We start from the raw sequence: 65854 nt of genomic DNA on the forward strand, positions 1-65854 counted from the left end.
AAATTGAATTAAGAACCCATCAGTGAATAAGGGGTACATACACTCATACGTGGATAGTGACATACCTGCGTATTGAATAGAGGGTACATACACTCATACGTGGATAGTGACATACCTGCATATTGAATAGAGGGTACATACACTCATACGTGGATAGTGACATACCTGCGTATTGAATAGAGGGTACATACACTCATACGTGGATAGTGACATACCTGCATATTGAATAGAGGGTACATACACTCATACGTGGATAGTGACATACCTGCGTATTGAATAGAGGGTACATACACTCATACGTGGATAGTGACATACCTGCATATTGAATAGAGGGTACATACACTCATACGTGGATAGTGACATACCTGCATATTGAATAGAGGGTACATACACTCATACGTGGATAGTGACATACCTGTATTTCCCATTAGCCAAACAGTGATCTTACATAGAAGTTGTATTTTGCGGGTTGTACAAAATGACTGTCGCAGGTCTGCAGGTTTTAATGTGAATTTGCGGGTTTGACCCACAAAATGTTGGTTAGAGTTCAGAGTGCTGTATTGAGAGGTCTGTGGAGGACAGGCAATGCATGTTCAGAGTGCTGTATTGAGAGGTCTGTGGAGGACAGGCAATGCATGTTCAGAGTGCTGTACTGGGAGTTCTGAGAGGATATGCAATGCATGTTCAGTGCTGTATTTGGAGGTCTGTAGAGGACAGGCAATGCATGTTCAGAGTGCTGTATTGGGAGGTCTGAGAGGACAGGCAATGCATGGTCAGTGCTGTATTGAGAGGTCTGTAGAGGATATGCAATGCATGTTCAGTGTGCTGTATTGGGTGATCTGTAGAGGACATGCAATGCATGTTCAGAGTGCTGTATTGGGAGGTCTGTAGAGGATATGCAATGCATCTTCAGTGTGCTGTCTTGGGTGATCTGTAGAGGATATGCAATGCATGTTCAGTGTGCTGCATTGGGAGGTCTGTAGAGGATATGCAATGCATGTTCAGAGTGCTGTATTGGGTGATCTGTAGATGATATGCAATGCATGTTCAGAGTGCTGTATTGGGTGATCTGTAGAGGATATGCAATGCATGTTCAGCGTGCTGCATTGAGAGGTCTGTAGAGGATATGCAATGCATGTTCAGTGTGCTGTATTGGGTGATCTGTAGAGGATATGCAATGCATGTTCAGAGTGCTGTATTGGGAGGTCTGTAGAGGATATGCAATGCATGTTCAGTGTGCTGTATTGGGTGATCTGTAGAGGATATGTAATGCATGTTGAGTGTGCTGTATTGGGAGGTCTGTAGAGGTTATGCAATGCATGTTCAGAGTGCTGTATTGGGAGGTCTGTAGAGGATATGCAATGCATGTTCAGAGTGCTGCATTGAGAGGTCTGTAGAGGATATGTAATGCATGTTGAGTGTGCTGTATTGGGAGGTCTGTAGAGGTTATGCAATGCATGTTCAGAGTGCTGTATTGGGAGGTCTGTAGAGGATATGCAATGCATGTTCAGAGTGCTGTATTGGGAGGTCTGTAGAGGATATGCAATGCATGTTCAGTGTGCTGTATTGGGTGATCTGTAGAGGTTATGCAATGCATGTTCAGAGTGCTGTATTGGGTGATCTGTAGAGGATATGCAATGCATGTTCAGAGTGCTGTATTGGGAGGTCTGTAGAGGATATGCAATGCATGTTCAGAGTGCTGTAGTTATTCCACCAGCTTTCCTCATGAAATAAGCACAACACTTCATGGAGTATTCTGTGTATGCAACAAGTGGACGGAAAATTAAGTCTGTTTAAACCTTAATTAAACCGCTGGTTTGGGAACTCCACATCTGCATGGCAGCGCAGGGAAATAAGTAATACGTCCTCATGAAACAGAGGTTTGTAAATACAAACACCCAAGTAGGAAACTGATGGAATAGTGAAAGTTGATTTAAGCAGTTTAACAGCTCTGTGACCCACTGCTTTACTGTACACACACATACTTGGTATTTCAATACCCTTTTCCAGGTAATCTTTTGTGTCTCAATGAGCCCTGTTGTCTGCCTGCAGGCACTTGCTGCTAACCCAGTTGCTAAGCACACAGCAGGACCCCTGGGTGAGGGAGCATACAGATCAGAACTGCATTGTACCTGCACAATCTGTAAGGGTTCCCTGCCATAAGACAAGACATGAAACTGCAATGTACCTGCACAATCTGTAACATAGTTCCCTGCCATAAGACAAGACATGAAACTGCAATGTACCTGCACAATCTGTAACATAGTTCCCTGCCATAAGACAAGACATGAAACTGCAATGTACCTGCACAATCTGTAACAGAGTTCCCTACCATAAGACAAGACATGAAACTGCATTGTACCTGCACAATCTGTAACATAGTTCCCTGCCATAAGACAAGACATGAAACTGCAATGTACCTGCACAATCTGTAACAGAGTTCCCTGCCATAAGACAAGACATGAAACTGCATTGTACCTGCACAATCTGTAACAGAGTTCCCTGCCATAAGACAAGACATGAAACTGCAATGTACCTGCACAATCTGTAACAGAGTTCCCTGCCATAAGACAAGACATGAAACTGCAATGTACCTGCACAATCTGTAACAGAGTTCCCTGCCATAAGACAAGACATGAAACTGCATTGTACCTGCACAATCTGTAACAGAGTTCCCTGCCATAAGACAAGACATGAAACTGCATTGTACCTGCACAATCTGTAACAGAGTTCCCTGCCATAAGACAAGACATGAAACTGCATTGTACCTGCACAATCTGTAACAGAGTTCCCTGCCATAAGACAAGACACAAACCTGCATTGTACCTTCACAATCTGTAAGAGTTCCCTGCCATAAGACAAGACACAAACCTGCATTGTACCTTCACAATCTGTAAGAGTTCCCTGCCATAAGACAAGACATGAAACTGCATTGTACCTGAACAATCTGTAAGAGTTCCCTGCCATAAGACAAGACATGAAACTGCATTGTACCTGCACAATCTGTAACGGAGTTCCCTGCCATAAGACAAGACACAACAACAGAACAATCAGTGGGAAGGGGCCCACACACCTTTTAACTCAATAGCTTTATAAGGAATATTAGTTATATTTTCCAATTAGTTATTCTCACTTTTCTTTTTCCATTTATGCAGATTACATGAGCCATGACATCCTAAGAAAAATTGTCTTCATTATGAAATGTTATGAAATGTTTTCTTTTTCTTAGAATGGAATGGTTACATAATTAGATTAAGTAAAGACCTGAAGGATTTAGTTGTTCAAATTCATTAGTTTCGGATTTGTCTAAAGCCATTGGTTTAGACCCTGTCATCATCTAATAATCTACGCTAGTCCCCAAAACAGTGTGTTAAAATGGAAAATGAGATTAGCCATGAAGCTTGTACAACACTAAGAAGCCATTCTCTCATCTGCAGTGTGTTAATAAATACAACTAACACAGCTAGCAGCCTCACTTCATGTGTCAGGAAGAACTCCTTTAAACAAACTGGTTGATACACCAGAAGGAAAGGGATGCTTGAGATAAACTGTTAGATAGAGGGAGGAGAAGGATCAGTTGTTTCAGGAGTGAACATTAAAACAGACTCCTAGAGATGACACTCACTGGTACAGAGTACTGCATTTTCAACAGCCTCATAGTGCATTTTCAACAGCCTCATAGTGCATTTTCAACAGCCTCATACTGTATTTTACAAGAAAGAGTTCCCTAGCAAAGTAATGGATCTCTCTCAGGCTGAAAACAGTAAAAAAAAAAAAAAAAAAAAAAAAAAAAAAAAAACAACATTCTAAATATTTTATAAAACCCTTGTACACTTATACAAGAGTTAGCACATCTAAAATAAAATGGCAGTTCACTGAGCATGTTTCTCATACAGTTTGGACTGTGTGCTGATTTGAAATGCACAGAATTGCTGTGTGGGGTTTCTCAAGGCTAGACAACAATTTGTAGAAGAGTTGAAGAGTTGCTTCTCCTTAATTAAAAATGTGTTATTTTCCAACTTCCTCACATTGCAAGACACGTGTGAGTGTGTGTGATAGGATAATCTTAATTATACTGATTTGCAAGTGAATGCTCAGGAATTCAGCTGGAGAGAGGTTAGAGGAACATAGTTCAGAATGTTCCCACCAGCGTTCAATAAACAGGCTGCTCTGGGCATGCAGAGTATTTGAAAAGGTTCATGACTTTGATCAAAAATGTATGTATTTTATTCATATTGTGAATAAATACATACCCAAAAATAAGGTAAGATTACAGTTGTGTTAATGAAACATTAGGCTATGCCTGTGGGTGTTCAGAAGGGGTGTTTCATTTTTTTCCTATTTCAATGGCCAGCTTGTTATAATGACCTCACAATGAGCTTTCAAATCTGAGCTCCCCACAGCAATGGTCATCAATAGAAACAGTTCATTCTGTGTGGTATAACCATGAAACGCCTTGGTTCTTCATAGTAACTCTTACACGCAAAGAACGCTCTCTATTTACTTCAACACACCCACAGTGGTCAGAATCTGTAATGACAGTACATCCCACAACGCTGCCATTGCAACAAGACTGAAGTTGGGCGCGAATTGACAACCATGCACATCGCAGGAAAGCATCTTAACCACTATGCCAGTTCATGCCCAGCCTGTAACGTTATATAAACTCCAATCGTCATCTTCAATGGTAGTATTTGAAGTTGATTGCAAGACAAAAGCTAAAATGTAGGTGTATCTCATTTGTAAAGAGTAATTTGGGCATCATACAAGTATACAAGGGATACAAGTTATTCTTAAATTCAAACTGATTTGTTGACTTCAGGGGACCTTTGATCCCAACACTCAGGCAAAAGCTGAGGGTTTGAATGAGAACGCTGTGTCTATAATTGATCCTTCAGGTTCAGGCTTTCAAATGATGTTTGGTGGTAGTTCTGGTGCATTCAAAAGCAGGTTGAGCCAGTGCAAGCCTGTGCCACATTTAAAGAAGTGACTGTTAACCTAGGCGCCCTGTTTAAATTCCCTCTGTCCCAACTCATTTCAGATTAGAAACTCCCTGTCTCATTAAAAAGGGTACAGAGCATGACTGGTAATGAGCTATTGTATTTCTGTTAATCTGTGTGTTCCGAGTTCCACTACATAGACTCTGCCTATCTGCTTTGCCGCTTTCAAATCTATCCACATAGTTTTCCCACGACCAGTTGTCTTCAATAAATAAATAAATAAATAGATGAACCCCATAGTCAATCAAGACTAATTAGATTTTCACACTGATTTCTGAATGCACTGGTATGTGTAATTGAGAATCTGCCAACACCAATATCTTTGTCTTCCCCTTTTGAAAGACAACAATAGTGGACTGCATTGGTGACCCAGAATGGCCAGTAAGAGCATCAGGCATCCAGTGTATAACCATTAAAAAACACCTAGAACTGAGAGCATCAGGCATCCAGTGCATCACTATTAAAGACACACAGAAATGAGAGGATCAGGTATCCAATGTATCAATATTAAAGTCACCCAGAAATGAGAGCATCAGACTGCATTACCATTAAAGACATCCAGAACTGAGAGGATCAGGCATCCAATGTATCACCATTAAAGACACCCAGAAATGAGAGGATCAGGTATCCAATGTATCAATATTAAAGTCACCCAGAAATGAGAGAATCAGACTGCATTACCATTAAAGACACCCAGAACTGAGAGGATCAGGCATCCAATGTATCAATATTAAAGTCACCCAGAAATGAGAGCATCAGGCATCCAATGTATCAATATTAAAATCACCCAGAAATGAGAGGATCAGGCATCCAATGTATCAATATTAAAGACACCCAGAACTGAGAGGATCAGGCATCCAATGTATCAATATTAAAGTCACCCAGAAATGAGAGCATCAGGCATCCAATGTATCAATATTAAAATCACCCAAAAATGAGATGATCAGGCATCCAATGTATCAATATTAAAGACACCCAGAAATGAGAGGATCAGACTGCATTACCATTAAAGACACCCAGAACTGAAAGCATCAGGCATCCAGTGTATCACTATTAAGGACACCCAGAACTGAGAGGATCAGAGTGCATCACTATTAAAGTCACCCAGAAATGAGAGCATCAGGCATCCAATGTATCAATATTAAAATCACCCAGAAATGAGAGGATCAGGCATCCAATGTATCAATATTAAAGTTACCCAGAAATGAGAGCATCAGACTGCATTACCATTAAAGACACCCAGAACTAAGAGTATCAGGCATCCAGCGTATCAATATCAAGGACACCCAGAACTGAGAGGATCAGAGTGCATCACTATTAAAGACGCCCAGAACTGAAAGCATCAGGCATCCAGTGTATCAATATTAAAGACACCCAAAGCTGAGAGGATCAGAGTGCATCACTATTAAAGACACCCAAAGCTGAGAGGATCAGGCATCCAGTGTATCCAGTGTATCAATATTAAAGACACCCAAAGCTGAGAGGATTAGGCATCCAGTGCATCCAGTGTATCAATATTAAAGACACCCAAAGCTGAGAGGATCAGGCATCCAGTGTATCCAGTGTATCAATATTAAAGACACCCAAAGCTGAGAGGATCAGGCATCCAGTGTATCCAGTGTATCAATATTAAAGACACCCAAAGCTGAGAGGATTAGGCATCCAGTGTATCCAGTGTATCAATATTAAAGACACCCAAAGCTGAGAGGATCAGGCATCCAGTGTATCCAGTGTATCAATATTAAAGACATCCAAAGCTGAGAGGATTAGGCATCCAGTGTATCCAGTGTATCAATATTAAAGACACTCAAAGCTGAGAGGATCAGGCATCCAGTGTATCCAGTGTATCAATATTAAAGACACCCAAAGCTGAGAGGATCAGGCATCCAGTGTATCCAGTGTATCAATATTAAAGACACCCAAAGCTGAGAGGATTAGGCATCCAGTGTATCCAGTGTATCAATATTAAAGACACCCAAAGCTGAGAGGATCAGGCATCCAGTGTATCCAGTGTATCAATATTAAAGACATCCAAAGCTGAGAGGATTAGGCATCCAGTGTATCCAGTGTATCAATATTAAAGACACTCAAAGCTGAGAGGATCAGGCATCCAGTGTATCCAGTGTATCAATATTAAAGACACCCAAAGCTGAGAGGATCAGGCATCCAGTGTATCCAGTGTATCAATATTAAAGACACCCAAAGCTGAGAGGATCAGGCATCCAGTGCATCCAGTGTATCAATATTAAAGACACCCAAAGCTGAGAGGATCAGGCATCCAGTGTATCCAGTGTATCAATATTAAAGACATTGCTCCACAGCCATTAGAAGACCACAGCATTACCAGCAATGGCGTCAAAATGTCCACTGGTAAATATCAATGTTACACCGATGATGTGCCAACATGTGGAAATGTAACCACTGTCACAATGGCTCATACCACCACCAATGGCTCATACCTTCACAGCTGTCTTGGTCTACCCATAACCCATTAGTAGTGACTGCTAGGAATCTTTCAGCATATCAGAGAGTATATTTCTCTTGCTGTAAGCCACCACACATTACACAGAAACCCTGCTCACGACGTCAACTGTACCACATTGAGTTATACTTTATACTTTATTCTCAATAACGACCACCAGCCTTAAAAAAACAACAACAACAACAAAAACAAACTCGAGGCATCTCTCGGAATTCAACTGTAGGGAATTTAAAACATCCAGGACCCCCCTGTAAACAAACCATCGGTCTCAATGGGAAAATCTCCTGGTTAAATAAATAAACAAATAAAAGCTGTGAAATCAGTCGGCCACCTACCTCAGCCACTGAACAGTGTTCCTTCATCATCAACCTTTCCCTGCTTTTCAATGAAAAAGGACAATGGACTCATTAAAGTTTGGTTATGAATAGAAAAAAAAATCTAAGCTGCATTTTTGTTTAAACCTGCATATTAACAATAAGGCAGGATCCAATCAAGTTATATAATAGGACTGTGTGAAGAGATGCTGTCATGAGTACAAGTCAAGGTACCCTATTGTACAAAACCATTGCATTGCCACTGCAGTGCCACTGGAAACTTACTGGTCAAGGCAACCATACTTGTCCAGGACACTTTGGCAGGCTCAGGTTTAAGCCTCTTCTGAAAACGGAAATAGTTGGTTCCAGGAATGATTTGTAGAAATGAGTCAGTTAAGCTGGATGCCTATTTGATGGAGAGTGAAAAGGCACACACATAGAAAAGATGCTTTGCGGGAGATGATTAAGCTACAGCAATGCTAAAATAATGTGTCTTTTTAATAGGCATTGTAAAGGGTTATGCCTGTTTGGGACAATTATGAACAAGCAATATTAATCTTAACAAGCAGTGGTCTGTGCCGTAAAGAAGGTTTGTTTTTATATCAAGTATTACGGTGGATTGTCTTTTTCTTTTTTTTTATCACATATCTTTACCAAGTTTAGATTTTAAGATGAATGGCATATTGTAGTATACTGGGTCAAACTTTGATGCCAGCGCATGGCGAAAAACTAATACCATCTAGCCATCGGTATGGTTAAAGCTTCTGTTGCCTCTGATCAAAGGCTGATGCACAAAAGGAGCACTACAGCCGATAATGTTGCTTGCTGTTGGGACTGGTTCAAAAGAAGCCGGTTCTTCTATCCTACAGCTTACCTGCATTCTCGCTGTACCGTGCCGTTACCACTCCTCTTCCCAAGTCTACAGACGCAATTTCTGTATCCAGCTTTGCTCCACAAATCGAGTTCATCGCCTATTTGCATAAGATTTACGCTTTTTTTAACACAAAAGCGTTATCACGTGTTTGAGTCAAATCTTCAGCGGCTTGCGTGAAAACTTTGTGCTACCCTTTTCACCAGCTTTAAGTATCCAGCATTGACGTCAGAGATGAGAAATGTGCGATTTAACCCTTAAAGCCCTGGCCCGAATGCAGCAGCAGTTTTTGTGAAATACCAAGGACGCTTCAATTGTCCCTTTGTTATGTGCCAGTATATTTTCACCCCAGGCTTCGCGCAGTTAATCTGAGTGTACTTGACTAGCTTGGACTCCAGGTGCATGGGACAGTGGTCATTGAGGGGACCCGTCTGTGTGCTGCTGAAGGCACTTTGCTTCTTGAAGTCTGAAGAACGCAAACACTAGAGCAAAATATTTCTTTCACGAGTTTCAGGTAAGTAAACATTTGCTTATCAACTTCTCGAATGTCACTGTCTGTACTAGTGTCGAATATGCCTGCATACATAGGTGCCTATCCCATAGTGCAGAGGCGGACGTGCACCCCCACTTTGATAACCTGTTTTGCTCTGTGTACACACTCTTGTATTCTATGTTTTGTTATGGTTTTGCATGTAAACGGTTTAAAAAGGGGGTGGGAGCAGGTCTGTTATTAAGCAGTAGTAAAAATCTGAAGCAGCGGTATTTACAAAATAACAGAATCACGTTTTTACTTTAGTGAAATAGCCTACTTTTTTTCTTCAAGAATATCTTGTTGGTCTTTATTGAAATTCATGTTCAGCTTCGTATTGTAGCTTGTTGTGTCATTCAATCAAACGAAATAGTGGAAGAATTTGCTTGTATCATTTAAGATGTTTTTCAAATCACCTTTCATCGTGGACCATGACCACAAAGCGCTTTACAAGGTACAAGACTATGGTGTGTGAACTATGCATCAGCTGAAGAGTCACTTACAACAACGCCTCACCCCAAAGAGGGAGCACAAGGAGATTAAGTGACTTGCGCAAGGTCACACAGTGAGTCTGAGGTGGGATTTGAACTGGGAGTGACCTGGTTACAGGCCTGTTTCTTTAACCACTGGACCACACAGTGTCCTATGAGAAAACTTGTAAGTCAGTCATCTGGCACGTAGCTGAAATCCTGAAGTAATTAAAAGTACAAGCATCCCTGGAAGCGAACTGCCTCTCTTTAGCGCACACAAGAACTTGCAGAATGAATAAAACAGGTGCTGGCCGGTGTTATGCCGAATAGTCATTGGAAGAAGAGTCTGATTTGTAGTCCGCACGCATGCAAATTCATGTGCGTATGCAAATTCATGTGCGCATACAAATTCATGTGCGTATGCAAATTCATGTGCGCTTGCAAGTTCATGTGTGCATGCCTAGTTTATGTTTGCGCAATCTTTGAATCTTGTCGGCTAAAACCAGTCACATTTCAATAATGGTTTTGCATTGAAATGTAATGTTTACACACATAGAAGGTCAACAGAGACACTGCTCTGCTCCGCTACAGTAGTACATGCACTGCTTATCAGTACAATGTTCTCTGGTCTTCCAAAACAATTGAAATATCCAAGAAATACAGTTCTACAACATATTGCACATTGTTACTTTAGTTGTAGTGTAATTTGCAATGGGACTCAATTGTGCTGAAGGCAGTATTTGGCACATAAAATTCCAAATACTGTCACTGCCAAACAGTCTCTCAATTGAAACGTGAATACCAATAGAGACACTATTTATCATTACAGTGATTGCCGATCTTACAAAGCAAAGAATGTGAAACAAATGACATATCGACTCTCGCTCTCATTCTTTCTTTCCACTCTCACCCACCGCAACACTCAGCTGCTACATTATTTATACATGTGGCCACCCTCAAATTGGCAAACAATTAACCAATTTGAAAACGGCGACATTCTGCATGTGTTATTGTTGGCAGGGAAGATAATTGTCTGCTTTCCTGCCAACCCAAAACCACATTAATAATAATAATAATAATAATAATAATAATAATAATAATAATAATAATAATAATAATAATAATACACAATTACTTTAAATAACCAAACTGATAACACAAAAACATGTAAGTAATAACAATAGCAATAATAACGATACCCTGTACCCCGTCTCCTAGTACATGACCAGCATTGCTACACTTTGTAGGGTCTTTGATTGCTGATTAAATGTGCTTTATAGTTGAACACATGCCCCACTTCTTTCACAGCTAGTGATATTATTCACAGCAGTTGCCAAACAGATTATTTTTAAATGACACTATCTTGTTCCTTTTTTGTTCAAAACTACATTTCTGAGACCTGCATAGCTAGAACCCCTTTTTAACCCATTCATTGATGTTGTCCTCATTTGAGGACAGACTATTTTGTCATTTATTTGAGCATTTTTAACTGCCATGTACCTGTTAAGTCTAAATATAATGTATCACATGACATAAATATAGCTTGTGTACTGAATTTGGTACTTAATGAGTTAAGTAGATGCATATTTTAATTTTGTCAATGTTTATGTATTCGATAGGAGCATACAATGAATTGACAGATAAGAAACATACATGTGCAAGTTCTGTGCCTGCTGAATCGTATAAACTGTTCAGTTCATGTTCAAAGAAAGAAAGAGTTTTATTATCAGTACCAAATCTCTGTGTGGATATTTTCCACACAGGCTATGACTCTCTACTTAACTGTAAATTAAAATCCTTACCAGAATGATCTTGGTATCTATATTTCCACTCATCTAAACTAATAACATTAAGATCCTACTGAATATGCTGAAAACAAGTTCACTGAAAGGACACAAATATGTTTTCTTGTGTGTGTTTGTGTTTTGTTTTGTTTCAGGATCGTGTGCATCAATGCCTAGACATTTTATTATGGAAAGTTGTCAGAAGTTGAATGGTATTATTCCTTGGAAGATTCAACCATCCCCCAAAGAGAACTTTGCCTCCCTTAAGGTACTGCTGTGTGTCCTGTTTCACACCCGTGTTGAATGATTTCGGAACACCGCCCTTTCTGCACGTGCAGGACATAGCACTGTATCGTTGGTGTTCTCATGTTGTTTCCTGCTGCCCATCTCTTGCCAGGACCCTATTTGAAAATTAGATGTATACATCATGGGTTCTATCCTGGTTAAATAAATAAATACACTTGAATTTGAAATTTGAATTTGACTGTGAACAAAGCAGAAAAAAGGTGTTGGGGTTATTGTATGGTAAGATTCCCCCTTCAATGCATTCAAATGGAAGAAATGTATTAGGAGGCAGTGTGGTTCAGTGGTTAAAGTCCAAAGGCTTGTAATCAGAAAGTTACTGGCTGACTCACTGTGTGTTACACTGAGCAAGTCACTTAACCTCCTTGTGTTCCATCCTGCAGATGAGATGTTACTTACAATGTCCTATTGTAAGTTACTCTGCATATAATGCACAGTTCTCAGCCTACATCTGTAAAGCACTTTGTGATGGTGGTCCACTATGAAAAGTGCTATATAAAATAAAGAGAGAAAGATCTTGCTTGAACCTCAGCAAGTCCCTTTTTCAATCTTTTTACCAAACATCTCAGCTAAGAGAGAAAGAGATGCGCTTTGTGCCCTTCGGCTTTCTTTGGCTTTATTCTTGCTTTTGTTGTTAATCTTGTACTGCTGCCTATGCAGGGCCCTTTGGGGAAATGAGGATTTCTTTTCCTGGTTAAGTAAAAGTAAACATTTAAAAAAGTTAAAAAAAAAAAAAAAAAAAAAAAAAAACAAACCCAGTTGATTTCCGGTTGCTGGGTTACAGGTTCAGGCTGCTTGGGTTGGAGAGAAATAAACCAATTAAGCTTTAAATACTCTGTGATGTAAATAGGGCTCTTGCTCTATCAGCCTCCCATCTTGGCATAGCATAAGGTATCTGCACTGACGCTGCTTATTATCAGATGAAAACTCCCCCAACACAGAAGGAATGTGTTTCAGCAGAGTGGTGACCACTGGGACTGGTGCCACAGTGAATATCAGTGAATTCAATGAGTAATTCAATTAATTAAAATATTATCTCATTACTTATTTTTATTTTTAAGTTGTCAAATGTAAAGACTGAAAGTTACAGACCACAATGAACAGTGCAATGAACAGTGTAATGAACAGTACAATGAACAGTGCAGTGAACAGTGCAATGAACAGTACCATGAACAGTACAATGAACAGTGCAATAATCAATACAATGAACAGTACCATGAACAATACAATGAACAGTGCAATGAACAGTACAATGAACAGTGCAATTAACAGTGCAATGAACAGTACAATGAACAGTACAATGAACAGTGCAATGAACAGTGCAATGAACAGTACAATGAACAATGCAATGAACAGTACAATGAACAGTGCAATGAACAGTACAATGAACAGTACAATGAACAGTACAATGAACAGTACAATGAACAGTACAATGAACAGTGCAATGAACAGTACAATGAACAGTACAATGAACAGTGCAATGAACAGTGCAATGAACAGTACAATGAACAGTACAATGAACAGTGCAATGAACAGTACAATGAACAGTGCAATGAACAGTACAATGAACAGTACAATGAACAGTGCAATGAACAGTACAATGAACAGTACAATGAACAGTGCAATGAACAGTACAATGAACAGTGCAATGAACAGTGCAATGAACAGTACAATGAACAGTGCAATGAACAGTACAATGAACAGTACAATGAACAGTACAATGAACAGTGCAATGAACAGTGCAATGAACAGTGCAATGAACAGTACAATGAACAGTACAATGAACAGTACAATGAACAGTGCAATGAACAGTACAATGAACAGTGCAATGAACAGTGCAATGAACAATGCAATGAACAGTGCATTAATCAGTACAATGAACAGTGTAATGAACAGTACAATGAACAGTACAATGATTAGTGCAATGAAGAGTACAATGAACAGTACAATGAACAATGCAATGAACAGTGCAATGAACAGTGCAATGAACAGTGCATTAATCAGTACAATGAACAGTACCATGAACAGTACCATGAACAGTGCAATGAACAGTACAATGAACAGTGTAATGAACAGTACAATAAACAGTGCAATGAACAGTGCAATGAACAGTACCATGAACAGTACAGTGAACAGTGCAATGAACAGTACAATGAACAGTGCAATGAACAGTGCAATGAACAATGCAATGAACAGTGCATTAATCAGTACAATGAACAGTGTAATGAACAGTACAATGAACAGTACAATGATTAGTGCAATGAACAGTACAATGAACAGTACAATGAACAGTGCAATGAACAGTGCAATGAACAGTACAATGAACAGTACAATGAACAATGCAATGAACAGTACAATGAACATTGCAATGAACAGTACCATAAACAGTGCAATAATCAGTACAATGAACAGTACCATGAACAGTACAGTGAACAGTGTAATGAACAGTACCATAAAAAGTACAGTGAACAGTGCAGTGAACAGTACAATGCACAGTACAATGAACAGTAGAATGAACAATGCAATGAACAGTACAATGAACAGTGCAATGAACAGTACAATGAACAGTGCAATGAACAGTGCAATGAACAGTGCAATGAACAGTACAATGAACAATGCAATGAACAGTACAATGAACAGTGCAATGAACAGTACAATGAACAGTACAATGAACAGTGCAATGCACAGTACAATGAACAGTGCAATGAACATTACCATGAACAGTGCAATGAACAGTGCAATGAGCAGTACAATGAACAATGCAATGAACAATGCAATGAACAGTGCAATGAACAGTGCAATGAACAGTACAATGAACAGTACCATGAACAGTGCAATGAACACTGCAATAATCAGTACAATGAACAGTACCATGAACAGTACAGTGAACAGTGCAATGAACAGTACAATGAACAGTACAATGAACATTACAATGAACAGTGCAATGAACAGTACAATGAACAGTACAATGAACAGTGCAATGAACAGTACAATGAACAGTACAATGAACAGTGCAATGAACAGTACAATGAACAGTGCAATGAACAGTACAATGAACAGTACAATGAACAATGCAATGAACAGTACAATGAACATTGCAATGAACAGTGCAATGAACAGTGCAATGAACAGTACCATGAACAGTACAATGAACAGTGCAATGAACAGTACAATGAACAGTGAACAGTACAATGAACAGTGCAATGAACAGTACAATGAACAGTACAATGAACAATGCAATGAACAGTGCCATGAACAGTACAGTGAACAGAGCAATGAACAGTACAATGAACAGTGCAATGAACAGTACAATGAACAGTAGAATGAACAATGCAATGAACAGTGCAATGAACAGTGCAATGAACAGTACCACGAACAGTACAATGAACAGTACCATGAACAGTACAATGAACAGTGCAATAATCAGTACAATGAACAGTGTAATGAACAGTACAATGAACAGTACAATGATTAATGCAATGAACAGTACAATGAACAGTACAATGAACAATGCAATGAACAGTGCAATGAACAGTGCAATGAACAGTACAATGAACAGAGCAATGAACAGTGCAATGAACAGTACAATGAACAGTGCAATGAACAGTACAATGAACAGTACCATGAACAGTGCAATGAACAGTGCAATGAACAGTGCAATGAACAGTACAATGAACAGTGCAATGAACAGTGCAATGAACAGTACAATGAACAGTGCAATGAACAGTACAATGAACAGTACAATGAACAGTACCATGAACATTGCAATGAACAGTACCATGAACAGTGCAATAATCAGTACAATGAACAGTACCATGAACAGTGCAATGAACAGTACCATGAACAGTGCAATGAACACTGCAATAATTAGTACAATGAAAAGTACCATGAACAGTACAGTGAACAGTGCAATGAACATTGCAATGAACAGTGCAATGAACAGTACAATGAACAGTACAATGAACAGTACAATGAACAGTGCAATGAACAGTACAATGAACAGTACAATGAACAGTACAATGAACAGTGCAATGAACAGTACAATGAACAGTACAATGAACAGTGCAATGAACAGTGCAATGAACAGTGCAATGAACAGTACAATGAACAGTACAATGAACAATGCAATGAACAATGCAATGAACAGTACAATGAACAGTACAATGAACAGTACAATGAACAGTGCAATGAACAGTACAATGAACAGTACCATGAACAGTGCAATGAACAGTGCAATGAACAGTACCATGAACAGTGCAATGAACAGTGCAATAATCAGTACAATGAACAGTACCATGAACAGTACAATGAACAGTGCAATGAACAATACAATGAACAGTGCAATGAACAGTACAATGAACAGTACAATGAACAGTACAATGAACAGTACAATGAACAGTGCAATGAACAGTACAATGAACAGTACAATGAACAGTACAATGAACAGTGCAATGAACAGTACAATGAACAGTACAATGAACAGTGCAATGAACAGTACAATGAACAGTACAATGAACAGTACAATGAACAGTACAATGAACAGTGCAATGAACAGTACAATGAACAGTGCAATGAACAGTGCAATGAACAGTGCAATGAACAGTACCATGAACAGTACAATGAACAGTGCAATAATCAGTACAATGAACAGTACCATGAACAGTACAGTGAACAGTGTAATGAACAGTACCATGAACAGTACAGTGAACAGTGCAATGAACAGTACAATGAACAGTACCATGAACAGTACAATGAACAGTAGAATGAACAATGCAATGAACAGTACAATGAACAGTGTAATGAACAGTACAATGAACATTACAATGAACAGTGCAATGAACAGTGCAATGAACAGTGCCATGAACAGTACAGTGAACAGTGCAATGAACAGTACAATGAACAGTGCAATGAACAGTACAATGAACAGTAGAATGAACAATGCAATGAACAGTACAATGAACATTGCAATGAACAGTGCAATGAACACTGCAATGAACAGTACCATGAACAGTACAATGAACAGTGCAATAATCAGTACAATGAACAGTACAGTGAACAGTGCAGTGAACAGTGTATTGAACAGTGCAATGAACAGTGCAATGAAAAGTGCAATGAACACTGCAATGAACAGTGCAATGAAGAGTGCAGTGAACAGTGTATTGAACAGTGCAATGAACAGTGCAATGAAAAGTGCAATGAACACTGCAATGAACAGTGCAATGAACAGTGCAATGAACAGTGCAATGAACAGTACAATGAACAGTGCAATGAACAGTACAATGAACAGTACAATGAACAGTGCAATGAACAGTGCAATGAAGAGTACAATGAACAGTGTAATGAACAGTACAATGAACAGTGCAGTGAACGGTGCAATGAAGAGTACAATGAACAGTACAATGAACAGTGCAATGAACAGTACAATGAACAGTACAATGAACAGTGCAATGAACAATGCAATGAACAGTACCATGAACAATACAATGAACAGTGCAATAATCAGTACAATGAACAGTACCATGAACAGTACAGTGAACAGTGCAGTGAACAGTGTATTGAACAGTGCAATGAACAGTGCAATGAAAAGTGCAATGAACACTACAATGAACAGTGCAATGAAGAGTGCAGTGAACAGTGTATTGAACAGTGCAATGAACAGTGCAATGAACAGTGCAATGAAAAGTGCAATGAACACTGCAATGAACAGTGCAATGAAGAGTGCAGTGAACTGTGTATTGAACAATACAATGAACAGTGCAATGAAGAGTACAATGAACAGTACAATGAACAATGCAATGAACAGTACAAGGAACAGTGCACAGTACATGAACAGTACAATGAACAGTACAATGAACAGTACAATGAACAATGCAATGAACAGTGCAATGAACAGTGCAATGAACAGTACAATGAACAGTGCAATGAACAGTACAATGAACAGTACAATGAACAGTGCAATGAACAGTGCAATGAACAGTACAATGAACAGTGCAATGAACAGTGCAATGAACAGTACAATGAACAGTGCAATGAACAGTGTAATGAACAGTACAATGAACAGTGCAATGAAGAGTACAATGAACAGTACAATGAACAGTGCAATGAACAGTACAATGAACAGTACAATGAACAGTGCAATGAGCAGTGTAATGAACAGTACAATGAGCAGTGCAATGAAGAGTACAATGAACAGTACAATGAACAGTGCAATGAGCAGTGCAATGAAGAGTACAATGAACTGTACAATGAACAGTGCAATGAACAGTGCAATGACCAGTGCAATGAGCAGTGTAATGAACAGTACAATGAACAGTACAATGAACAGTGCAATGAACAGTACAATGAACAGTACAATGAACAGTGCAATGAACAGTACAATGAACAGTACCATGAACAGTGCAGTGAACAGTGCAATGTCCTTCAGTGGAAAAGTGGAATGTGTTCCATTTCTGATTAAAACAGAAATGTTTCCATGACTAAACAAAGAACAGAGAAAAGCAACACAGCCTTGTGGTGTTATTTCTTTATTTCTTTATTTACTTCCTTCAGATGTTACCCGACCACACCCTCATGTCAAAGTACACGAGCTGTTCTTGATTGCCTGCCTGTTTCTTGGGGGGAGGCACGTCAGCAAAGAGGCTGGTTTAGTTTATTTTAGTTTCTGATCATGATCAGTTATCATTTGGTGAAGGACTGATATAGTGTCAGGGTTTAAACACACAAGAGGAGGAAGTGCATCAGTGAGAACCCAGTAAGACCAATATCATTAAGGGGGTCCCCGAGGCTCACCGGGTAAAAGCACAGCCAGTCTTTTGTTAATTATAAATGTATAATTTTGGGCATTCTGCTCCCCTGGTGCCAGCTAAAACTGTTAGCTTGCAGTTCTTCAGTTAATCTATGTAACTGTCACTAAACCCTACAAAATACTCTCAAGAATAACACTGTTTTGGATAAGCATCTTTAGTTTTTTACCGCATCCAACTTGGTCAGGGCTTATCAGATCAAATTAGCTGTTCTTTAGCAGACATTAAAGAGGTCACTTTCAGTGAAACTCAGTTGAAGGGTAAAGTTATACGCTTAACTATTTCTGCGGCTTCTCTTGCTCATACAGCATGATGACAGCATGGTGGGAATGTCGATATAGTTTCTTACTTATTCTGAGCTTGGCATCTGTGTGCACTTTCAGAAGCACAAGTGTACAAACATACTATCCCTTATTCACTGTTTCTTACTCTCAGTCTGAGTAACTACTGGAACTCCGCTACGACCTACACAGCGTGTGAAACAAACTTGCCCAGAGCATTTACCGAGATCTTCTAGGGATCCATATCTGTTGCTGACGAGCACAGGCAGAGCTCTGATTTGTTTAAGCAATGAAACCCCAAAGCCAATGGCATGCGTTGACCTGATATAGCCTCATATGGCTCCCAATTAAACGCAACCAAGGGAGGCCCCAGTTGCTTTGATAGGATGTTACAGTCATTCCCATGTTCTCAATTACCAGTCCTGACTCACATATTCTTTTCAAAGTGTTGCAAGACTGAGATGTTTGGTGTACTATGAATGAAAACCTTTAACTGTGCTGCTAACTCTGGACTAACAGAACGCTCTCCTGTTTATTCCAGATGTTTCTCATGGCATTGTCTTTTGTCTATTTTGCTAAGGCATTATCTGGAAGCTACATGGAAAGCACAATAACTCAGCTGGAGAGGAGATTTGATTTTCCCAGTTATTTAATAGGAGTTATTGATGGTAGCTTTGAGATAGGTAAGTGTTTATCTGTGTGTGTGTCTCTCAACTGTTATTACATTTATCTCCACTGTATTTATCCATAAGTGTTTTTTGGCACTGGGACTCATTTGTTCTGAAATGTTTAATCCTTAAAGTAACAAAAAGTAACTTTAAACTGTAAAGTACAAGACAATGGAGCATGTGGATGCATCAGCACCAATGGCATATTCTCTAACATGTAGTCTCGGCCTAGTCTTTTGGTTCCAGTCTTTATTTACACTTTAACTCAGTTGTAGCCGGTTAGCCTGACACAACATTGTTAGGTATCACAGCCTCAGACATGTATACAGATACTGCTCTGAAACATCACAGTTTATCTCTATTAATGTAGTCTTCTCCTTTAGAATCCCTTTCATAGGGCTTTCGGTTTCATTCATTACATTTTGGTGTATTGACCTCAAAATGGCTGTCAAACATGTCTTTTTTGTTCTAAGTTCAGCTGGCATACCAGAGTGTAACCATTAACCTGTGACCCTGTATATAAGACATACCATGTTTTCTATGAGGCATTGCTTACATTCACTAGAGATTGTGTGTTGCCAGGGGGATAGGTTTCTGGTTACACTGGTGTACCAGCTGTTTCACACCCATACCAGGTTGTGTTACTGTTTGCTGCTTCTGCGGGAGACTCATTCCATTGATTCATTGCCGTTCTCTCCGGTTAGGTTTGTTGGTGATTGCTTTTGTCAGCTACTTCGGAGCTCACAGACCCAAAATGATCGGAGCTGGCTGCCTGATTATGTTGATGGTGATGTTTTTAATTGCAATGCCTCATTTCTTTATTGGTCGGTAAGTACATTTTTTTGTATTTTATTATCGTTATGCATTAAGCCTCCTCACACTGGACCTGCAGTGCTCAGTTAGTGAGCGAATTTCTAAATATGTTTTATTTGTTTTTTTTTTTGCTTTCACTCGGACCAGGAGTTCATTATTGGTGCGTTTGGTTTGACTCCCCCGGCGAAGAAAATGCACCCGCCCTGCTCGCTTTCCCACGTCCGGTGTGAAGAGGGCTTAGTGATGCCTGGTGTTTTTTTCCATTGCAAAACAGTAAATTGGTGTTTTCTGCACAGCTATAAGTTTTAAACAACAATTAGATCTTCTGCCAACTCAAGCAGTAACCTTTCTCCATGTCCAGCAAGCTCTGATCAGACAAAGCCTGATGCAATGGACAAGCTGTCAGTAATAACCAGCACAGGTAGGAGTGATTATACCATGTGATTGTACAGCAGCATCCGTTTGGGACCTTACTAATACCCGATGCACACTGCACGAACACCACTCCTTGAAACCATGTGATTGCCATTCAGAAGAACATAAGAGAAAACATTCATGAACAAGAGGAGGCCGTTCAGCCCATTAATGCTTGTCCCATTCCGATTAGCTATCTGGTCAGGCCTTAAAGGATTCCATCGATTCAGCATCGACAGCATGGCTAGGGAACTCGTTCCACACCCTCACCACTAAAAAAAGTCTCCAACCCTCTGTCCTAATTGTGTCTCCACTTCATTCCCAGCATTGTGTTCCCTCTGCTTTCTGTTTTGGCTGGAGATGGCTTTGTCAACTCTTAAGATTGTAAAGACCAATCCTATCTACCCAAATCCTTTGCTCTTTTCTAAGTTGATTCAGTTCATTCATTATCATGTTTTATAAAATGTGACTATTGTGCAGTATTTACAGTAAGTAGTGTGGATAGGGTATGAATTAGAGAGGTCATGCTATAATCATTACTGAGAACAAGACTAACTAAGTAGCATGAGTTTTACTGCTATCTCGGTAATACTCACAGGTATGCTGTCTTCAAGGAGAGTTTCACTTGTGAAGACTGTGGTTAACCCTTCTGTATTTGTTTCCAGATAGCATCACAATAGCCCCTGGTGATGCCCGCTGGGTTGGCGCGTGGTGGCTCGGTTATTTGATAGCTGGGTTCATTACACTTTCATCCGCAATCCCGTTCTGATTCCTTCCAAAGTCCCTCGTTAAAAAGCCTGCTTGTGAACCATTTCTACGTCTTGTACCTATGTATAACAATAATACAGTTCAATTCATTGATCGGCATGGTAACATACAAGCCCAAATACATTGAGCAGCATTATGGACAATCAGCTTCAAAAGCCAACTTTCTGATTGGTACGTGTGTTTCTTCATTGTGTGCTATTGGCTGTGTTTATGCTGCAGTTATGAAACCAAAGGCTCCTATTTTAAAGTGTAAAAGAAGAGGCTTCGTCATGTTTAGTCTTATACTGCTATATGTAAGGTACTGTGATGTACTGTTTTGTGAGCATCTTCCATTGGTTTTCAATTTGTAAGAAAAATTAATTATATCATGATGCATTTTAATTCCCTGTAACTGAATACCGATGTGAAAATCGCAGTCAAATTTAAAATAAATACAAAAGTTGACTATAAATACTAAATCAAACCTGCTTTGAAAATGTATACAACAGATTAAACGCTAAGCGTCGGTTTACACAGACGGTTTAAAAGTTGAATCTTAAACTTAGATTTACAGCTTTACAGTATATTGTTTTATTCCTAACTGAATTTACGTAGTAGTTACTTAGTAAATACATGTGTACTAACACATAATTACAATGTTATTATGCATAGTTACAATGTGCTTAATGTGTCAATGTTATTTGCATAATATAATCCTAACCCTAACCCTGTCCTTCCCTTTTATAAGGGATATTAGCACAGTCCACTGTGGTATCAGGACCACCGTGCAATATTTTTGCCGACAGCACTGAATACTTTTTCTGATTTCCACTGCACAGGGTACTGGAGAAACTGACAAGCCAGACAAATCTGCAGTGGTTTGAATAATTAGTTCTGTAAATAGCTTTGCAGTACTCTTAACAGAACAATGTTGTGACAGTGACATGTTTCCCTGTGAAAGGCTTCCTTTATCTTTAATTCTCTTTAACCCTCTTTAATTCCCACGCTCCTGTTTTTAGGTGTCATTAATATCCCTGCTGTAGCACCCGGGATATTCTCCGGTGGGCTTCTGATGAATAAATTCAAGTGTGATGGGAGCTGCAAAGTTTGCATTCGGGACGTCTTTGCTTGGCTATGTCTTGTCTCTTTTGTTCTTCGCAATGGGCTGAGAATGCCACAGTGGCTGGGTTAACTGTCTCCTATAAAGGGTACATTTATTCTTTTAATACAATCATACACGCAACATGACATTGTACTCAACATCTTTAACCAACTGGAGTCGGAGCTTTCTGCTGCTGTGCTTATCGTTTGTGGAACTCTAATCAGGTTGACATTTGGCATGTTGAAGCAGTGAAGTCTAAATTGAAAACATACTGTTGTGAATGTGCTTTTATATAAGTGGTTGTAGCTGGAGAGTATTGTACACATGAACTCTCTTGTTTTGTTTTTAACTTTGTACAGTGCTCTGGGATGCCATGGCATGAAGGGTACTAAATATTTTGTATTGTATTGTATCATCTTATGCTCCCTCCCAGTGATGCAATAACTAATTAAAGTATGTCCTTTGGTGAGTTAAGCAGATCAGCAAAGGACATACTTTCAAAGCGTTGATTCTTTAATTACGTGTTCTGTTGCTATGTACAGTGGTATGCACGTGTTTTGTTGCTATGTACAGTGGTATGCACGTGTTTTGTTGCTATGTACAGTCATATGCACGTGTTTTGTTGCTATGTACAGTCATATGCACATACATCCCTCCCTGGTCTTTTCAGAACAATAGTATTCCCCGTGCAAAATATTACTGTGAAAGTCAAATAAGAGTGCCTAATATGCTTCACACCCTTCAGCTAATCTGTGTGTGCTTTAGATTTAGTGGACAATGTGCAAACTGCAGAACTATAAACAGTGAACTATTGTTCTGCCAATAAATAGCAATCTCAATTGTACATAAATGTCCTCTAGTGTTCCTTTTACACTACTGTGTACCTTTAGTGTTTCAAATTCCTGAGAGATCATGGGGGCTTCCGTTACTGAAGAAATATTCTGTATTCTTTATCGGTTTGTTACAATCACTGCTACCTTTTTCTGGTTTGCATATTATATGCACATGTTGTCTTTTCCAGGGTCAAACAGGCCTCTTTCCAGAACGCCTTGTTTGCAGACTGCAACTCGGGCTGCATTTGTTCAGGGAATCAGTGGGATCCAGTTTGTGGGGACAATGGAATCACCTATATCTCTCCTTGCCTGGCTGGTTGCAAAACATCGAGTGGATCTGGGAAAAACACAGTAAGAGCATTTCACAGTGAACACAGTGCAATACAATATCACATTAACCATTCTGTGACTGCTGGTGGTGTGTGAAAACTATTATGAGGTTAAGATGTGGTAGCTAACAAATTAATTTCACTTCTATTGGCTTCATAGATCTCAAATTTGCACTTGTGCTTACTATAACATATGTTTCTTTGAGAACTGCACATTTGAAACCTATATATACTGTGTGTGTGAATCTTCAGTTAAATTACTAAATACCTGTTAATGTACAGATTTGTTAATTTGTGAATGTACAGTGCGTTTGTGGTTGATCGGATCTGTAGTACAGTAACATGCGATTGTAGATCATTTTTTTATTGGTACGATTCTAGATGCCAGCACCAAAAAACCCACCGTGTGTGATTTATAAATCAAAACCTGTGTGGGGCTCACTACTTACTCTGTGGCGAGCTGTGCACCGACGCCCACAGTATTTCTTCTGTATTATAATTCCACTGTGTTATTACAAATGAACAGATAATACTGCATTTTATGTTTTTTAGGTGCATTAAGTCTGAATTAAAATCATTGGCTTTGGGTTTTCACACATTGGCCACAAGAACAGCTGGTGAGTTATTTGAGCGAGAGAGAGAGAGAGAGAGAGAGAGAGAGAGAGAGAGAGAGAGAGAGAGAGAGAGACAGAAAGATCAGGCCAGTGGGTCAATGGTGTAACTATCATCTTGCTCCATTAACAGATACAACTCCTGTTCAATTATATATTTTATTAAGCCAGTTAACTTATGCATTCCAGTCTACACAAGTACACTTAGCACCCCAGTGCAATGCAACCTTATAAGGGTTGATAACCACTGCTATGTAGAAAACTCATGGACTAAAACTGCCATGTGATGCTCTGGTTTTTTGATCATGAAGACCAAACGCTATGCTATATTAGCTTTGTTCATTGGGAAGGCTTGTTTCGTCGTACTCTTGGTGCTCTCTTTATTTATCTAAACTAAAACATGTCACTTTTGAGAGTTTTCTTATTGTTTGTCTGTTTTTTTTTATACAGCAGGAATTCCAGCTCCTATCTTTTTTGGAGCCCTCATAGACACCACCTGCTTGAAATGGGGAAACAATAGATGTGGCGGACGGGGAGCGTGCAGGATATATGACACCAATGCTTACAGGTAACACTTCAACTGAGTTCCAAATGGAAGAAACAAGTCTAGTAGACAACTGCTTCGGCGAATGCCTTTGTCAGCGTGTGAGTTCAGCAGTAGTGTGGTGTTCAGTTTGGATGAATTGGAAGTGCCCTTCCCCAAAGGGGTTTCTTGTAAAGAGTTTTGCTCAGTATTTCTTTTCAACGCTGTTTCAATTGAGACCCGCTTGTCCAGTTGTCACAGGGACAGTATTTTAAGTCTAAACGTTACAATGTGTCACTGGAAGCTCTCATTTTGATTGACAGCCTTGGATGGTATGAATGTCACTGACATGCTTGTTTCAACATTATTTTAATCCAAATAAATAAAAAAAAATTATCCCATGTGAACTGTTTATTTGATGAGTTTGCTTTTTTCACCCTTTTATTCATGCTAAAAATAAACCGAATTGGGCCTTTCACTGGCCATTTACATTTTTGTACTGATAAAATGTGATTGCAGTTTGCAGTTGGTACAGCTCCCACTTAGAACGCATGTATCTGAGTAACCCCTTGTGTGTTATCTTTGCAGAATTGTTTACTTGGGATTGACGTTGGGGTTACAGACGCTGTCATACTTCTTCTGTTTTGCCGTTTTCGTTTTCTTGAAAAGGCAATACAAACACAAAGAGAAGAGCAGCTTAGCTAACGGCACAGCAGAGATGCACTCTCTGAGGAAGGAAGAGTTTAACTCTTTTAACAGCGTCCGTTTGATAAGGACAGCGGACTGTTATACAGGGAAGGAGACGCGCCTGTGAAGTGGGTTAGATGCAGCCAGCGTGATATCTGAAAGCATGCCAGTCTGGCGGGACCCTACAATGGCAGTCCTCTTCAAAGTTCATATACAATATATACGTTATATATTTGTACTGGAGTGATGTAGATTATGTAAAATAAATATAAATGCTAGAAGAGTTCCTACAAAAAGCCTAAACTGTGAACTGTTTTTTGTTGTTGTTTTTACATGTTTCTTAGCAAAGAATGTAAATGCTCTGTTATTTTCTTTCATTTTGTGAACAAGCTTTCGAATGATTGTAGTTATTTTTTTTAAAGATGGTGTGTTTCCAAACACAAACTTCTAACAGCTTTGAATTTAATCAGTTCAAGGTCAATCCATTCACTTGCATGTACTTTCTGATGCTCCCAGGAAAAAAAAAAAAAAAAAAAAACACATTGAAAATTGCTTTAGCCATCATGGCCAGCAGGGGGTCAAAACCATGGCAGCCATTGCATTATTTTGCAATAATTATTGTGTTGTTATGAGATAGTTTACATCAGTGATAAAGATGTCCTATTGCAGAAGAAGTGACAGTGCAGAGGGACAGTGAGAAACTGTCAGGGTACTTTATTACAGTTGTTTTACAGTTTTGTTGAAAAAAAACACACATCCAGAGCTTTCTATGACATATATTACTTTTTTTTTTTAAACATCATATTGCTGCTTAATACTCCTTTTCGTTCAGTCCATTTCATGGTCACGTAGGTTAGGCCAGGGGTTTTCTACCTTTTCAATGTTAAGGCCACCCCTCTATTCAATATGTAGTCCACACCCTACACTCCCAAGTGTAGCTAACCTCCATTCAGGCTCATCCCCAATAAGACAAATGGGTTGGAAATGACCATTTTAATTGAAACGAGCTGAAGAAACTGAATCTGCACATTTCATTCAGATCAAACACTTCAGAAAAGGATACAGTGGTAGTGAGAAAAAAAAAATTAAAACATGTTGTTTCAAGATACCTACATGTAGAAGTGATTCGGGTCTATTCATTACAGCAAACTGAAGCGAATGTGTAGAACATGAATGTCAGCGTAATATTTCAGTTTTCGAAATATGAGTAGACTTTCAGGGGGTTTATGTTAACCAGTCATAATAGCTATGAATATATATATATATATATATATATATATAGCGATCCCTGTTCCTGCAGGCAGGTGCATCACACAGGGCGAGGCAATCCACACACAGGCAGAGGGCGGGCGCGAACCCGGGACCTCTCGCACTAAAGCATAGCGCCGATACCGCTGTACACGCGCATATAGCTAGTCCGAATACAGAAGCACACGGATAAGGCTTATCGCGCATGGTGTGACCTACCAGCACACACTGCTGGTCGGGCCACGACGGATCCGACACGACGGAAGCCTACACGTGTGATAAGATATATATATATATATATATATAATATATAACATGTCGATTGTAAACAGTTAAACAGTTTATATGTCGTATTTGATATCTTAGTGGGACTTTCCCATTGACTTCAATGCAATTCTAAACCAATGTTTAAATATACTGTAATTGCTTTCTCAGAGTATACAGTGATTCACTGTGTGTGTTCTCTGCTGTGCTGATCCTTGCAGTGCTTCTACTGAAGAATCCCATATGTAGGCTTTTACATGGGCCGTTAAAGCTCAGTTGAGGAACTGTATTTTATTACTGAAAATAAAATATAGGCAATAACAGGATCTGAGTGCTGCACAAAGCAAGTGCACGCTCATCACACCGAAGCTGCAGAATGCATTGCACAGTCCCTTGACAAAGACTGCTTGTTTGTGTGTGAAGATGCTTTGTGCACCCCCTCTCCAACTGAGTGTGCCAGTGCACCCCCTCGGTCCAGCAAGCTTTCAAGTGCATCCCAAGCTGTGTACTTGCTGCATTATCAGCCATAACAAGCGTTATTGTGCAGACGTCAGATTGTGACCAGCCGGCTACAGAGGCAGGAACTATAACAGCCACTGAGAAAAGGCTCTCAAGGTGAGTTTTAAAAGATGATTTGGAAGACTTGCAGTGCGCAAGCCAGCTGTGCCAACAGAATCGCAGTGGCTCTGTATTTTCAATAGAAAATACGCCGTCCCAGAAAGCCCATGCAGTGTTAATATTGAAAAGTTAGATATATATATATAGACATCTAAAAGAACAAAAATTATATATACCGGTATATAAATACATGTTTTACATTGCAGCCAACCACAGTGGCTACATTTGAAATTGTATGATATAATTTTTGTTCTTTAGATGTCTATTAATTTGTTTAGCTAAGCATACTCTATGTACTGCACAATGCCATAAAGAAGTCCAGCAAAAGTATGATATTCCACTGTACTATGTTAATAAGCACACAACTCAGGTAAGTTAGATTGAGAATGCAGCTGAGCATTTGAGAGGTGGGCTGTGAGGGTGGTGAAGGGGATTACAGCATTCCTCTGTTGCCATTGGCCTATGGATGAAAAGTTTGATAAAATGTTGCCATAGCTCTGGGAAGAAACATGCAGAACTGCATTCATTTTTTATCAAAGCCAACTGCTAAGCCACGTTTCCAACTGCACCACGAAACCAGTGTGTGAAACTCAATCTTGTCTCGTTACCAGTATGAAACTAGGGCTGCAGCCAGTTCTGCAGGTCACAATCCAGTCTGCAATCGGTCCCTGCACACAAGTCAAATATTGTTTTTGTATGATCGTTGTTTATTAATGGATTCACTGGCCGCCGATATTTCCTCAACAATATAATATATTCAGAGCCTTCAAGTTCAGACACCATCTTTTTTCTGCAGTCTGCACTAAAACAAATACAATTTTTAAAAACTGAAATCGGGGTAGGAGTGAGGAGGTCGGGGCAACTATTGATCAAGTGCTTATCAGCATATTACACGCTTGGGTAACACTATTTTAAGCACTACATATTAGGCATGTATTATGTACTTATTTGTGACTAATTATTATATAATATATCATGTATAGCCTTCTAATAAGGGTTTGTTGGGCACTTCTGCTTATTTTCAAACATGCATTACTAACAGGTTACTGTTACCCCTTTACAGCAAGAGATTGCTGATGGCCTTAGAAAAAAACATGATACATTATACATTGCACCAGCTGGTGCTGTATCTGTTTAGGAATGCAGAATGAGATTAGATAAAGGTTCAAAATAGGAGGCACTTTTTTACACAGAAAATTGTGAGAGTTTGGAACCAACTCCCCAGTAATGTTGTTGAAGCCGACACCCTGGGAGCCTTCAAGAAGCTGCTTGATGAGATTCTGGGATCAATTAGCTACTAACAACCAAACGAGCAAGATGGGCCGAATGGCCTCCTCTCGTTTGTAAACTTTCTTATTTAATGTATCTGACCTTTTTTGGAAAAAAGATTTCCAATTTAAGATTGTATATTTTACTGGGAAAATAATTATATGGCAATTTGTTACGCGTTTTAACAATTCTTTAAAAAAAAAGATCTTGTCTGTTTCTTTTTTACTTCAACTTCTTCTTCTTCTTCTTCTTCTTCTTCTTCTTCTTCTTCCTTCTCTTCTTCTTCTTCTTCTTCTTATTATTTATTTATTATTTTTTATTTTTTATTTTTTTATTTTTTTGTCAGGTTCATTCATGTGAGTAAGAGCTTCATGGGCTGCCTGGAGTCTTCACTTCAGTATACAGGTTGCACAGCTGATTAAAGATGCCCTGGTGATAATTGTTCTTTTGTGCATTATTTGCTGTTAAGTAATGTAAAAGAAGCCTTTACTTCAGAATAGGGGCTGCACGCATTTTTATTAATTACCTACATGCTTCTAATAAGCTCTTAATTGATAAAAATAAGACCTTCACTTCAGGATAAGGGATGCAAAAACTTGTATTAATCACCAACATCCTCCTAATAAGCCCTTTTTTGGAAACAAAGTCCATCTCTGGGATATAGTTATCAATGCATGGTCCACTTTGTTTTGTTGCTCTATTACCAAAGTACTAAACATATACAAGCAGCTAGTAGGATCTAGTATGGCCAAGATCAGTCTTCACTTCAGTATGACATGCATATCCTTTCTTAATGTCCAGTAACCTGTTAGTAAGGTATGTTTGAGAATAAGCATACGTACCCAACAAACCCTTATTAGGAGGCTATACATGATGTATTATGTGATAATTTGTCACAAATAAGTACAAAATAAATGTCTAATATGTAGGGCTTAAAATAAAGTGTTTTACCCATGTTTAACATATTGGTAACCTGAAGATATCCAAATAGTGTATATTTACAAAAAGAAGTTGGTAAAAAAACAAAAACAAAACGCTATTACAGTAATTAGACGCAGGTTTGGTAACTGACAAATGACTTGTCTGCAAATTAAATGTTTGATACATTGTTAACCTGAAGATATCCACATAGTGTATACTTACATCAAAAGGTAGACAGGTGCAATTACTCGGTTTAAACTGAAATTAAACCAGGGGAATCTCATCCGTTGCTTGGATTAATCAGATGTTCTGGTATAGTATTCTTCCAAGGATAGATTCTCACTGTTAAATGTGCTGAACTAAGAAAAACAGTGAAATTGATGAGCACCTTTCAGGAAGATGCCTGGCCCACAAGAGTAAATTAACCTCGGGGTCACTTGCATGGCATGCACATTTCACTCCCTTCTATTTGGAAAATATTTATTTATTTCATAAGGCTGTTTTTGACTCAAAATGCTCAACTCGGTTACTGATTAGAGTGAATCATTGCCTATAGATAAGGGCTTCTTTACAGTGAGCAAAGTCTCATTTGAAAAAAGCTCTACAGTGAAGAAGAGAGACCACCAGAATCTTACAGGTACAATGTCTTCTTTTTCTTTCTTTTTGCTCTTGTTTACGTTTTAGACATGGTGCACATGATCTCAGTAAGTATTAAAATCCAATTCAACGATTAAAAAGCTAAAGATGCTATTGAGGGTTTTGGATATTATTCATGGCATGTTTGTTAAAGATGCTATTGAGGGTTTTGGATATTATTCATGGCATGTTTGTTAAAGATGCTATTGAGGGTTTTGGATATTATTCATGGCATGTTTGTTAAAGATGCTATTGAGGGTTTTGGATATTATTCATGGCATGTTTGTTAAAGATGCTATTGAGGGTTTTGGATATTATTCATGGCATGTTTGTTAAAGATGCTATTGAGGGTTTTGGTTATTATTCATGGCATGTTTGTTAAAGATGCTATTGAGGGTTTTGGATATTATTCATGGCATGTTTGTTAAATATGCTATTGAGGGTTTTGGATATTATTCATGGCATGTTTGTTAAAGATGCTATTGAGGGTTTTGGATATTATTCATGGCATGTTTGTTAAAGATGCTATTGAGGGTTTTGGATATTATTCATGGCATGTTTGTTAAAGATGCTATTGAGGGTTTTGGATATTATTCATGGCATGTTTGTTAAAGATGCTATTGAGGGTTTTGGATATTATTCATGGCATGTTTGTTAAAGATGCTATTGAGGGTTTTGGATATTATTCATGGCATGTTTGTTAAATATGCTATTGAGGGTTTTGGATATTATTCATGGCATGTTTGTTAAAGATGCTATTGAGGGTTTTGGATATTATTCATGGCATGTTTGTTAAAGATGCTATTGAGGGTTTTGGATATTATTCATGGCATGTTTGTTAAAGATGCTATTGAGGGTTTTGGATATTATTCATGGCATGTTTGTTAAAGATGCTATTGAGGGTTTTGGATATTATTCATGGCATGTTTGTTAAAGATGCTATTGAGGGTTTTGGATATTATTCATGGCATGTTTGTTAAAGATGCTATTGAGGGTTTTGGATATTATTCATGGCATGTTTGTTAAAGATGCTATTGAGGGTTTTGGATATTATTCATGGCATGTTTGTTAAAGATGCTATTGAGGGTTTTGGATATTATTCATGGCATGTTTGTTAAAGATGCTATTGAGGGTTTTGGATATTATTCATGGCATGTTTGTTAAAGATGCTATTGAGGGTTTTGGATATTATTCATGGCATGTTTGTTAAAGTTGCTATTGAGGGTTTTGGATATTATTCATGGCATGTTTGTTAAAGATGCTATTGAGGGTTTTGGATATTATTCATGGCATGTTTGTTAAAGATTCTATTGAGGGTTTTGGATATTATTCATGGCATGTTTGTTAAAGATGCTATTGAGGGTTTTGGATATTATTCATGGCATGTTTGTTAAAGATGCTATTGAGGGTTTTGGATATTATTCATGGCATGTTTGTTAAAGTTGCTATTGAGGGTTTTGGATATTATTCATGGCATGTTTGTTAAAGATGCTATTGAGGGTTTTGGATATTATTCATGGCATGTTTGTTGTCTCCTTTGTTTAGCACCAGTTTCTGTGAAGATGAATGCATTGCATTTTTTACTGATATTATATTACATTTTGCAGATAAAGAAAACCTAGTTTTAAAGTAACGCATCATATCAAAAATATTTTGTTAAATATGCATGTATGTATTTAATTATGTACGTATTTATTCATTATTGTGTTTTTGCCATATTCTGGATTAATGTACAAATATTATAAACACATACATATGTGTTACATATTTCAAAATAAGCCAGGGAAAAATTATAATTTTGATATTTAGTTTTCTTCTTTTAACATTCTTCTCTGTGTTCAATAAGTAGACTAAAACTCGTTCTTATTGGAGGTGCATTGTGCAAGACCAAGCCAAGTCTACTGTATGATGGAGCCGGCCAACGTAACCCCATCATTGCCGACAGTCGCAAGCAAGAGGCGAAGGCGCTGCTGCTCCAAACTCAAGGTCAGTATTCCATTGTGTTGGTGTTTTGTACACACACTCCTCTGTTTAATTTGTACATGGAATGTATAAAATGTTCTTGGCAATTAAAAAGGGATGAGATTTGTACATTTTGAACAGGAATTATTATTTGAAATGCCTCCACATGAGATTAATATACTGAATACAATCCAAAAATAAGATGCTCTTTCAAAAAAAAAAATTGAGAAGAATGCTTTGAGATTAAAAAAAAAACTGTTTTTGAAAGATGACCAAAAGACATGTGTAGCAGAAATCCTTTTCTGCCTTACTTAGAAAACAAATTCATTAAATAAACTAACAATTAACAATCATAAGAATAAGTAACCAACCATATATAAAATATATAAATATAAAAATATATATGTGACAGGGTGGTGGAAAATTCACTGACTCGGGAGACAGACAGGTGAACTTGAAAACACCACACACCCAGTTTTATTTGCAAGGGTGTTTTGTTTCTTTAGCCCGCAGAGGGCGCTGTTGGTTCATGGTCTGCTTACCAACTATGGTAAACAGAACCATGGGAATACCAAATGATGGTAAACAGTTCAGAGTGCAAGCGCACTCACAGGTGTTTCAAACAATAATTCCAGAATAGAACGCAAAAAGAAAAAGGGAAAATAAAACAGTAACAAAACTACAAAGAAAAGGTGCTGCATTTTGCAGCGATAACCTGGTTGCCGCTGCCCGTGCGACCCGGATCACCGTCCTATGCTGCCGGCTAACTAGCCTGCTCGGCTATAATATTCAGGGGTCTGCCCAAGGGTTCCCTGCCCTCACTGTCTCGCTCTGAAACTCTGTTTTGTTCTCTCTGACTGGTTCTCGGTCGTGGACCAGGGCTTCTGCACTCTCGGCGCGTTTAAAAGGGCAGACCTGAGGAAACAACAGAGCGTTAACTTATAGGGCTAACATTCTCCCCAAGACCTGCCTCTCAGCCATTCAGAGAGGGGGAAAGTCCACACACCCACTTTCCCACCTCCCCGTGTCATTGCCATGACTTACAGGCAGTTGTTGGACGACTGCCGCCCTCTTCCTGCAGCCCGTGAACACGCCAGCAGAGTCAATACAGATCTCCCCCTGCTACAATATATAAAACATGATTTTTAATGCATCTCACTCATACCCTCTTTTTACTGAAACATGTCCTTTTGCGGTTAATATTTATATCTTACTTTGTCCTCATGTTATAAGAGCCCCATGGATAGTGTTCCAGAAAGACACCCTTATACCATAAGAGACAGGGTCAACTGTACTTAAAAACTGCTCAGAGACATATTTCAGGAAACAGTGGACATGGGTATTTTCATGCTGGCGGTATTTAGATATGTAGCTGTACCCAAACTATTAGGGTTCCAATTTCAATTGTTTACTCCACTTATCAGTGATGTGTGGAATTATCCATTGCTATTGAGTCTGGCATTTATCAGTGAAGGCTGCTTGACCACAGATACACACTCAGGATAGCCCCTGACTTGCCAGTGGTTGACCAGGTTTATGCAAACAGCAATGTTAGTCTGGAGTAAACAGGTCAGGCTGTTTTTTTGTAAAATCATTGAGTTGTGGTAATTATGTGAAGGCCCATTCAGCTGTGTTGAAATGGTTTGTTTGTTTTGAGCTGGTTAAAGGTAAAGTCTAGGGCTAAAACCATGATCCCTTCGGACCCTTAATGGAAAAAAAAACACCAATTAAGCATCTAAAATAAATTAAGAAACATCTTAATACTTCATTGAAGCCCCTGAATTAAGTCTTTGTTGTTTATTTCTGGTTTCATAACTTTATTGGGTGTGTTTCTCCTTTCTGAAAAAATTGTGTGAAGGACGTATTGGAGTAAATGCTTTGAGGTTATGATCAGAGCAAACGGTGGCTGTTTAACACTCATTGTACAGTATACCTTTAGTACACTTTCATTCGATTTCCTTTTCTCTTGCAGATGTTCCTGATGGCATTGTCTTTTGCCTACTTTGCAAAAGCATTTCAAGGGAGTTATATGAAGAGCTCAATCACACAAATAGAAAGACGCTTCAATATCCCCAGCTCCTTAATTGGGTTAATTGATGGAAGCTTTGAAATGGGTACATTTTTGTCTATGGATTTATTTATTTATTTATTCAAAATGTTCAGTGCAGGAGATGGACCATCTCGTTCTAAAATAGTCCTAGAGGACAACAGGCAGGGTACAGTTCACATTCATTCATTCGCACAGTAAATATACAGTGTGATAAAATGATACACCATGAGCCGAATACTTGAAGACAATTACAAGTGTTGCAATAACAGATCCTTAGAAACAGCAGGAAGGCTATTCCAACCTGATAGAGCAAAATAAGCAAAGGAACACTTCCCAGTTGACCTCCTACAGGTGGAATGTAGACGTTAAGGCTAGCTGTTGAACCTAATGAATAATTATTAGATCAGCTTTGTAACAGACTGATCACAGGCAGGCATTTGATTTTATACATCCTTAAAGATAGTGTTGCATCAATGAAAGTTTCTATGTGAATTTAGATTAAGCGAATTACATACAGAACACAATGATGTGTCATCTAATCACACTGCAGGATAAATCTGTTAAGAAAATTGTTCAGATTTTGCAGAGCAGTTGCAGTAACAAACTGATCAATAATATCTCTATCCTTACAAATAGTAAGTAGGACGCATATTGTATCACAACGATGTGTCCTACCTCTAGGCCATCTTTGAGAATGCATTTTAAACATGTATGTGTTACAACCCCTTCAGACCTGCCTGGGATACACTGCACAATTCCACAGTTAAAACACTTTCGAAATCTGCTGTGCCAGGGTTCATTTGTGAACAAAAAGGTACCCAAACGTATAATTAATGGAGAGGGATGGCCTTTTAGTTTCTAGACCTAGTGTACTGACCTTGATTTACAGTAGCTCCCATGTTCTTATCTGCTTGTGGCACTAAGAAGCCCTGCTATTGTGTGTCTGCCCATCAGCAGATTCACGCTGCCCTGTTAAATTGTGTTGCCATTACTGTTTGTTCCTCTGCAGGTAATTTGCTAGTTATAGCTTTTGTTAGTTACTTTGGAGCCAAACTGCACAGGCCCAAACTAATTGGGGCAGGCTGTTTGCTGATGGCCCTTGGGTCCTTTGTGACTGCAATACCTCACTTCATAATGGGAAAGTAAGTACCACCCTGACTACACTTAAAGCATTTAGCTATTCCTTTTATTAATATTTCTGTAAAAGTAAAACCATGGCGAGTAGAGTACTAGCGTGGTAACCCTAGTCTGTTAGTTTGGTATGTGAAGTTATGATGGTAAACTATATGAGAAGGGGCTAATTGAATATGTTTGTTTTGCAACATTCAATTTGCTCTTAAATATTTGTTTTTTACACAGCAGTAATTTTGAGTGAATTTATTTTGCAGGATTTATTTCAGAATTGAAAATACACTCTTAGAAAAGTGTTTCGACTGTGTTCCTTCAGTAGTATGGCCACCGTCCTTTTAAGGCAACATTTGGTCCATTATTGTCCTTTAAAAAGAGAGGTGCCTCTGAACTGGAGATGGTTTCATCACATAGATTCCTGGTTTACATGTTACAAAATTGGGCAGGCTGGAAAGTCTTGTTGATTTGGCTCCTAAAAGTTCAAACTTGATTTCCCTTGGCTTTGTTGCTGTTGTATTTATCACACAGATACGAGCATGAAACATCGATTGCACATTCAGTGAATTTAACTACAGACATCTTACCCTGCCAGTCGAACCAAGCCATTACCTCAGATGAAGCTGCTAACTCAGAGATCTCAGTGGCAGGTAGGAACATCATGCAGAGCACGCTCACTTGTAAGCTCCTCTCATCTGACCAGCATCCTGATAGCATCTTTAGAACTTGTATGTGTCCCCAGACGCACTGGAACCCGCACTTGAGTTCACACGTGGTCTGGTGTAGGCGTGAGATGTCCGTGGATGTTTGTAAATACAGCAGACTCATTTATACTTAAATACCCCATACACCTGCAATTCCTTTCAGATGGATTGTAAGTTCTTTTTACTTGATTTACTTATCTGGTAAATGATCCCCTGGAGATTTACTTTGTTCAAGGGCAAATCCTCTAATAATTCCTACTTTTTTTACATTTGTTATAAAAGTACTGTCTGGGTTTGACAAATGAGAACATTGGAAAAATTCCATCAGAACTTCAGTCTTTTGCATATATGGCAACTTACCTCAGTAAAGCTTGAACATCTTCTATTTTAAGATGCATCTTAGGAATGAGGCGTCCAAATTTCATGAAGTGTACCAGGCATATTTGGTACCAGACACATTCTACATACAGTAACCCATCGCATATCCGACTGCGATGGGACCAGAGTAAGGGCAGATATGTAAAAAGTCAAATGAATCCTGTTTTAAATCCCATTATACACAGCTAAAACAATGGCTATATTCATACAATCATTGTTTTGAGATTCAGCTTTTATTAGGTAGCTGTCCTTAATCCTTTGTTTAGAAAGATACAGGGTATTCATGCTTGTGACGAAGTAGCGGTGTGGGTGTGTGCATTCGCTGTTGAGTGACAGGCAGGAGATCGAGACGGAGGTTGAAGTTGATGCGCCCCGCAGGTGAACAGGATTTATTTACATATAAACACACTAAACAGCTCCCGTGACCCTACCAGCAATGGCAGTGCACGGAGCACATACAACACAGTGTATGACAGCTTTGGTAGGCTCTATAATATCTGTACAATAAACTACAAAGCATTTGTACGTTGATATCAAACTTAAACAAGATTTACGTTGTGTCAGGTTTCTATTGGATATATGAAAAGGAGTTGCAGAAACCCTCTTTAGCGTTAGCTTTTTATTTATTTTTTCCTCATCTTTTCATGCAGAGTGTCAAAAGGAAGCTAGTTCATCGATGTGGATCTACGTGTTTCTTGGAAACATGTTACGTGGAATTGGTGAAACACCGGTCATGCCCCTAGGGGTTTCCTACGTGGATGATTTTGCAAGAGAAGAAAACACAGCTTTTTACCTGGGTAAGTACACAATGCTTGGTAGGTAAAATGCATTTTAAAATAAGATTCCAGTCCTCACTAAAGCCCCATTCGAATTAGTACCAACTACACTAAAGAGCCTTTGTACAGTAGTAAAATGTCAGGATCAGGACATAACAGTGTGAAATGTTCCTGAGATCATATACCTTGTGATCTCTACATAACAGTGTGAAATGTTCCTGAGATCATATACCTTGTGATCTCTACATAACAGTGTGAAATGTTCCTGAGATCATATACCTTGTGATCTCTACATATTGGTGTGAAATGTTCCTGAGATCATATACCTTGTGATCTCTACATAACAGTGTGAAATGTTCCTGAGATCATATACCTTGTGATCTCTACATAACAGTGTGAAATGTTCCTGAGATCATATACCTTGTGATCTCTACATAACAGGTGTGAAATGTTCCTGAGATCATATACCTTGTGATCTCTACATAACAGTGTGAAATGTTCCTGAGATCATTGATCTGGTGATCACATAACAGTGTGAAATGTTCCTGAGATCATATACCTTGTGATCTCTACATAACAGTGTGAAATGTTTCTGAGATCATTGATCTGGTGATCGCATAACTTGTGATCCTCTTGATCTGGTGACATAACAGTGTGAAATGTTCCAGAGATTATTGATCTGGTGATCACATAACGGTGTGAAATGTTCCTGAGATCATTGATCTGGTGATCACATAACGGTGTGAAATGTTCCTGAGATCATTGATCTGGTGATCACATAACGATGTGAAATGTTCCAGAGATCATTGATCTGGTGATCGCATAAAGGTGTGAAATGTTCCAGAGATCATTGATCTGGTGATCGCATAACGGTGTGAAATGTTCCAGAGATCGTTGATCTGGTGATCGCATAACGGTGTGAAATGTTCCAGAGATCGTTGATCTGGTGATCGCATAACGGTGTGAAATGTTCCTGAGATCGTTGATCTGGTGATCGCATAACGGTGTGAAATGTTCCAGAGATCGTTGATCTGGTGATCGCATAACGGTGTGAAATGTTCCAGAGATCGTTGATCTGGTGATCGCATAACGGTGTGAAATGTTCCAGAGATCGTTGATCTGGTGATCGCATAACGGTGTGAAATGTTCCAGAGATCGTTGATCTGGTGATCGCATAACGGTGTGAAATGTTCCAGAGATCGTTGATCTGGTGATCGCATAACGGTGTGAAATGTTCCAGAGATCGTTGATCTGGTGATCTCATAACGGTGTGAAATGTTCCAGAGATCGTTGATCTGGTGATCGCATAACGGTGTGAAATGTTCCAGAGATCGTTGATCTGGTGATCGCATAACGGTGTGAAATGTTCCAGAGATCGTTGATCTGGTGATCGCATAACGGTGTGAAATGTTCCAGAGATCGTTGATCTGGTGATCTCATAACGGTGTGAAATGTTCCAGAGATCATTGATCTTGTGATCTCCACATAACACATTTTTAGTTTATTTTGTCCCCTGTCTGGAATGAGCCCCTTTAGTGAGGAGTGTCTCATCCCAACAATGCACCTTAGAAAAACAAGCTGCATACTATTTAAGTGGAAGAAGTGCACATTGTAATGCTTCATCCTGCTAACTTGCTTAGTAACACTGTTTTATTGCAGCCTGCATACAGACGGTTGGAATTCTGGGACCCGTCTTTGGATATATGCTGGGGTCACTGTGTGCTAAACTGTATGTGGATATCGGATTTGTAAATCTAAGTAAGTTCTCTTGTCTTCAGATTTAGTTTGAGTGTTTTACAATTAGTACTGGGATGAATATTCTTTCAACATTTTCTTGCAGTAATATGTAGTATTACTAAGGGATATGATTTGTGAGGAAGAGATATCACACATTATATACTGTATTTGTATATCTACAAGCTTTTAATTCGCAATAAATCACATTAGTTCACTATACTGTATCTATTTCTAGTTATATCTCTTACGTGGTTGTTGCACTACAGGAATTTAGCATTTTTTAAATCATGCTGTATGCAGTAGCCTACATATACTGTATGATCTCTCTTTCTTACAGCAGCTATCTTGGTTGGTATTGAACTACAGGTATTTACCACGGTTTAGCAAAGACATTAACTCTTAAGTTTTTAACTAATTAATGTATTGTTTCTTCCCACACTTGTAATGAAATACATGCATGATGATAACCAGTCTCCTGTTCATTTTCTGTTCAAATTATACAAAGTACTGCATGTAAAAATAAATGAAACAACAAAGCACATAGTAATAATAATAATAATAATAATAATAATAATAATAATAATATAATAATAATAATAATGGGCACCGTGGCCTAGTTAGTAATCGCAGCATGGAGCTCAATTTTTTCCATGACTGAAACTCATGCTTTAACTTTTGGAAAATCGCTCGCATACTTGTCCATACAGCAGTGCTTCCCAAAACAAGAACACCTCCAGAAATGTAAAATAATGATAAATATGTAAGTGGCAATGTTGCCCCACCCCTGTGTGTATTTCAATGTTGTATGTTATGTGTAGTGTGTTAACGTTGGTGTATAGTCATTGGTACATGAGATATAAATGGGTCTGTGTAACACAAGTGTTTAAAATGTATATGTGTATTTAGGCACGAGGATTGCACAGCACTTCACGTGCAGGTAAAATGTAATAATATGTGAGCACGGGGAATTGCACTTTATTAATTCACGTGCAGTTATACCGAGACTCCAATTGAATGATTGATTAGCAATCGAGTCTCGGTACAGCTGCATAAAAGCAGCTTGTGTTCACTCACTTGTTTTGTTTGTCTTTACAACTTTTTATTTTCTGTCTTTGTTTATTCTGTGTTGGTTCCTGGTTCTGGTCTGACTGTCACCCACTACAGCTGTCTTTGTGACAATGTAACACATTTTGCTTGTTACACAAATAGAATTTTACATTAATATCACAGGCAACTTAAAAATGTAATTTTAAATTATGTATTTGTTGGTAATATATATATTACAGCGATATTCACATTCCCTTATGTAGCATCATATTGTCAAATATATCCGATTTACTCAATAATATAAATTATACTTACAATTTATTTTAAATTATTTATGTTTTGTTAGCTACAGCGATATTCACATTCTCTTATCTAGCGTCACACTGTCGAAGACATCCGATCTACTCATTTATATCAATTATACTTACAAAATTCATTAAAAAAATATTTGTTTATTAATATATCCGATCAACTTGTTTCTTAGGCTAATATCTACTTATTTGCTGGGTTCGATCCACTTATTTCTCAGCCTAAGCTTGTAGACATTAGAAACAATGGAACCTCCCCTTTAAATTCTAGATCAGCTTATTTCCTGATCAACTTTCCTAGGACATTGGTACATCAGATTACCTATTAAAGAAAGGACAGAGACACTCTTTTGTAGTGTCGAATGTTTTTTGTTTTTTTTTCCGACGACATTTATACATTGGTGGTCCATTCCATGATCTCTTATTGATGCAGTCATTTATAAATTGTGTTTTTTGAAGGAATATGAACATGGTCATTTTTGACACTGAATACATTTCAGCAGGGGTTAGTCCAGGGTGTCAAACTCAGCACCTGGAGCGCCGCAGTGTCTTCTGGCTTTTGTTCCACCCGAGATCTCAATTACTTAATTGGTCTAATTATTTGATTAACTGGAAACATTCAACACTTCTCTTCAGACTTCAAAATGGTTCATAGGTAGTGTACCAGACATAATTAGATCAATGATGTTAATTGAGAGTTTAAGTTGGAATGAAAAGCAGAAGACCAGCGGCCTTCAAGGGTTGGAGTTTGGCACCCCTTGGTTAGTCTGTGTCGGAATGCACTGGACTCAACATCCTGTTCCTTTTAGTCTGACACCGGCAAGAATTAAACAGTTTTCAATGATGAACCGTATGAAAAAAAATTGCAAAAAACAACTCTACATACTTCTAACAAAAATGCTTTCCTGCTCCATGAAATTAATGACAACAAAAGTTGCTATATCTATGCCTATGAGTATGGAAATTACTTGTTTTTTCTGCACCCCAAACAGCAAAACATCAAAAACCTGTCCAGGTCAAGACATTAGGGTTATAAGTGCCCTGTTCACAAATGATACCCTGCATTTCAAGTAGAGTTTGTTAGGATATTCCCATGTTAGTCCCAGTACTATTTTACTAGTCAATAAATGTGTTGCATTTTCAAATATTATTTCCCATTACAATGCATACAATTCCTAGAAAGCTGTGCGATTGCTTTGTTACAGGCACTGTGACGATTAATCTGAAGGATTCACGCTGGGTTGGCGCTTGGTGGCTGGGGTTCCTGGTGGCTGGAATAGTTATGCTTCTTGCTAGCATTCCATTCTGGTTCCTGCCGAGGTCCCTTCCAAAGCAAGGTGGAGGCAAGAAGAACAACTCAACGCAGGAGGAGAAACGTGGATCCAAAACCAAAAAGCAAGAACATGCTGTCGATTTTTCTCAGATGACTAAAGGCAAGTTTATTTCAGCATATTTATGTTGTTATATGTGATATATTCAGTGTTTGAACCGAAACTCCAAACCTCAAAACCCAACCACAACCCTGGAGTTATTTAATATTCAACCTCCAAGTCCATGTTACACGGCAAACCAATAGATAAAATTAAGGAGTCTTTTGAACTTTACCAGAATTTTTTCATGAGCATCAGCATTGTTGATGCCAAGGACACAACCTTGGTGTCCTCATAGCTAGTTACGACTAGCAATTCACAGTTAGGTTGCAAAGATGTACATATTTAAGCACTGTTTCATGACTTTGTGAATGAAAACCAGTATATATTGTGGCAGACTAGGGGGAATGAATGCCACAGGAGGGAGCCAATATGAGATTCACCTGGCTATGATAGTTAACTCTGTAATTTGCAGGCAGGTATTTAACACAGACTAAATGTTTGTTCAGGGCATTCTGCAGTCAGTGGGAAGGAAAGAAGCTGTCAGTAACAAAAAGGTACTGTGTAAAGCTTCTGTGTGTGAAAAAAAGTGTTTTGTGATTGGAAAACATCTGATAATAGTGAGGAACGGAAAGAAAGTTTACTTAGCACTCCATGTGGGAGTTCGGGTTTTGTTTTGTTTATTTTATTTAAGCCAATTCCCGGATTTATTGAAAACAAGATAAACAAGGTTATATATATTTGGCTTAGATTTATATAATTATATATATATATTCCCCCAATTAGATAAATCTGTATATACATGCACATCCAGATTATTTCACACAAAAAACTGTAGCTCTCCCTCCTCCCCCAGCACACACAATCCCTCATTCACACACCAACGCTGCTGAAAACTCTGTAAGTCATGGACTAAAGAAAAATAAACAAAATCAATTTGAATCCTTGTTTTCAACAACAATTTCAACATTAACTCAGCGTTATAAATTCCCGACCCCTGCAGCTTGTTTTTCCTGGTTTTCCAGATCGCTAATTTTCCTTGCCCAAATATAAAATTAATTAAAGCACTTTTAAATCGTGTCTTGTGACTGTAAGGAAAATTAAAAATGAATAATTCTTTAGTAAAAATCACATTTAAAGAAATTATCAGTTCAGCAATAGCATTAAACAAGGGGTCCAGCCTTCTGCAGTCAGTAAAAAGATGAAACAGTGTTTCTTCCTCTCCACAAAAAAACACAGTCTTTACTAACCGCAGGGTCAATACGGTGGACGTGGCGCCCAGTGGCTATGATGCCATGAAGAATGCGCCACTGTAGATCTCCTGAACGCTTAGGTAAAGGCGGTTTATATAAAGACCTCCAGGCCGGAGCAGTACTACCTACACAATCCACATGAGCTCTCCACCTGGTATCAGGCAGTGTCTTTAGCGCATTTACATGGCACACCTTAACACAGAGTCTGTACAGCTCCTTTTTTCCAGAAGAGTGTGCAGGAAGCTGTTGCAGCCTCTCAATACTGTACAGACCTTCCCCAAGGTTTTCAGGAACAGCAGGGGACACTAAAAAGGAAGGGCAAGTCAACTCTTGCTCATCATTGCCTCCCAGAGCCTGGTTCAACATCTCTGTAACCCTAGGGGAAAAAGAGTCTCTGAGCTTTTTCAAAAGATTCTCTAGTACTCTGAGTGAGTGAATTCCCAGATGTTTGGCCAGGCTTTCCACCTCTGTCCACCTCCCAATGCTCACCTGCAGTAAATCTTTTAGTTTTGTAATGCCCCCTTTTGCAAAACTAGAGCACAACGCCCCAGATTGGAAACCATCTGCAGGGAACAAGGAGTTAAAAAATAAAGGCTCTTCTAGCAATGCTCCTACGGTCAAATAATCCTCCAGTCTTTCTACCTTCACCATTCGCCAGGCATTGAGCATGTTCTTATAGAAGTCTGGGAGTTCATTGGTGTCTAGCTGAGATAGATTTATTAAAAACAATTGCCAATCCCAGCCCAGTTCCCTCACTCTGTGCAGGAAAGAGAAGGCGATGTTTCTCCAGCTTAGCTCAGGTAAAAACAGCAAACGCTGCACTGCTTGCAACCGGAAAGTAGCCACACGACTGCGTACATCCACTAACCCCTGACCCCCTTCACTAGGGGGCAGGTATAAGACAGCTGGCTTTAGCCAATGATGGCCACTCCAAAAAAAACTCCAGTAGTACTCTTTGTATGTCATTTATCAGCCCTGGGGGAGGATCCAGGCACACCAGCCTGTGCCACAGCATGGAGGCCACCAGATTGTTGATCACAAGAACTCTTCCCTTGTATGACAACTGAGGTATCAGCCACCGCCAACACTGCAGCCTTCCCTTAACCTTTTCTGCTAAATCCTCCCAGTTCTTGAATTCATACTGTCGTTCTCCCAAATAGACTCCCAGAACTTTGATCCCAATCCCCCCCCAGCGCAATGGCTGAGGTAGCGTCGGGGGGCCGGCTCCACGCCACTCCCCTGACAGGAATGTGCTGCACTTGCCCCAGTTCACCTTGGCCAATGAGGCTTTCTGAAAAATGTCCAAACTGTCTCTCAGTGCTGACACATCAGCATGACTGGTGATAAAGACATTAACGTCATCAGCATAGGCAGACAGTTTGACTGGAGGAGCATTAGGTGTAACAGGTATTCTCAGACCAGCCAGCTTTCTCCTAAGATGACAAAGCAGAGGTTCAATAGAGAGGGCATATAACATGCCTGATAGGGAACATCCCTGGCGAATCCCTCTGTACACCGAAAACGGACAGCTCAAGCTATTATTAATTTTCAAAACACCAAAAACATTTTTATACAACAGGGAAATAAAAGAAATGAAATTAGGACCAAAACCAAAAGATTGTAATGTTTTAACAAGATATTTGTGATCCACCCTATCAAATGCTTTTTCTTGATCTAGAGAAATAATCCCCAAATCAAGATTAAAAAGATTACTAGCAGTTAAAAAGTCTCGGATTAGAAAGATATTATCAAATATTGTCCTTCCAGGAATGCAATATGACTGGTCTTTATGAACCACGGTGTGAATACATTCCCTCAGTCTATTGGCCAAGGCTTTTGAAAATATTTTATAATCCGAACATAAAAGTGAGACGGGGCGCCAATTCTTTAGTTCTTTTAGATCTCCTTTTTTTGGCAACAGTGTAATCACAGCCCGACGACAGCTCAGAGGCAGCTCTCCTTCTCTAATGCACTCTTGCAGAACCCGGAAAAGGTCTTCCCCAATCACTGGCCAGAGCTTTTTATAAAACTCTGCCTGAAGGCCATCAATCCCAGGGGCTTTTCCTGGTGACATCTGAGTGACTGCCTCCGTCAGCTCCTGCATTGTCAAACAGGCTTCTAGGGGGCGCTGTTCTTCTTGAGACAATTTGGGCAGGTCCTGGTGCAGTAAAGCGATTTGCTCCTCATCACAGGGCTCGGCACTAAACAGCTGGGTGTAGAAAAACACAGCTGCTCTATTAATATCTTCTTTACTGTGCACCTCCTTCCCGCAGGGCAGGCGCACACAAAACAGCTGCTTACTCTCCACCACCTTCTTCTCTAAGTTGAAAAAGAATTTGGTGGGTGCATCCATGTCCTTTAGCTGTGTGAAACGAGAGCGGATGAGGGACCCCTTCACTCTTTCCTCCAGTAGGCTGCTCAGAGTTTCTCTTTTCTCTCTCAGAGACTGGAAGATGTTTTCATCACTATCGAGAGTAATTTTTGTTTCTATTCTCAATATCTCTCTCTCAAGCTCTTCAACTGTCTGGTTCAAAACCCTGGTTGTATTTAAAGTATATTGCTGACAGAAAATTTTAATTTGTATTTTTCCAATGTCCCACCACTGTTGTATACTACTATATTTCATGCTCTGCTGCCTCCAGGAGACCCAAAATGCTTTAAAAAGATCTAAAAACTGTTTGTCTTCCAATAATTTAGTATTAAAATGCCAGTATGACTTTGAGGGAGCAGCAGAAGGCAGGCAAATAGTAAGTAACACACAGTGGTGATCAGACAGCATAGTGGGAATGATATTGCTCTTAAAAATCTGATTAAGATTTTGTTTAGTGCAGTACAATCTATCTAATCGCGCTTTTGATATCTGATTATTATTATTGATTTTAACCCAAGTGTACTGCTTTACTCTGGGATATAAATTCCTCCAGACATCAACCAGGCTTTGAACTTTTAAAACAGCAGACAATTCTTTTGAAGACTGGGGATGTGGCTCTTCATGATTCCTATCCATGATAAAATGTTCTGTACAATTAAAATCACCCCCCACTAAAATCATATGTGCAGGATTACAATTAGATAAAACCTGATTTAATTTTTTAAAAAATAAAACTTTTTCCCTGCCCTCATTTGGTGCATATAAATTGATAAAAACAATCTCAGTGCCTTTAAAAACCGTTTCTATTTTTAAAAGGCGCCCTTGGATTTCCTCACTAACTGATAAAATATCTATTTGCAGCCCTGGGGAGAACAGCACAGCTACTCCAGCACTGACATTAGAACCGTGACTAAAGACGCCCCGCCCCTTCCATTCGCTCAGCCACTCACTCTCATTCATACTGTCTGTATGCGTTTCCTGTAAAAACATCACATTCACTCTCTTCTGTGTGATAAAATGAAATAAACGTGCTCTTTTATCAACACTCCTACAACCATTTACATTAAAAGTAGCTATTTGAATTTGTTCCATAGGAAATAAAGAAAGCAAAAACAAAAACTACTAAAAACTATATTAAAATGTCTTATTAAATAATCCATTAATATGTCTTCGGTTTGTTATCATTCAATAATTTCCTTGCAGAGACTATTACTTTTTTTAAACGATACCGTTTCTTTTGGTCTAGCTCCTCTAACGTAGCTTTTCTCATGGCTATTTTTGCAGAGTAGATAAACAGCTGGATATTAGGAAAGAACTGTGTTAAATCAGTTCCCCTTTTCCCTTTGGTTTTATCTAAAAACGCTGATATTGTATCAACTGGATATAGTTTACTCTTACCAGACGGGTTGGGCAGAGCCTCATCGAGCAGCACCGAGGAGTCAGAGAGCTCTCCTCCATCATCCACCTCCGATATCACCGACTCCTCTTCGGATTCTTCAGCGTCATCCACAGCTACTGTATCCGGCAACAGGTCCTCTGATCTGGAGGCTGAACTGCAGCGCTGCTGTTCCCCTTCTCCCTTGAACGCGGGGTTATCGCAGGTTTACACTGAGATCCAGCTTTACCTTGATCTCCTGTCCCAGAGCTCTGAGCTGCAGCAGCACCGCTGCCCTGAGAGAGCGTCTCAGAGTCCCAGACAGACTGCCCTTCTTCAGCTACCTTTCCTGGGGTGGCCACACGTCTTTTCCTCTTTTTTTCAACCAGTTGAAAACCTGCGTCATCTGGGGTATTCACTGTTTCAACCCTTGTTTCTTTATTGTTTTCTTTGACCTCCGCACCGATCCCCCGCTTCAGTCGAGGCGCCGGCTCGGGTCTCACTGTCTGCGCTGGCGGCTGCATTTGCTGCTCAGCCCCCGGTGCTGTCTCAGAGACTCCGTCCTCCCCACTTGCTGGTTCTTTTGCCTTATTGTACTCAGTATTATTATTTTTTTGAGGGCAAGCCCTTCTAAGGTGTCCTTGTCCTCCACAATGAAAACATTTCATTGATTCTGTGCTGGCAAATATAACATAATTACTACCGTCAATATTGAAAGTCCACGCAACTTCAATAGACGAGTTGGGGTCATTCAATAATACAAAAACTTGTCTCCTAAAAGACATGACATGCTTAACATCTGTGTTTTTACAACCGAGTAAAATAGGTTTAATTGGGGACATTATTTTTCCATATCTTAGTAGCTCATTAATAATCAACTCATCTTTAATGAAAGGCGGGACATTTGAAAGGATAACTTTAGTGACAGGGGAAGCTAAAGGTAAAACGCTGACAAAACTTTCTTTGATATACAAACCTTCTTCAACAATCCTGTTCACTAACAGTTCACTACTAAGAAAAACAACGATGGCTTTATTCATTCTTGCAGCAGAGTTTATATTTCCATACCCTATTTTCTCCCCGACAGCTAACAAACACTCCTCCACTGTGACTGAACTGTCTGGAATACATTTAAAGCCATGCCTACGGGTCAGCGACCCAAAACATCCCGATTTGGAACCCATGACGGCTCCAAATCAGGAAGGAAAAAATAAATAAATAAATAAATAAATAAATAAAGCTAAGCTACACGTGTACAAAAGAGACAAGTCATTCAGTCAAAATGTTTACTCACGCGTGTCATGTGTGGTGCAGCGAGCTGTGTCACACAAGCCCTCCCACGATCCCAGGTCCTCAGCGAGAGAGAGGGAGAGAGAGAGAGAGAGAGAGAGATAGAGAGAGAGAGAGAGAGAGAGAGAGAGAGAGAGAGAGAGAGAGAGAGAGAGAGAGAGAGAGAGAGAGAGAGACATAGATAGAGAGAGAGAGAGAGAGAGAGAGAGAGAGAGAGAGAGAGAGAATTCTCTGAGCTTGAGCTAGATCTCTCGATCTCTGTTGATATAGAGAAACTCTCTAGAGTCTCTACAGAGATGTATATAGCTCGAACTATATCTATAGAGGTCTAGATGTACTGTTATCTCTCTATCTATATCTAGCTAGTCGATCGAAGATAGATAGACACAGACAGACAGACAGAGACCACCCATCATGACACAAGCTCTTGAAACTAACCACTCATCTCTTATTTCTTTACAGATTTCCTACCTTCACTGAAAAGCCTGTTTTGCAACCCTGTATTTTTCTGCATTTTGTGTGTGTCTGTTATACAAGTCAATGCTTTTATAGGACTCATCACCTTCAAACCAAAGTTTATTGAGCAAACGTATGGCCAGTCTCCCTCCAAAGCAGTATTTTTAATAGGTAAGCAACTGCTAGCGAATATTTTTTTATGTACAGTAATTCAAATGTTGCATGACATGCTATAATTAGCACATGTTTCTTTAGGTCACAATGACAGTACTCTCTATTGTAATCAGATCCACATATTAAGAACATAAGAACATAAGAAAGTTTACAAACGAGAGGAGGCCATTCGGCCCATCTTGCTCGTTTGGTTGTTAGTAGCTTATTGATCCCAAAATCTCATCAAGCAGCTTCTTGAAGGATCCCAGGGTGTCAGCTTCAACAACATTACTGGGGAGTTGATTCCAGACCCTCACAATTCTCTGTGTAAAAAAAAGTGTCTCCTATTTTCTGTTCTGAATGCCCCTTTTTCTAATCTCCATTTGTGACCCCTGGTCCTTGTTTCTTTTTTCAGGCTGAAAAAGTCCCTTGGGTCGACACTGTCAATACCTTTTAGAATTTTGAATGCTTGAATTAGGTCGCCACGTAGTCTTCTTTGTTCAAGACTGAACAGATTCAATTCTTTTAGCCTGTCTGCATATGACATGCCTTTTAAGCCCGGAATAATTCTGGTCGCTCTTCTTTGCATTCTTTCTAGAGCAGCAATATCTTTTTTATAGCGAGGTGACCAGAACTGAACACAATATTCAAGATGAGGTCTTACAAGTGCATTGTACAGTTTTAACATTACTTCCCTTGATTTAAATTCAACACTTTTCACAATGTATCCGAGCATCTTGTTAGCCATATTGCCCTCGTTACCCCTGATTAACACTTAATCCTATTCACCCTGTTAAACCCCTTATGAGTGTATGCATGAATATTCTAATGCTTTGTCAATATTCCAATGCCCTTGTATCTGTAATTTAGGGTTAGATTACCCAACTATTTCTACTAGTATTTTTTTTTGGTTAATACTACACGTGTTGGATAAAAGGTAATCAATCCACTGCAGGACCAGTCCATGAAAATTGAAAATATATTTGTTACACTATATTTTTTAATTTAACACATGTCGCCTTGTAAAAACGTTTCGCAGTTCCCTGATCGTACTGCACAGGCAGTCATGAAGATCACAAGGATATATCTCTTCTGCTTTCCTTCCTTGCTCAGGAATCCTGCACTTGCCTGCTGTGGCACTCGGGATCTTCACTGGTGGGTTTGTCCTGAAGAAACTCAAGTTAACTGTGATTGGAGCTGCAAGAGTGACGATTGGAGCCTCTTTCATCTCCTTCCTTCTCAGCCTGTCGTATTATGGATTAAGCTGTGAGAATGCTAAGGTAGCAGGACTCACAGTCTCCTACGAAGGGTATGCATATTTATTTCCCTTTTTTAACTGCAAGTTTCCAAAAAAGTAAAATGTTCAATCATTTAAACCATCAAAAAGGACACATGAAGATGTATCAACTTTTTGTTTTGAAGTACCAGGACGTTCAGTGGGCCTATTCTACAAACATCTCAGCGGAGATCCACAAGAGCAGTGTACTTCATTATATATTAGCAGTGCATTTATCTCCTATTCTGGAATTACTGCTTTATTACTAGACATTAATAATATATACCCCATTGCCATCTGCTGGACTCAAGCAAGTGAATGGCGGGACATGTGTGTTAAAAAATGCTTATTTGAAAATCATAAGGCAGCACAATTGACTACACTATGTAACACAAATTTTGTTCCTGTGTAGTAAGTGTTATTTCCTAATTGCTTATGCCTCAAAAGTATAGAAAATGGCTATTATTCCCCACAAACTTTGCTTTTGTGACCAGGACAGTGATATTTTGAAATATCACTATTTCCAATGGGAAAATGGGCAAATGTGTGTCTTTTCGTTCACATAAAGTCAGAAAAAAACAACATATGAATCCAAATTAACATGTATTTATACTAAAGTAATACAAAAATGACTACAAAAGATTTAGAAGTAAATACAGTATAATCGTAAATCTCGAGAAAGTACTCACTTCTAAATCTTTTGTAGTCATTTTTGTATTACTTTAGTATAAATACATGTTAATTTGGATTCATATGTTGTTTTTTCTGACTTTATGTGAACGAAAAGACACACATTTGCCCATTTTCCCATTGGAAATAGTGATATTTCAAAATATCCCTGTTCTGGTAACAAAAGCAAAGTTTGTGGGGAATAATAGCCATTTTCTATACTTTTGAGGCATAAGCAATTAGGAAATAACACTTACTACACAGGAACAAAAAAATATATATATATTTGTTACACAGTGCTATCTTATGTACATGCATTGGGTGGATAGCACCATCCACCAGCTACAGCAGCTCTGCTCAGAACGTGGTCTTCTCTTAATCAAACTTTTAGTTACAGTAACTGAAAGTGACTTTCATTTTTCCCATCCATTTCCTTACTGTTTCCATTGCTGTTGCTGGCCTTACAAGCTTTTTGATGGCTCTTATTGGACAGCTGTAGTGCTACCTTTTTGACTGTAATAGCGCAGATTGGTTGATAATTGCAAACTGCTTGTTGCTTTCTGGAGCCCAGTGTTCAAGCAACAACATCACACCAAGCAACTGAGAATTGCTTCAAAATGATTCAGCATGGGTTTGAAATCACTTTGATTCATGTGTCCAAAAAAATATATATATATATAACTCCACTATAGTACTAATAGTCATAGCTTTTGCCGTATAATTTGTTATATTTTTATAATGTTTTTGTTTTCAGGTTGAGCAATGTTTCATATCAGGAAAACACTTTGCTGTCCCAATGCAATTCTGAATGTGCCTGCTCTGTGAAATACTGGGATCCTGTCTGCGCTGACAATGGAATGACATTCGTGTCCCCTTGTCTCGCTGGTTGCAAAACTTCAACTGGAACTGGGAAACAAATGGTAAGATCCTCTGGTGTCCTGCAATAAGCAATCTAGGCAGCAAACCCTCTTTTAATACTTTCAAATCATGTAAGCATCAAGCATATCCGAGGTGCTTCCAATACAGTCCAATAGCTTGTATCTTATTTGTCATTCAATAAATGATATGTCCAATGATCTGCAAGGAAAGGCTTTATGTCTTACCTCAAAGCATTATATCCCCACTGTGTGTCAGAGTTCTCCTCCTCCTCCCCAGCCTCCACCTGCTTTTTGGCTTTGTCTAACAGGTCAGCCTCTCCACTTATCTGCAAGCTCATTTATGGGCAGGGATACCTTAAAAGGTAGTGTGAAAATATGTATAATATGGTAACGTTGTCTACTTTCAGCTTTAATAAATAATGTATTGTATGAGTTTCCTGACTGCAATGGGGTTACTGTCAGGAATACTGTGTTTCTGTCTGTTTTTATTCCGTAAGTAGTGTGTGTGTGTGTGTGTGTGTGTGTGTATATATAAATAAGATGTACTTTGTGTTTAGGTCTTTCATAACTGCAGCTGTGTTGCGATGGGTGCTGAATCTAAAAACACCTCAGTGGTTCTGGGTCAGTGTGCCAGAGGAGAGGACTGTGGAACGATGTTTACCTACTATTTGGTTGTTTCTGTAATTGGTGCTTACATTTCTGCTTGTGGTGCCACCCCAGGGACAATCATACTCCTTAGGTAAGACGTTGTTACCTTGGTTACAGCACTGCTGGAATACCAGCATGCTGTTGGTGCTCTGTCAAGCTTGTTTTGCAGTTAGGGCTGGTAATGGTGTTTTCACACACTGTGATCGTGTTTCTGTTAAGCTTGTTTTGCAGTAAGGGCTGGTAATGGTGTTTTCTCACACTGTGATCGTGTTTCTGTTAAGCTTGTTTTGCAGTAAGGGCTGGTAATGATGTTTTCACACACTGCGATCGTGTTTCTCTTAAGCTTGTTTTGCAGTTAGGGCTGGTAATGGTGTTTTCACACACTGTGATCGTGTTTCTGTTAAGCTTGTTTTGCAGTTAGGGCTGGTAATGGTGTTTTCACACACTGTGATCGTGTTTCTGTTAAGCTTGTTTTGCAGTTAGGGCTGGTAATGATGTTTTCACACACTGTGATCGTGTTTCTGTTAAGCTTGTTTTGCAGTTAGGGCTGGTAATGGTGTTTTCACACACTGTGATCGTGTTTCTGTTAAGCTTGTTTTGCAGTTAGGGCTGGTAATGGTGTTTTCACACACTGTGATGGTGTTTCTGTTAAGCTTGTTTTGCAGTTAGGGCTGGTAATGGTGTTTTCACACACGGCGATCGTGTTTCTGTTAAGCTTGTTTTGCAGTTAGGGCTGGTAATGGTGTTTTCTCACACTGTGATCGTGTTTCTGTTAAGCTTGTTTTGCAGTAAGGGCTGGTAATGGTGTTTTCACACACTGTGATCGTGTTTCTGTTAAGCTTGTTTTGCAGTAAGGGCTGGTAATGATGTTTTCACACACTGTGATCGTGTTTCTGTTAAGCTTGTTTTGCAGTTAGGGCTGGTAATGGTGTTTTCACACACTGTGATCGTGTTTCTGTTAAGCTTGTTTTGCAGTTAGGGCTGGTAATGGTGTTTTCACACACTGTGATCGTGTTTCTGTTAAGCTTGTTTTGCAGTAAGGGCTGGTAATGGTGTTTTCACACACTGTGATCGTGTTTCTGTTAAGCTTGTTTTGCAGTTAGGGCTGGTAATGGTGTTTTCACACACTGTGATTGTGTTTCTGTTAAGCTTGTTTTGCAGTTAGGGCTGGTAATGGTGTTTTCTCACACTGTGATCGTGTTTCTGTTAAGCTTGTTTTGCAGTTAGGGCTGGTAATGGTGTTTTCTCACACTGTGATCGTGTTTCTGTTAAGCTTGTTTTGCAGTTAGGGCTGGTAATGGTGTTTTGACATACTGATCTTGTCACAGTTTCACCCATGGTTCAGTATACACGTGGAAAGTTTTTTGGAGGGGAAAATACAGTACATTTTTTTCTCCAGGATGGGGTTTTCAAACCATAACTGCAAAAACTCTATTTACATAGTAAATCTGACAGGGGATGCCTCCCCCTCTATATCTGTTTAACCTGTGCCTTGCTCTTCAGGTCTATTAATCCAGAGCTGAAATCCTTAGCCCTCGGAATCCTAACCTTTGTTATAAGAACACTGGGTAAGAGCATGTCTTCAGCATTCATCATTTGGTATTCTTTATATATATATATATATATATATATATATATATATATATATATATATATATATATATATATATATATATATATATGTTCTGGTAAAGTTACAAATTTGTGTTTATGACAATTATAATACATTATTAATAATATTAAAATAGTGAAAAAAGTGTTTAGCGATTATTTTTCTTCTTTCATGAATAATAACTACAGTAACCAGCAGCAGCTTAGAGTCTTGTATTGACAGTATTGTTTATGACAGCATTAAAATGTCGAACAAAAAACTAAAGACACCAAGCTTGGCTTGAAAAACTGTTTGAACACTACACTGTAGAAGCATGCTGCCTGACTCCCTGTCTTACCCTTTCCTGTCTGCAGCATGAGAAGTACGTGAGAGTGAGTACTAAGGGCTACAATTTATGTTACAATTTATCTGAATATCTGTCACTGCCCTTTTTTTTTTTAAACTCTAATGCCAAATCAGTCTGTCATACATTGTGCAGTTACATATCGCTTCCTCCAGTTTCACCTGCCGAAAACGCAGCCAAAACGAAGCAAACGAGACAAGCTAGGGTAATATAACAGTTAATAACTAAACAGTTTTATTATTATTATTATTATTATTATTATTATTATTATTATTATTATTATTATTATTATTATTGCAGGATTAAATACAGTAAAATAGGGAGCAGATCAGTGCAAGTTAAAGTGCAAGTTAGAGTGCCATATTGTCCAGAAGGGAAGAGTTGAGTTTTAGAGGTGTTGTCTGAAGAGGTGTGTCTTGAGGAGGTGCCTGAAGGAGGTCAGGGACTGGGCAGTCCTGACATCCGTAGGAAGGTCGTTCCACCACTGCGGGCTGAGGGTGTATAAGGAGCGGGCTCTGGAGGCAGGGGAGCGTAGAGGAGGTACAGCCGGTCTTCTCTTGAACTGGATGCGAGCGGTGATCGGGAGCCAGTGGAGTGAGCGGAGCAGTGGAGTAGCGTGGGAGAAGTGAGGCAGAGAGAACATCAGGTGAGCAGTGGAGTTCTGGATGAGCTGGAGCGGATGGGTGGAGGATGCAGGGAAGCCGGCCAGGAGAGAGTTGCAGTTGTCTAGGCAGGAGAGTACCAGGGCCTGGATGAGGAGTTGCAGGAATAGTTGGTCAGGAATGGTTGGATTCTTTATATGTTGCTCAGGAAGAAACAGCAGGTGCATGCTAGAGTGGAGAGGAGCTGGGAGTAGGAGAGGCAGGGGTCCAGGGTTACTCCGAGGTTCTTGGCTAAGCAAGGGGGAGAGAGGGATAGATTTAGTGAGGTTGAGTTTGAGGTGATGCGAGTGCATCCAGGAGTAGTTAGCAGACAGACAGGTAGAGATACTGGAGTTGAGGGGAGGGGGAGGAAAGGAAGATCTGAGCATCATCAGCATAAAAATGAGAACAGGAGAGGACCCAAGACTGATCCTTTGGGGACTCCTGTTGAGAGAGGGTGAGGTGTGGAAGTTGAACCACGCCAGGTTACCTGGTAGGTGCGGTCGGAGAGGTAGGAGGAGAACCAGGCCAGAGCAGTGCCGAAGATTCCTAGGTCAGCGAGAGAGGATAGGAGAATAGAGTGATCGACAGTGTCATAGGCAGCAGAGAGATTGAGGAGAATTAGGACAGAGCAGAGAGAGGCAGCACAGGCAGAGTTTAGTGAGTTAGTGATAGACAGGAGAGCAGTTTCAGTGGAATGAGCAGAGTGGAAACCAGATTGGAGAGAATCGAGCAGAGGGGTTAGACAGGAAAGCAGAGAGCTGACGGTGTACTGCCCGCTCAAGGGTTTTAGAGAGGAAGGGTAAGAGGGAGACAAGACGGTAGTTTTGGAGGGAGATGGGTGATAGAGGCTTGTGTGAAGGCAGAGGGAAAGAGGCCAAAGAAGAGAGAGGTGTTGAGAAGGGAGGCGATGAAGGGGAATAGAACAGGAGCAGCAGCTTGAAAGAGGGGCGTGGGCAGGGGGTCCAGGGCGAACGTAGTGAGAGGTCAGAGTTTGAGAGGGGAGAGAAGGAGCAGGAGGGTGAATTAGTACAGGAGACAGAGGGTGTTGTGGTTGGAGCGGGAGTCGGTGGAGGGGAGGGAGAGGTGTTTGTGGATATCAGAGATTTTAAAGGAGAAGAAAGAGGCAAGGTCATCACAGGAGATAGAGGAGAGAGGAGGGGGGGTGGATTGAGAAGGGAGGAGAAGGTAGAGAATAGTTTCTGGGGGTTATTAGTGGAGGACTGGATAAGAGATTGGAAATAGAAGCATTTAGCAGAGGAGAGAGTAGAGGAGAAGGAGGAGAGGATGGAGCGGTAGAGGTCTAGGGCAGCAGGGAGTTTGGTTCTCTTCCATTTATTTTCAGCAGAGTGCAGTTTGGTTCTTGCTGAGCAGAGCAAAGAGGAGAGCCAGGGTTGGGGAGGGCCGGTCAGATCAGGGGGTGAGGGAAGAGGTGAATGAGGAGAAGAGAGTGGTAGCAGAGTCTACAGAGAGTTGGGAGAAGCAGTCGATAGGAGTGAGGTGAGAGAGAGTGGTGGAGGCAAGGACAGAGGGGGAGAGAGAGCAGAAGTTACGGCAGGAGGTGACAGTGGGGGTAGGTGGAGTAGGGAGAGAGGGGAGAGACAGAGAAAAATAGATGAAATAGAGAGAGGTGACAGAGAGGATGGAGGGGCAGTTTGCCCTGGAGAATGTGAGGACAGAATAACAGTGATGTGAGAAAGAGTCATAGCAGGACAGGTGAGACAGATAGGTACAGTAGTAGTGGGAGCAGAAGCGGTGGGGGGGGGGTACAGACCTGTCTAGTAGTTGGCATTTTCCAGAGCTCTGTTAGATTCTGATTTTCTCCTCGCAGGTGTCTCCTCGCTAGATTCCTGGCTCTTTGGTAGAGTGTCTGTTCGGTTGGCTGGCGATTCATGCTGGCGCACAAATAGGCTAGTTTTTTTATCTGTGATCTTTAGTTGCTTTTGTGCATTTTCATTTGTAAGTGAACTGTGACATTAGGGCCTTATCGAGCACTGTATTCTCCAATTCTGATTACTGACTTTGGATACAGTTTTAATTCTGGAAACTGTTGATTTTTTTAATCTTTTGGTTTTGCTAAATTGCATTGCCTTTTATGTTTTACATAGTTCTGTGCATGGATAACGTTTAGATTTAATTTTGGCGTTGGTTCGTTAATGTGAAATTTTACGCAATACGTTTCGGATTTAATAGTGTGTACTGTATTACAGTTAACTGTTGTCTCTTAAGTTTTGGCAAGTGATATTTTCAGAATCATATTGTTCTAAATTAAAATACTCCTTCTGTTAAAAATATAGTACTGTACCAACAAAACCAATACAGTACATCTAAATGGAAGCCTACTTATTTTAAATAGTCCTTTCAGATATGTATTTTTGATATTGTCAGTTTTTCAGGGAACACAAAAAAGATACAAGGATTGGAACGGGCCAGAATTAAATAATCAGAGATGCGTTACACCCGTTTAACCATCACTGAAGTCTATCTGCACTATATTCTGAATATCTTTTTTCCCCCTCCTCTGCCCTGACCTCATCAGATAAGAAAACATCCATTCTGTTACTGTAAGTTGTGAGAAAAAAACAAGCAAAGCAGATGCATAAATAGTTTATAACATTACTTACCGGTATTTATTTAATTTAAATAAATGTGTTGCACTTATTTATGCTTTTGTAATATATATTGAATCTTAAAAGCAAGGGCAATCGTTTATTCCAGACCCCGGGTCTCTGCACTGATATATGAAGCAGCTTTAAACCCGTGTTTATGGCCACTTTTGAAAAACATGTTTAAATATAAAATCTAAATAAATATATTGTTTATAATGAAAAATTAAACATTGCATTTAAAATCAATATTTATAGAGAATTTTGAATAGCTTTCAAATGAGCACTGTTTTTCAAATTGGGAGCACATGCACATACTTCAGAGTAGCCAACAAAAATGAGTTCCTGGGATTTCATAGGAGAGTTTCATGTGTCATCTTACATTATAATACTTTAAATGCCATAAAAATGACAACAAGCACAGTTTATATATGTAGATTATTTTATTAGCAAAAAATCAGCATCAGCATCATTCAGTGTTGAATTCCAATAGGTATCGCAAGGCATATCGCAATATTGTCTTCAGTATTGCAATATATTGCAATACAGAGCCTCAGTCCCAATACCCACCCATATGCCATACACATGTTGACCTTTGTACATTTGAGTACTGTATGTTATTGAAAATAAATAATGCAGGAGACTGGATTGGAGAATCTGTGCCTTTTTTATGCGTGGTGCTTTAGGCCTGCAGTTAACAGTGCTTTTTGATTGCAGGTGGAATCCCTTCTCCAATTTATTTTGGTGCTCTCATAGACATGACGTGCTTAAAGTGGGGGTCCGACAAATGTGGAGGCAGAGGGGCTTGCAGGATGTACGATTCGAATGCATTCAAGTAAGCGCTACAGTCTTTTCATTGTTTTACATCTATATGTCAAGGCTGGCCAGATTGTAGGCCTTCTTGACGTGAGTAATGCTAAAGACTGAGCCAATTCATTGAATAATTGTAACCAGTGTGTGGTTCAGAGTGCAAGAGCTAGGGCTCCCCCTTCCCCTCACCAATTCCCTTCCTATTTAAACCCCTATTCAACCACCTTTTCTCCCCATCACCGACTCTGCAACTGTACCAGCCTTTAGGGGGCAGAGGAAGCTCGGCACCCTACCACGCTGGGCTTCACCTCGAGAAGGAAGGGGAGCCCCAGACAAATCCATGCAAACCCCTGAAGCACAACCCTAACACCCAGGAATCTATAGTTGAAACGCTACAGGATATGGACTGCATCAGGAATGGTAACAGCTTGTCTGATTGGAGCTTCAATAACACACGTCTATGGTTTCATTTTTGCAGGGCCATCTTCCTTGGATTAATTTATGGACTGTATTGCCTGTCATACTTGCTGTGGTTTGTCTTGTACACGCTGCTGAAGAGGCGCTTTCAGGAGAATCAAACAGACAACATGTCTGAAGATGAAGGCAAGGCAAACTTAAAGGAAACAGAGGACACTGGCAGTCACAAGGACTGTCATGAGATCATGCCAAAGGAGGAAGATCTGCTGGAAAGGGAGAGCGGTATTTAGCAGGAAACTTCATTGGTGGGACTCATTTCTATATCTCTCTTTTCTGCAGAAACAATATTAGCCAATACAAGCTACTGGTGGGATCCTACTGAACCTGGGAATTTTTATTTTGTTTTATGTTTTATACTATTAATTTGAGACAGGAGTTGGAGGTTGCAATATGAATACACGTAGAATGTATCAGAAGCTGATATCCAGTTTATATTAATGCAATATGGCTTCAATGGTAAATTATGCTCCTATGAATCTTTTGTGATATGAATTTAAATTAACAAACTTACTTATAATAATAATAAAGTATTATCCTTTGTTTTAGAACTGAGGCAGACAATGGAGAACCAGAAGATGATATAAAATGAGTACAAAATTTAATTTCTGTCCATTTAGGGATGGCGTGGCTCACAGCTGATCAATGCTATGCAGTGTGTTTAAGGGTTAGTATAGTCGAGTCACACAGGCTATGATTAAGAAACAATAGGAGTAGCACGCTGTGATTGTAGCGCTAATAGTTCTGAAGAAAAAAAATCTGACATTGGTTTACAGCAAATGTCCATGTGCCACACCAGTGGGTGTCATTTCTATGGTATTTAAGGAGGGGCTATGCTAATATTTTGGATGTCATTCATCATTAAACCATTACTATTAAAAAAGGGTGTTTACAGTAATTTTGTAAGAAGTTAGACTGATATTACAGAAACGCTCTAACTGTACTTACCTAATCATGGACCCCAGGGTTTACAGCAACTGGAACTGGCTGCTTCCAATACTCACAAAGTGTGCCGTCACCAAATCTCCTGATAGGATTTCTTTATATGCCTTCTAGGAATGAATGGCTAGGATAGCTTTCTCCCTGTCTGTAACAGCCTGGCAGCCTCCAGTGCAGGAGCATTAGATCAACCCGCAGAGATGAAGTCCTTATCTGGAACAAAATGGGAGTACACAGCACAGCAGCTTCTGATAGAAAAGACAGAAGATGGCACAGTGTTTTTATGTCTGTTTAATAGAGACCAGACTGTCCAATATATTTCTATGAACCCTTCATTACATCAATACCCCACTCACCAAACATCACACCATGGGTCTTCACAATCCCTAAAGTGATCCTTTCACTGAAGAGTTACTGCTTCACACCATGCTGTCTTTAGTACTCGATTGAGAACGCTCAAGGCCATATATCCTTGGTACACTAACTCCCTACAAGTTCTTGGATTCCAGTTTCACATCCACAGCATTAAATAATGTTGCTTAGCTTGTCTTAATGTTAGTTTCAGAAGCAATGTTAATTTGTCTTCATGACAGTTTTTTTAAGGGCCTCTGTTACTACAACAATTATAAGACAGGTACATTTGTATTAAAATGCTTTCCAGCAATGGGATACAATGCTGTGATTTTGAGGAGGCTTTATTGATGGACCAACACGGAGAGGGTGGCTTTCTGCTGTCATTTCAGGGGGTTTATGAGCAACAGTATGAAAAGATGATCCTGTTTTGAGATTATTCAGTCTTTTGTGAAAGTCTTTTGACTCTCGTGGGGAAACACTGATGTAGCTTTGTGCCTTTTCCCTGGTTGGCAAACTTTTTATTTTGATACTTTGTTTCATTGGCCCTTGGTTATTTCTTAACATGAGATTTTCAACAGGATCACAGAAGGTAAGGAAGTATTTCTGTCTCAGTAAGTAATTTGTATCAGATTTAGTAAATTACTTCACAATGAAATTGGTTATAATGTTTACTTTTTCTTATTTAACTATATAATATAAAACATTTACATATCTTTTATCATAACATTTTAATCTAAGAAGTGTGGCAAAGGGATTAGTGCACTGCAGAATATCTAATGCTAAACCCTACCACCTAGTGGACAAATGCAGTAATTGTGTTTCTCCGACTGGATCTGTCCTAGAACACAAGCCATGTTTCCATCAACAACATGAAACTCAAACTCTCCTCGTTGCAATGTCAAACTAGGACTGCCGCCAATTCCATCTGCATTCTGCAAACCAATTGGATTGTCAACATCACATTGCATTCTGCAAACCAATCTGCAACCAGACATTACGCATTGAATAGTCAACATCACGCTGCATTCTGCAAACCAATCTGCAACCACACACAATCCAATTGGATAGTCAACATCACACTGCATTCTGCAAACCAATCTGCAACCAGACATTACGCATTGAATAGTCAACATCACGCTGCATTCTGCAAACCAATCTGCAACCAGACATTACGCATTGAATAGTCAACATCACGCTGCATTCTGCAAACCAATCTGCAACCAGACATTACGCATTGAATAGTCAACATCACGCTGCATTCTGCAAACCAATCTGCAACCAGACATTACGCATTGAATAGTCAACATCACGCTGCATTCTGCAAACCAATCTGCAACCAGACACATTGAATAGTCAACATCACATTCTGCAAACCAATTGCATTGAATAGTCAACATCACGATAGTCAACATCACGCTGCATTCTGCAAACCAATCTGCAACCAGACATTACGCATTGAATAGTCAACATCACGCTGCATTCTGCAAACCAATCTGCAACCAGACATTACGCATTGAATAGTCAACATCACGCTGCATTCTGCAAACCAATCTGCAACCAGACATTACGCATTGGATAGACAAAATCACGCTGCATTCTGCAAACCAATCTGCAACCAGACATTACGCATTGGATAGACAACATCACATTTTTCTATAGTGCCATAAAAAAATGGATTCACCTACCACCAACATTTCCTTGATAGCAGATATATTTCTGCCTTTTTTCTTCACACCTCCTGCGTCCATTCACATTGGACGCTCATTAGGCGACTTTCTCTCTTCAGTGCCAGTTGTAGAAATTGAGTTCTGCCAACCTGCAATCCAAATTGAGGCTTCTGAGATCCGCACACAGGTTTGCAGGCAATTGACGATACTTCTATTATTATTGCACTGAGACCCTTGGAATCATACATAGGCCTTACAGGCGTCTAGATTAGTCAGCTCACAGGTTGCACTAGTGTAATAAATAGGAAACCTGGCCATGATGCTGGTCCTTCACTCTTTTACAGAATATGGGGTCATTGCCGACTGACAGCATCCCAACTGAAATTGATTCGATCCAAATCTGCTGGTAAAGGAAACTAACCTAACTGATTCTATAGTTATGAAAACCACAACATCCAGTATTTATAGCACGGGCAGATGCATCAATAACAAACAAGACTTAGTTATCATAATGAGAAGGGGACCAAAATGAAGGCTGCTGATTCTTAGCATTAGTTAGCAGTCCTGTTAGACTTTTGGGTTGATTTGGTCTTTAAAGAGAAAAAAATAAAAGACAGAAGAAGAAGAAGCTGTCAGGAATCTTGAAAAAATGTTTGGAAAAAGTTTGGAAATCCTTTTAAAGAAATATCAGGGAATTTTTAGTATGTTCTGACCACCAACTGATATATAATTAAAAATGACTTACAGTTACAGGAGATTACAATGATGTTCACTTCTAACACTGAACAAAAATGCAAATTACTTTAAGCCCCCCTTTGAAAGGAAAGCTCCTCTTGACGTCAGTAGAGTAGAGCAGGTCAGTACCACTGAGCTAAGCACATGCTATTGTTCCAGGTTCATCAAAGAGACACTCTTACAATATGAATTATCAAAATAACTTTCATGAATATCTTAAGTCAGGAAAAATTCCGTAAGTTTGGTTCCCTAAACTATTCAGCTGACAAGAGCTTCACTGATTGTCTCTGGTTACACAGCATATAATACTGGAACTGAATGAAAACCTGGTTTACCTCTTCAGAGAATGGGACCCTTTCCTGAATGGAGATTCCTGCAAGCAAACAGACCTGCGTATTAACAGATAAGAACCAGGCGCCATAATGGACCCACCGCTGTTCTGTTCTGTGTTAATAGATGTATTAGAACATAAGAAAGTTTACAAACGAGAGGAGGCCATTCGGCCTATCTTGCTCGTTTGGTTGTTAGTAGCTTATTGATCCCAGAATCTCATCAAGCAGCTTCTTGAAGGATCCCAGGGTGTCAGCTTCAACAACATTACTGGGGAGATGATTCCAGACCCTCACAATTCTCTATGTAAAAAAGTGCCTCCTATTTTCTGTTCTGAATGCCCCTTTGTCTAACCTCCATTTGTGACCTCTGGTCATTGTTTCTTTTTTCAGGCTGAAAAAGTCCCTTGGGTCGACACTGTCAATACCTTTTAGAATTTTGAATGCTTGAATTAGGTCGCCGCGTAGTCTTCTTTGTTCAAGACTGAACAGATTCAATTCTTTTAGCCTGTCTGCATATGACATGCCTTTTAAGCCCAGAATAATTCTGGTCGCTCTTCTTTGCACTCTTTCTAGAGCAGCAATATCTTTTTTATAGCGAGGTGACCAGAACTGCACACAATATTCAAGATGAGGTCTTACTAGTGCATTGTACAGTTTTAACATTACTTCCCTTGATTTAAATTCAACAGTTTTCACAATGTATCCGAGCATCTTGTTAGCCTTTTTTATAGCTTCCTCACATTGTCTAGATGAAGGCATTTCTGAGTCAACAGAAACTCCTAGGTCTTTTTCATAGATTCCTTCTCCAATTTCAGTATCTCCCATATGATATTTATAATGTACATTTTTATTTCCTGCGTGCAGTACCTTACACTTTTCTCTATTAAATGTCATTTGCCATGTGTCTGCCCAGTTCTGAATCTTGTCTAGATCATTTTGAATGACCTTTGCTGCTGCAACAGTGTTTGCCACTCCTCCTACTTTTGTGTCATCTGCAAATTTAACAAGTTTGCTTACTATACCAGAATCTAAATCATTAATGTAGATTAGGAATAGCAGAGGACCTAATACTGATCCCTGTGGTACACCACTGGTTACCACACTCCATTCTGAGGTTTCTCCTCTAATCAGTACTTTCTATTTTCTACATGTTAACCACTCCCTAATCCATGTACATGTGTTTCCTTGAATCCCAACTGCGTTCAGTTTGAGAATTAATCTTTTGTGTGAGACTTTGTCAAAAGCTTTCTGGAAATCTAAATAAACCATGTCATATGCTTTGCAATTATCCATTATCAATGTTGCATCCTCAAAAAAATCAAGCAAGTTAGTTAGACACGATCTCCCTTTCCTAAAACCATGTTGACTGTCTCCCAGGACCCTGTTACCATATAGGTAATTTTCCATTTTGGATCTTATTATAGTTTTCGTAAGTTTGCACGTAATAGAAGTCAGGCTTACTGATTTGTAGTTACCTGGTTCAGTTTTGTTCCCTTTTTGTGGATCGGTATTACCTTTGCAATTTTCCAGTCTGTCGGTACCACCCCTGTGTCAAGAGACTGCTGCATGATCTTGGTTAGCGGTTTGTAAATTACTTCTTTCATTTCTTTGAGTACTACAGGGAGGATCTCATCCGGCCCAGGAGATTTGTTGATTTTAAGAGCTCCTAGTCCCTTTAACACTTCTGCCTCAGTTATGCTAAAGTTATTTAAAACTGGATAGGAACTGGATGACATGTGGAGCATGTTGTCAGTATCTTCCTTTGTAAAAACTTGTGAAAAGTAATCATTTGATATATTTGTTAGCTTTTTTTCTTCATCTACCATTTTGCCATTTGTATCTCTTAAACATTTAATCTCCTCTTTGAATGTTTTCTTGCTGTTGTAATAGATGTTCTCTTGCTGTTGTTGTATAGCGCTACCCCTCCTCCTCTTCTGTCCTGCCTGTCTTTCCTATACAGTGTATACCCACAAATATTATATTTGTCCCCATCACTCTCAGACAACCAAGTTTCTGTAACACCTATCACATCATAGTTACCTGTTAGTGCAGTAGCTTCAAGTTCTAAAATGTTGTTTCTGATACTTCTAGCATTTAGATAAATACATTTAATGGTTGTCTTACCTGAGTTGTTGTTCTTGTTTTGATGCAGTCTCCCTTCTGTTTTTTTGTTGATTTCTCCCCCCTTCCTTTCTAGTTTAAATGTTTCCGAACCTGCTCTAGGATCTTTTCTCCAAGTAAACTGGTTCCCTTGTTATTTAAATGCAGTCCGTCCCATCTATACAGAAAGTCCTCGTTGTAGAATGTGGTCCAATGATCAAGATAGGTGAAGTCTTCCCGTGTGCATCACATCTTCAGCCATGCGTTTTGATTAATTATTTCCAGATGTCCATATGGTCCTTTGCAAGGTGCCGGTAGTATCCCAGAAAATACCACAGTTTTGGTTTTCTCTTTTAATTTCCTTCCTAGCTCTCTGAATTTGTTTTGCAGGGATTTTGGTCTGTCTCTTCCAATGTTGTTTGTACCGATGTGGACGACTACTACTGGGTCCTCTCCTGTTCGTTCTAGGAGCCTGTCCACCGAGGTTCCCGGAAGGCAGCACACTGTTGTAGTAAGGGGGTCCAAACTACAAATTGAACTTGCTGTGTTTCTCAATATGGAGTCCCCAACAATCATGACCTCCCGTCTTTTTGCTGTCTGGTCACCACTGTCAATAGGGTCCTGGATGTTGTTCTTTTCATTCTCTTGTTGTTGGTTCTGCTCATTAAAATTGCTAAAGTGACTCAAATTTGTTGGTTGTTTTGATTTCTGGTGGTTGTGTTTGACAAAGTTTCTTTTTTTCCCTGCTTCTGCCTACCTGAACCCAGCTGTTCTGACCTTCTATCTCCCTGGTGGCTTTCATTCTGTTAGGGGTGATGCAGACTTCCATGAATTGTGGGTGTGCCAGTTCCTCAAGATCCTGTTGCTGTCTCACTTCTTCCAGCTCCATTTCTAG

The 65854-nt window shown here is 39.4% G+C and overlaps 1 protein-coding gene and 1 pseudogene across 8 annotated transcripts; both read left to right on the plus strand.

The window, feature by feature from the left end:
- The first annotated feature begins 21296 nt into the window (after positions 1 to 21296).
- Positions 21297 to 24843, plus strand: LOC121319153 (annotated as a pseudogene).
- Positions 24844 to 30429: 5586 nt separating this feature from the next.
- LOC121320103 (solute carrier organic anion transporter family member 1C1-like) lies at positions 30430 to 59719 on the plus strand. Of its 8 annotated transcripts, none has more exons than XM_041258322.1 (15): positions 30430 to 30521; positions 32370 to 32506; positions 34455 to 34596; positions 35542 to 35674; positions 36189 to 36307; positions 37390 to 37536; positions 39175 to 39273; positions 41813 to 42040; positions 48729 to 48893; positions 49989 to 50184; positions 51575 to 51740; positions 52256 to 52437; positions 53850 to 53914; positions 58266 to 58383; positions 58837 to 59718. In XM_041258322.1, exons 2-15 carry the CDS (start codon positions 32426 to 32428, stop codon positions 59063 to 59065), a joined length of 2070 nt encoding a protein of 689 aa, XP_041114256.1. In that variant the 5' UTR covers positions 30430 to 30521; positions 32370 to 32425; the 3' UTR covers positions 59066 to 59718. The 8 variants fall into 8 exon arrangements, with proteins under 8 accessions (XP_041114256.1, XP_041114261.1, XP_041114263.1 ...); XM_041258326.1 differs by having other exon boundaries at positions 30449 to 30521; positions 32393 to 32506; XM_041258325.1 differs by having other exon boundaries at positions 30463 to 30521; positions 32367 to 32506.
- Positions 59720 to 65854: the final 6135 nt, after the last annotated feature.

The sequence above is a fragment of the Polyodon spathula genome, chromosome 8, assembly GCF_017654505.1.
Source record: "Polyodon spathula isolate WHYD16114869_AA chromosome 8, ASM1765450v1, whole genome shotgun sequence".
Lineage (NCBI taxonomy): Eukaryota > Metazoa > Chordata > Actinopteri > Acipenseriformes > Polyodontidae > Polyodon > Polyodon spathula.

What these genes read in the sequence shown, in the direction of transcription:
- LOC121320103 (XM_041258322.1), top strand. Translation starts at nt 32,426, where the DNA reads ATGATGGAGCCGGCCAACGTAACCCCATCATTGCCGACAGTCGCAAGC. An exon ending in CTCACAGTCTCCTACGAAGG is followed by an intron (nt 50,185 to 51,574) that starts GTATGCATATTT and finishes TTTTGTTTTCAG; the next exon opens with GTTGAGCAATGTTTCATATC. An exon ending in TACGATTCGAATGCATTCAA is followed by an intron (nt 58,384 to 58,836) that starts GTAAGCGCTACA and finishes TCATTTTTGCAG; the next exon opens with GGCCATCTTCCTTGGATTAA.